Raw genomic sequence first — 72,089 nt, 5'->3', positions numbered from 1 at the left:
GGCTATGGAAAGATAGGCACCTTTTTGCAGGAAGCATCGTGGACATCGCGGACCCCCTTGCCGGGGGTCATCGGAGAAGCACTCCGACCACTCTGGCCTGAGACCTACAACATCTTGGAGCCTCGGTCTGTGGCGCTCCTGGCGGCTGGCGTGGAGCGGACTTTACTTTACCATCGTGGAGCGGGCGATCCCTCGCCGGGGGACGCCGGAGAAGAGCTCCGATGGCCGGCCTGCGGCCAACAACATCTGGTAGCCGCGGTCTCCAGTAAGGAGGTGGCAGATTGGGAGCTCCAGACTGCTGGGTGTGGCCGACCTGTCCTACGTTGGCGTTCCGACCATCCTGACCAGAGGACTTGAACATCGGGTCATCCGTAGCAGTGACTATGGAGGGTCAGGTCCCCGACCACGGGTGAACAAGGTAGGAGGAGGAGGAGGAGGAGGAGGAGGAGGAGGAGGACTGTCCAAACTGTATTGCCTTCCACCACAGTGAAGAATGCTGTGGTGTATGTCTGTGTTGAATTATGTTGTGTATTGTATCCTTTTTTAATTGTAACGCTGCATGGTAAATCACATTTCATTGCACCTTATGCTGCATGTGAGAAATAAAGTTGAACTTGAACTTGCATGGAACAGTTTTTGTTTTATTCCTTACTGGATCAACAGCCTGAAATCTTTTTTTGGTTTACAAATGGTTTCTTTATTTCTGCTTTCTGCACTCATATAGAAATCAAAAATGTCATAATTTTAGCTGCCAATTTTCACCCTGCGCTCACCTTCAGATGATCAATGAGACCCTTCCTTTTTTCTTTCTGGATATCTCCATCATCATCCCAGGAGATAGGACAACAACAAAAATGGATTCCAAACCCACAAAGCCCCTCAGCTGCCATGATTCTACTTCCTCCCAACCAGCCTCATGTAAGGACTATTCCAATCTTCCAATTGGCCCGCCTGTGCCTTGTTAGCTTTGATAATGAGACTTTCCACGCGGGTGCTTCTGTAAAGTCTTTGATCTTTCTGAAGCAGTCGTTCCACTCTACCATAGTGGACAGAGCACTTGATCATATCTCATCTATTCAGATCTCAACACCTCTCCTCCTGAACAAGGATAGAGTTCCCCTAATCCTTGCTGTCTATCCCAGGTGACTACATTCATTGAATTGATTGAATATTGAATATTTATTACATGTCATTTGAACCTCAGTGAGGCTCAAACGAAACTCAGTTTCCACAGCCATACAAACAGAGACAATTCCTACAAGACACACACACAATTCAATTTACACAAACATCCATCACAGTGAATCTCCTCCTCACTGTGATGGAAGGCAAAGTCTTTTCTTGGATTGGACATCCAAGTCAAGTCAAGTCAAGTTTATTCGTCACATACACATATGAGATGTGCAGTGAAATGAATCCTTCTCAATTTCTGCAAAGTACCACAAGATTCCCACCTCAACTTGAAACTTAAAAACTGTTTCAGATTTATTCTAGAACTACTTTTCCTTTTTAGCATCAACTATTTAAAAAGTGATGGTTGGGAGATAGCATTTTATTAAATGCCTTCGATGCGTGCCATGGGCTGAAAACCCTGATGTAAGATTTGGACCCGAAACATAGATCATTCCTTTCCGCCCACAGCCACTGCTCAACCCGCTGAGTTCCTCCAGAAGATGGATTTTTGTTATTAAAATGTGGTTGCTCGGAGAGTGTCTGGCGACATAATTTTGACATAATTTCCCAGCATAAGCCCAAAGAGCCCATTACTTGCACATGTACGACAGGCAAGACACAGGGTCTTGTTGAACTTGTGATATGCTGCAATTTGACCTGGAAATCACCACATTTGCATTCCCACCAAAAGTGACCAATTTCCACATGCTTCATATTGGAGCAACAGGGCTGCTCATAAACATTTCTACCCTCCCAATGCCTGGAGTGATTTTAAAATGCATTAATTAGATCAACCTCAATATTTAAAATGCAAGGGAATACTAGCCTAGTAAATGCAATCCTTAGTCTGTTCACGAAAAGTAATGAAAATTGTGACTGTGCTTAGGACTGGAGGCTCCTTGAGGTCTGGAGCTCAAATCACTTCACACATTATGAATACTGAGCAAAACTCGGAGAGTTGAATCTGGATTTTATCCTGCCAACTTCCCTAGTGGAATAATCATATAAGCAGCCAATTCCCCATGAAACAGTCAATTTCCCCAGTGATATGAGACTGTGCCGTGGGCACGCATTGAGGGCATCTTGAAAGTTGTGATAAGGCGCTTAATAAAACGCTTTCTCACTGTCTAAACAATCAACACTGGAAGGGAAAAGGAAGACTAGAATACTGCATTTAAAAGATACTTGGACAGGTATGTGGTTAACATAGAAACATAGAAACATAGAAAATAGTTGCAGGAGTAGGCCATTCAGCCCTTCGAGCCTGCACCGCCATTCAATATGATCATGGCTGATCATCCAACTCAGTATCCTGTACCTGCTTTCTCTCCATACCCCATGATCCCTTTAGCCACAAGGGCCACATCTAACTCCCTCTTAAATATAGCCAATGAACTGGCCTCAACTACCTTCTGTGGCTGAGAATTCCACAGATTCACCACTCTCTGTGTGAAAAATGTTTTTCTCATCTCGGTCCTAAAAGACTTCCCCCTTATCCTTAATCTGTGACCCCTTTTTCTGGACTTCCCCAACATCGGGAACAATCTTCCTGCATCTAGCCTGTCCAATCCCTTAAGAATGTTGTACGTTTCTATAAGATCCCTCCTCAATCTTCTAAATTCTAGCATGTACAACGGTTAGCAACGGTTTAGAGAGACCGTGGCAATAAACTAAACTAAATTAAACTATGATAGGAGTCAAATGCAAGCAAATGGGACTAGCTCAGATTGGGCAAGTTGGGCCTAGGGTCTGTTTCCGTGCTGTATGGCCTCTATGACTAATTAATCTGAAACGATTTTTCAAGTTTGAAATTGAAATGGGAAAATGTTAGCAATGTGGCCTCATTATATCCCATTCAAAGTCACACAATGGAGGGTCCTTTAAATTGTCTCCGAATCTTATTATGAAATTAGTGGAAAAGCAAAACAGTGTTGAACAACACAGGACCCGTTGGCCCAATTATCCTCAACTGTTTCATCACTGACTTTTCCTCTATCATAATAGAAACATAGAAACATAGAAACATAGAAAATAGGTGCAGGAGTAGGCCATTCGCCCTTCGAGCCTGCACCGCCATTCAATATGATCACGGCTGATCATCCAACTCAGTATCCTGTACCTGCCTTCTCTCCATACCCCCTGATCCCTTTAGCCACAAGGGCCACATCTAACTCCCTCTTAAATATAGCCAATGAACTGGCCTCAACCACCTTCTGTGGCAGAGAATTCCACAGATTCACCACTCTCTGTGTGAAAAATGATTTTCTCATCTTGGTCCTAAAAGACTTCCCTCTTATCCTTAAACTGTGACCCCTAGTTCTGGACTTCCCCAACATCGGGAACAATCTTCCTGCATCTAGCCTGTCCAACCCCTTAAGAATTTTGTAAGTTTCTATAAGATTCCCCCTCAATCTTCTAATATCATAAGTAGGAATATTCACCTATGAATGCACCATGTTAAATTTCATTCTCAACTTCTTAGCAAATAAAGCCCTCCATGACTGCGAGCAGCAAGATCTAGAGACAACTTGAGCATGGCTTAAGTGCCCAGGTCAAGGGCAGCAAGTGCATGGGAACACCACCATCTTCATACTATCCTGATTTGGGAATATACCACTGGGTATAAGTAAGTAAGTAAGTAAGTTTATTGGCCAAGTATTTACATACAAGGAATTTGCCTTGGTGCTCCGCCCATAAGTAACAACATGACATACAGTGACAGTTACGAATGACTCAGATAAACATTAATAATAATAAAACATTAATGATAAAACACCATTGATCAAGCATGTGAACCAACAAAATACCAGATCAGATACTAAATCCTGGAACACTGCTCAACAGCATTATGGAAGTGTTTTCAACTAAATGACTGTAGCAGGTCAGGAAAGCAACCAACCAGCATCTACTGAAGGGCAAGCAGAGATGCGCAATAATGGAAGGTCTTCCTTTCAACAACTTTATATTGAAAATTTAATAAATTAAAGTACAAAGAACTAAAGGTAAGTTTATTACTGCCTTGTAACTAGTGTTGCTTCTGCAGTGTTTATGACTCCGTGCTGGAAACATTGTACATAAGCCAAGGTGCTGCTGATAAAAGCAACGCTCTTCAAAATCAAAGACCAGCTGATGAAATTGGGGAAAGCGTGACTTTCATTTGAGCAATTTTATTAGCCAGTTAATTACGAGGCAAGATTGGCTCTGACACATAAATTATAAAAGAAAGACTGGACACATTAAGAGCTCTGTGAAACTCAGGATTATCAAAGCACTTCACTACCATTGCAGTATTATTGAAGTATAGGCACTATCCAAATAGAGGAAATACAAAATAAAATGTACACACAGAGCAAGGATCCACAAAGAATAATGAGATCATGGCCAGATCATCTGGTTGTTGGTGATGCCTGAGAGGTAAATAATATTGAGGATACCAGAAGGAATATTCCCCATCATCTTTGATGGACTAGCACAGCATCTTTTCCAACCAACTTTTCGCACAGAGAGTGGTGAATCTCTGGAACTCTCTGCCACAGAAGGTAGTTGAGGCCAGTTCATTGGTTATATTTAAGAGGGAGTTAGATGTGGCCCTTGTGGCTAAAGGGATCAAGGGGTATGGAGAGAAGGCAGGTACAGGATACCGAGTTGGATGATCAGCCATGATCATATTGAATGGCGGTGCTGGCTCGAAGGGCCGAATGGCCTACACCTGCACCTGTTTTCTATGTTTCTATGTTTCTAACTGCATGAACAGACACAGCCTCACTTGATCTTTACTCAGCCTCCAACATTACAACAAGGCAATGCACTTCGACACAAAATGCTGAAGTAACTCAGCAGGTCAGGCAGCATCCCCAGAGAACATGGATAGGTGACATTTCGGATCAGAACCCTTCTTCAGACTGAAACCCAGCTTTTTTGTGTCCGTCATTGAAGGTAGATAATTCTCCTGGGCCTGATCAGATATATCCAAGGACACTATGGGAAGCTGGAGAAGAAATTCTGGCTGAGATATATGAATCATCATTAGACACAGATGATGTGCTGGATGGCTGGGGGGAGGCTAAAGTTGTTATTCAGGATGGGCTGCAGGTAAAGCCTCGGAACCACAGGCCAGTAAGCCTAACCTCTGTGGTTGGAAAGTTATTAGAGAATTGGTATGAGATGGAACATGGTATTGCACTTCAAGACACAAATTGTCTCCCCAGTGCAATCAGACTGAAGAATAGTCCCAATCTAAAACGTCACCTCTCCATGTCCTGCAGAGACATAGAAACATAGAAACATAGAAAATAGGTGCAGGAGTAGGCCATTCGGCCCTTCGAGCCTGCACCGCCATTCAATATGATCATGGCTGATCATCCAACTCAATATCCTGTACCTGCCTTCTCTCCATACCCCCTGATCCCTTTAGCCACAAGGGCCACATCTAACTCCCTCTTAAATATAGCCAATGAACTGGCCTCAACTACTTTCTGTGGTAGAGAGTTCCAGAGATTCACCACTCTCTGTGTGAAAAATGTTTTTCTCATCTCGGTCCTAAAAGATTTCCCCTTTATCCTTAAACTGTGACCCCTTGTCCTGGACTTCCCCAACATCGGGAACAATCTTCCAGCATCTAGCCTGTCCAACCCCTTAAGAATTTTGTAAGTTTCTATAAGATCCCCCCTCAATCTTCTCAATTCTAGCGAGTACAAGCTGACGCTGTGTGAGCTACTGAATTACTCGAGCACCTTGTGTTTTCTTTTCGATATATTTTCCACAGATAATTCTTGACCTGCTGCGGATTTCCAGCATTTCCTGTTTTTTAATCGTAACTAAATTAATCGGTGAATGTATTGGCTGATGATCGTCTTCATAAGTGCTGCATTAATGGGTTACTTCTTCCGATGAATCTCAGCTGGGAGTTATCGCATGGACAGGACTTTGTGATCAATTTACTGAGGTAGAATTTGAATCCATTTATTCACTCGCAGGATTTAGTGATTGACAGCAAGGCTGGTGTTTATTGCCCTTCGCTAACTGGATATTTCACCGGGCAATTGGGTCAACCACATCGCTGTGAGTCTGGAATCACGCTCGGAGAAAGAGAGGCAGGAATGACAGATTTCTATCTGAAAAGAATGTTTGTGAACCAGTCTGTTCTTTAATGATAATCTGGTGGTTTCACGAACAACGTTACAGACATGAGCCATTTTACGTCCAGATTTTTTTAATTAACTAAATTTAAATCATACAGCTGCTAAAGTAAGACTTGAATTCCGGATCATTAGTCCAGATTCCTAAATTAACCACTAAGCAACTGTACCCAAATCCCGGACCTGTTGACTTAGAGGAGAGAGCACAGGCCACTGTGCAATTTTGGGTAAGTATTGAAAGTATCCAAACAACTTGGATATTGCTGGTGCAACAGACAGATGATACAAAGGCAATCATATTTTGCTGAGGATACACAACCGACTCTGAAGTGTGTATCTCCCAGCATGTGACTACCATTCTTGTAATGGAACTTCCGATACTCATGCACAGATGAAGATTTTCAGTTCATTTAAGTAAATCTAAGGTTGTTTTTTCCTTGTGATAAAAACTCCACACTTGGCACACCAAACTGGAAAATGTAGGCATCATAAATCATTTTCTGGCAAATTGATCAGTTGCCAAAAGAAAGATCATAATTTTGCTTTAAAATAAACTGAAGAAAATATAAAGACAAAGGAACCAAAAGCAGGTGTAGGCCATACAGTCCCTTGAGTGTACAGCACCATTCAGTGAAGTCGTTGTTGATCCAATTCTTTTCCCTTGGACTTAGATCAGATTTTAGATTTTAGAGATTAATCACGGAAACAGGCCCTTTTGCCCACCTATTCCGCGCCGACCAGCGATCGCTCGAACACTAACTCCATCCTACACCCTAGGAACATTTTTTTAAAACAATTTTTACCAAAGACAATTAGCCTACAAACTTGTACGTCTTTGGACTGTGGGAGGAAACCGGAGCACCCAGTGAAAACCCACGCGGTCACAGGGAGAATGTGCAAACTCCGTACAGACAGCACCCGTAGTCAGAATCGAACCCGAGTCTCTGGCGCTGTAAGGCAGCAATTCTACAATGATACAATACAATGATACCATTTATTTGTTGTCATTTGAACCTCATTGAGTCCAAACGAAATTAACTACCACTGAACCACTGTGCCAACCTCAGTCTTCAATGTAAATATTAGTTGAGTTATATTTTGTTATAACTAATAATTTCCAAATATAAAATGCTGCCCTTTAGGCTTACACAAAATGTTATTTTGATTTTCTGTACAAAAATAAAATGGTGTGTTGGCAATATATTTTACAAAGTTGATGGTACATGGTACAGAGACTAATATCCAATCATGCTTGTAAGGGGCTGAGCAGTGACATGACCAGGCCACACAATGCAAGGGAACCACTGAAGTGACTTTCAGTGTACTATATCATTGGTTTTACAAATATATTTGCAATTTATTGCCGAAAATAAAAGTTGAACATTTGCTTAATTCTGTTTTAATATTCAGAAGTTACCATTTTTTCCAAACAATTAAAGCTTAAAAACACCCCTGAACTGAATCAGGAATAACAACTGTAAACTTCAAAATACACTCAACTGACCATTAACTACTCTTTAGTAGTTTCTATTTCAAATATTTGCAATTTCATGCATAAATGTTCATCTGGTCAACACCAAATAGTTATACATATTTGTTGAGATTGTTGCTCTATTTGCTCTAGTCGTTTCAGCCTGACATCTATCTTCTCAATCGATTATAAACTTGTATATGTCAATGCGATCTCTCTCATTCTTCTAAACTCCACCAGGCATAGGCCTCAATGTTTATCACAGATCAAACCTCTTATCGCAAGATTCAGTCTCGTAAATTTCAGTTCAGTTTTGTAAATCTCTCTGCTTGGTTTGTGCAGTAGGCAATGTAACTGTATACAATTCAATATGCACAGTAAGTCAATTAACAATCTCTTTATCATTGAAAAAAATAAAATGGATGTGATGAATACTTTAAATTACAACAGGCACCTTTAGAAGTTGCACAACTTAGACCTAGAGACAGACACATTGAACAAGACACCAAAGATAGACACAAAATGCTGGAGTAACTCAGCGGGACAGGCAGCATCTCTAGAGAGAAGAAATGGGTGACGTTTCAGGTCAAGACCCTTCTTCAGACTGATGAAAACAAAACAAAACACCAAGTTGTGGAGGAACTCAGCGAGTAGATTGAACGTTGAACATTCACCACCTCCCCTCCCCTCAATTCATTTCTATTTATAAATGTAGATCTTCTCAGTATTTTAAACAGATTTAGATTAAATGGTTTACCTGATAAAAGCACACAAATCATATACTTAAGACAAGCTTCTGAGTGCAGAACAGAATAGGAACTCTGGAGTGGCTTGCTAAATGAAATAGTCTTGTTTTAATGTACCCAGAATATAGAGAGATAGAGAGGCTGAATGAGGTGCTGCTGAAAGCTGCTTATTCAGTCCGGTTTAAGTATTTTGAAGATGAGATAAAGGAGACCTAGAAAATGTGTGGACCTTGAACATGTCAAGATAAAGGGGGCTTGAGTACACACAGACCCTGAGCAGTTCTGATAAGGGGGTCAAGGAATCTGAATAGCAAATCCAAAAAAAAGAGGGTTTTCATGAGAAGCAGAAAGTAAAGTAATCCGGATTTGCACGAATTTAGGGACAGGCTGTAGAGCTAAAGGAAAAACAGTAGACCCAATCCAAGAGTTGCAACCTGCAACTAAAACAAGGAACACATAATATTATGAAAACATGGTTTGTAGATTATAGCTCACTCATTGAAGATTGAAATTTGGCTGAGCTGAATAAAGGATTATTGGCAACCAATTGGTGTAGTTCAAACTGATCTCAACACTCCTTTCCTTCCACTCTCCCAATGCCTTGTTTACTCACGGGCACACATGAAAAATGTTGGAACCTTTCCACTCCAGAGATGTGGGACAGGAGAATGATGACAATTGTGGACAGAGTCTTAAAGCAATTTCACCCTCAGCTACTCCAGAGGAAAATAATGGGGAAAGCAGGAGATGAAGTCAGGCAGCCATTAAACATCTCACCATGTTTTAAACTTAGTTGAGGTGAAATGATTCTATGAAAATCCCATTGCTAAATTTACATCCAGGCTTGAAAAATTAAGGTGGAAATTTGTTGGAAAATGGAAACTTGAGTTCATTTCACGCAGACTCACCTCATCACTTTATTCCACAGGGAACTGTAACCTAAGTTTGTGCAAAAACAGGATGTGAGACCAATATTGGTGTGTAGCCTTGCCTAACATCATGGTCCATGGTTGATTCTACATTTTGATTAATTGTATGTACTTTATTAACATAGAGCCTATAAATTTGGTGTTAAATAATAGTTTCATACAGCTCACAGCATCTATCATCAACAATAGCATATATGTATATCATGCTTTTAAGATGGCAAAGAGATGCTAATGCATTTCTGAACCCAATCTTAAAATGAGATTTGTCTGAAGAAGGGTTTCGGCCCGAAACGTTGCCTATTTCCTTCGCTCCATAGATGCTGCTGCACCCGCTGAGTTTCTCCAGCACTTTTGTCTACTTAAAATGAGTCATTTGGACAAGTGAGTAGTGTTGGAGTATTGAGAGTTGGGGGAAAATAGGAGCTTTAAAAGGTTGCCCTAATGTTGTTTGGTGTAGGTTTTATATATACTGAACATTTTTGTTGTTGTTTATTATGGTGTTTACTGAGTACTATGTTTGTATATCTGTTGTGCTGCTGTAAGAATGTCATTGTTCTGTTTTGAAACATGTGACAGTAAAACACTCTTGACTCTTCTCTTGAGGTTGAGTCGGGTGAGACCATGGAGAGTTCCGGACACAACCTTATGAATAGGTATGTTGCAAAGCCTACCTGAAGCGTCCTTGAAAATCTTCCGTTGCGGGTGTGCGCGATTTTGGCGCCGTTTAGAGGGGGGCGGGTTTAAAACGCGATTTTCTCTAAGCTGTTCCAATCGAAAATGTTCAGCCTAGTTAATTATTAACGAAAAATCGCTGGAAGACCCCGTCGCAAAAGCTATTATTAGGTTTAAAGGCCTTGAATAATAGTTATAGTAGTTTAAAAATCAATCTCTAAACCCGCGACCGTCAGCAACCGCAGGGTCTCATAAAGCAAATAGCAGAAGTTAGGTTGTATATTTTTACATTAAAAAGGGCTTCTAAAGATCCCTTTATACAAAGTTTAATATTGCGAGTAGCTCAATTTGGGCCCATTATATCGCGCAGTATTTTTCTGGGCATTTGGGGCACAAATCTAGCGCAATGTGAACGTTCTAAACCAGCGCGTTCACAGGGACCCACTGGAAAGCTGATTTAAATGGGCATTTATTTACAGCAATTAAACACTAAATTCCTTCCATTTGGCCTATAAATTAATGTAAATGAGATTTAAAAATCATGTTTTATTGTGAATTATTTGTGAATATTATTTGGACATTTAGGCTATTTAAAAATGTTAATCATTTATTAAGAAATGGATAGATGTTTAGATCTAGTAATTGAAGTCTGAAATTAGCTACAATTAGGTAACTAACTAATTATATGCTTTAATGTCAGGTCATCCAAGTAAGATTATTTTATATTTGTTTCAGAATGCTTCAATCTATGATAACTGAAAATTTCATTCAGTTCTCTTAATTTTTAAGAAAGTTATGGGCTTTTGACTGTTCACGATCACAGCTTTTTTGTTATGTCCATAGAAAATCAATAGGGAACAAGATGCTAATTTCCCAGTATGAAAATGGCCATAACTTTTTAAATACTTGAGATATGAAAGTGAATTAGGTGTCAAATTAAACTTATTGTTATGCTTTATCTGATGGGATAAATTACAGACTTGATTTTTAAAATCTCAAAATTTTGTAACATTGCTATTATGAATGTATAAAATCAATGGGTGGCAATACTTGTCAATGAGGAGGAGTGTGCTGCGTGTACGGGCTTCAGTGATCAGCTGATGTATAAGGTATGTGTGTACTGGTAGGAGTGGGTACTATAGAAACATAGAAACATAGAAAATAGGTGCAGGAATAGGTCATTCGGTCCTTCGAGCCTGCACCGCCATTCAATATGATCATGGTTGATCATCCAACTCAGTATCCTGTACCCGCCTTCTCTCCATACCCCCTGATCCCTTTAGCCACAAGGGCCACATCTAACTCCCTCTTAAATATAGCCAATTAACTGGCCTCAACTACCTTCTGTGGCAGAGAATTCCAGAGATTCACCACTCTCTGTGTGAAAAATGTTTTTCTCATCTCGGTCCTAAAGGATTTCCCCCTTATCCTTAAACCTTATCTAGCCTGTCCAACCTCTTAAGAATTTTGTAAGTTTCTTTCAGATCCCCCCTCAATCTTCTATCGCAGTGATGCAGGGTGTTGTCCTGTGGAGTGGATCGGAGTGAGCATGGCACAGGCTCATGCCCATCTATGCCACAGGAAACTTACTTTTTGCATGTTAAAGTGGCCACTTCTTTGCAGAGGTGTTCTGGGAAAACATCCCCAGGTCTCTTTCAAAATATTCCCAACTTCTGCCGACGTTATAGGCAGTGTGACAGTGGTGGATCCTCCTAGATGGCGGGTATTAATTGTCTTGCCACTGTGAGGTGATTGACGTGGCATTTGGCTCTTGTGCTCAGCAGAGAGCGAGATCAGGCAAGGTATGAATGAAATGGGCAGAATACATGAATGAGCCAGTTGTGTTCTGGATTGGGTTCAATGGGGATTCATTGATCAATAAAATGAACTGCCGCAATTCCTTCCAAAGCTTATATCTGAATTGCAGCTGGGTCAATTTGTCTTATTGGTTTTCTTTTATTTTCGACTAAAATTCAAATCACCAGATCCCGGCACTAGTTTGACAAGTTGCTCATATTGTGAAAGAAAACAGACAGCTGGTCAATCAAAAATTAACTAAAAACCTTCAACATCCATATCTTGAGAATGTAAGTGGTGATTTGCAACTGGAAAAAGTTTGCGTAAAATCAAGTACTTTAGAAGCTATCCTAAGAAGTCGTATGTAAAAAATTCATTTGCAGGATTCTAAAAATGACTCTAAAAATGTAATTATTGTGGCCTTGTCAAACATAAGGTTTAGCACCACACGCTACGAATCCCAGTTGTGGAGACACTGGTATCTCTGTCTCGTTGTCGGACATTGATCATTCTTTTTTATTCTGGATTTTAATTCATGTATTGTGTTTTTTTAAATATATAATTTATGATGCTTTTATAAGTGATATACTAAGATTTTATATGTATTTACGATGTTTTTATATGCAATGTATATTTTTATGTAATGTTGCCCTTGTCTGGACCTTGAGTCCGAAATAAAGTTTAGTAAAAAATATTTAAACAGTAACTTCAGCTAAGAAATTAATGCAACGTCTATGTCCTCAAGCAGGCAAGAAGTCACAAGATATTGAAGAGATTTTTCTGAACCACTTTGCAAGAATTATGCTTGTGAAGATATATTTTATGATATAATTGCACGATTTCCTGACTTATTGCATGACTCTAATTATTGCAAAGATAAAGGGACATGAAGATCCTATGATAATGGAATTACGAGTGTTTTTGTCAAATAATCTGAAACCTTGACATTTCATTTACTGCTTATGAATATTTAAAATCTTTTAGTCTTAAAAAAAATTACCTTAAAGATTTTATCCTGAAACTTCATGTTTTTGTGTTTTCAAGCAATTAGCTCAGTGAATGGATATCAATAAATGAATTCATAAATTGCGAATACCCACAGAGAGTATAATTAATAGTGGAATAGACATCTATCTGCACATTCAGTGGCGAAACATACATTAAAATATTTTAGAATTTGATATGCATATACATATTTAAAGTTTGGTAGATGGATATATTCCTAAATATATATTAGAAATTCTTACAATTGATGCCGGGTATCCACATAATGATCAATTTGACAAGTTAAAATCGCTTTAAGTTTCTTACAAGTAAAAAGTAAACTCTCTTTACAAGTAAGTCAATGATCCCAAATCTGATTACTTAAAAAGTCTCGGATCTTTCAACGCTCAACGTCCTTGTTTGACGGTTCAATTCACAGCAAGGTTTACCAGTATCTTTCAGTGGATATTTTACAGTGAAATACAAAAAAGCGGCGAATTTGAGCGATCGCTACCCGGGTCCCTGGCATTAATCAATAAAAGAAGAAAAGTTTCACGGCCAACTTTTGCGATACTCACTGTTTCTGGATCGGTTTCCTCCGTTTTCTGCCCGCGTACATACACTCTCCGAGGGGGATCATGGCTTTGGCCCCTGCCAAACAGGTACAGGTGTTACGTTAGTACGGTCCACTCCACTCTTTGCCCGTCCTACCTCCTGTACCCGCCACGGTGCAGACACAACCCATTATACTTGAATCTCTCCCAAACAGGTTACTACCAACCACCACGTCAAGAGGCTTCAAACTTTCATAAGCTGTGTCTATACCGCGAGTCCGCTCTGAGCTTGTTCGGGGAAGCAACCCAGCCTCTGGTGCGTTTCGAGAAACAGATATTGGATTGACTATAAAAACGTAAATACATTTTTTGCGGGGTCATATTGCATCTGGAATAACACGTGGAACTGCCAGACACTACCTGCTGGATGGAATCCACTGCCCTAACCTCTGTAATTCACCATCTCCAGGGTGCAAGCGACTTACCTGACCCCAGGCAAGTTTTGGCGGAGCTGCGAGTGGCCGATATTCGTGTTGCTGTCAGTCTGCAATTCCCACTCACTTACTCACTAGTTCACACTGAACAACACACACGGGTATCTACACATCTGCTCAATCTTGATGCTAATCATCGTCACATTTTACATGTGTAGTGATGGGTTTTTATGCCGCACTAAATAGCCCAAACAATGCGAGCCTCACTTCCTTATATTTCAGGTACCGGATCCTATTCAATGTCATCAGAAGCTTTGCACGCAATGTCATCCACAACTCTAGCCAGTGGTGAGTGTAGAGAGAGAGAGAGAGAGATCAGCACACACACACGCCACTGAAACTAAACTCACCAGACATTGAGAGAACCAGCAACTGCAGCCCGATTTATCTTTTTTTTTTCAGACTTTCTTGATTTGCAAATGGTATTAGAACAAATAATATATTCAATGTTACTGGATGACTCCGAGTTTGGATCGATGCCAACTTCCCACACATCTTTACAACAACGGCATTTTAAATTGCTTTATCCGATGGTGGAGCAAGTGTTGGAAATGTAACAAAAAAAACTTAATGCTCACCATACTGTACAATCCATCTACTTGTAGTGCATTCGCCAAAGTAACACCCCCCCCCCCCCCCCCTATATAAGAGGAGGAGGGGAGACCTGATAGAAGCAAATGTAGGGAGAGATAGATCAGCCACAATTGAATGGCCCAGTAGACTTAGAAACATAAAAACGTAGAAAATAGGTGCAGTAGTAGGCCATTCGGCCCGTCGAGCCTGCACCGCCATTCAATATGATCATGGCTGATCATCCAACTCAGTATCCTGTACCTGCCTTCTCTCCATACCCCCTGATCCCTTTAGCCACAAGGGCCACATCTAACTCCCTCTTAAATTTAGACAATGAACTGGCCTCAACTACCTTCTGTGGCAGAGAATTCCACAGATTCACCACTCTCTGTGTGAAAAATGTTTTTCTCATCTCGGTCCTAAAAGACTTCCCCCTTATCCTTAAACTGTGACCCCTTGTTCTGGACTTCCACAACATTGAGAACAATCTTCCTACATCTAGCCTGTCCAACCCCTTAAGAATTTAATAAGTTTCTATAAGATCACCCCTCAATCTTCTAAATTCTAGCGAGTACAAGCTGAGTCTATCCAGTCTTTCTTCATATGAAAGTCCTGACATCCCAGGAATCAGTCTGGTGAACCTTCTCTGTACTTCCTCTATTGCAAGATACTGCTGATAGATACTGCTGCACCCGCTGACTTTCTCCAGCACTTTTGTCTACCTTCGATTTTCCAGCATCTGCAGTTCCTTCTTAAACATTGTACTATTCAATATCTATGTTCTATAATCCTATAAAATTCTCCAATCACAAATCATCCGAAAGGCCAACGATTGCCAGTATGTGCATGATTTTATTTTATTTGTGCATTAACAATTGTACAAAAGTTGAATCGTAAAGTTTGTCATTACCTTGGGAAGGAGATTTTGGACATCATTTTCAGGAGCATGTTTTTTTTTTGTATACATGCTACCATCTCCCTTAATATCTCCTTTTGATTTGTAATACAGTTTGTCTGTACAAATGACAATACATTGTATTGTATTGTATTGTATTGTATTGTATTGTATTGTATTGTTGTCTCCAGCATTGGATGTGAGAAATGTGAGCAATGTTCCCCACTTAAATACATAGAGTACTGTGAATTTGGAGTGCTGTTCTGGTCACCCAGTTATATGATCAATGCCATTAAGTTGGAAAGGGTGCAGAAGAGATTCACTTGGCTCACAGGTTTGAGTTTTCGGGAGAGGTTGGATAGGCTGGGACCTTTCATTTGGAGTGTAGGAGGCTAAGGGGTCACCTTATTGAGGTGTAGAAGATCATGAGGGGTGGGGATAAAGTGAACACTCACAGTCATTTCCCCTGGGTGGACGATTCTAAAACTAGAGAGTTTAGGCTTATGGCGAGAGGGGAGAGATTCAAGAGGGACTGAAGGGGGCAACGTTTTCACTCAGAAGCTTACAAAATTCTTAAGGGGTTGGACAGGCTAGATGTAGGAAGATTGTTCCCGATGTTGGAGAAGTCCAGAACAAGGGGTCACAGTTTAAGGATAAGGGGGAAGTCTTTTAGGACCAATATGAGAAAATCATTTTTTACACAGAGAGTGGTGAATCTGTGGAATTCTCTGCCACAGAAGGTAGTTGAGGCCAGTTCATTGGCTATATTTAAGAGGGAGTTAGATGTGGCCCCTGTGGCTAAAGGGATCAGGGGGTATGGAGAGAAGGCAGGTATAGGATACTGAGTTGGATGATCAGCCATGATCATATTGAATGGCGGTGCAGGCTCGAAGGGCCGAATGGCCTACTCCTGCACCTATTTTCTATGTTTCTATGTCTATGTTTCTATTTCTTGAACAAACTACCAGACAAAACCATAGGAGTGGAGACAATTATGACTTTTAAAATATATTTGGACATTTCTGTAGATTGGAAGGGTTTAGCGAGCTGTGAACTAAATATAGGCAAATGGAACTAGCCCAGTATGCTAACTTAGTCGGCATGGACAGACAAGGCGTGCTAAGGGGCTTGTTTCCGTGCTGTATATAGGTCGAGAGTCATAGAGTCGTGCAGCACAGAAACAGGCCCTTCAGCCCAATTCGTCCATGACAACCAAGATGCTCCATCTCAGCTAGTCCCATTTGCCTGCATTTGGCCAATAGCCCTCTAATCCTTTCCAAGCCATGTACCTATCTAAGTGTATTTTAAATGTTGTTATAGTATCTGCCTCAACTACTTCCTCTGGCAGATCGTCCCATATAACTCCATCTTCTGAGTGAAAAATGTCCATATGCCTCCCAAAACAGCTATATGTCATGAGTTTCATTCCGATTTACTGCTGGGTCAATGATTCCATCCCTTTCCCCTCTCAATGTGTAAAGCTGAATTAGGCAGATCCACTAGTCAATCTAAGCTAGGTTTCCAACTACAAACATTGTCCAATCATTCTTTGTTTTGCATACCATTCACAAGGTATGCAAAGATTCACCACATAGGGCATTGACACAGTTACAAAGTACTTATAAAGTTCAGTCTGAAGAAGTGTTTTGGCCCGAAACGTTGCCTATTTCCTTCGCTCCATAGATGCTGCCGCACCTGCTGAGTTTCTCCAGCACTTTTGTCTCCCTTCGATTTTCCAGCATCTGCAGTTCCTTCTTAAATACAAAGTACTCATTATAGGCCACAGTGGTCTCTCTTTGTTCCCAGCAGCCCCCACGCTGGGTCCCCCTTCGTTCTTGGTGCCCCCCCCCTCCATGCCAAGGGAAATAAATTAAGAACATTTTATATTTGTCAAATTAAAACCACTTTGGAAATACATAAGCAGTATTAAAACATCTTTTTATGGCTTCTTAAACAATGTTTGCAGACTGACATCGGTCTTTGATACATCTAATTTGTAAACCTGGTTTTTATACAAGGTTTTGGACAACAGTGCCCTCTGCTGGATAGATATCTTCCTGCAATTGGATGATTTCAAATTAGAGTTGATAAATGTTGTTTGATTGTAATGTATTGGCAAACACGTCTTTCCCCTCCTCTCAGATAGTTGATGAGGTAATTGTGGCGTAGATCTACCTAATTTGTGGTTGAACAAGTTATCCTAATGCCCCTGTCCCACTTAGGAAACCTGAACGGAAACCTCTGGAGACTTTGCTCCCCACCCAAGGTTTCCGTGCGGTTCCCGGAGGTTGCAGATGGTTGCTGGAGGTTGCAGGTAGTGGAAGCAGGTTGGGAGACTGACAAAAACCTCCAGTAACTGCTCTGTAACTATCATCTGAATATCAGTGAGGAGGTTTTTATTGGTTCCAAAAGAAAATATCTCACCATTACAACAGTAGATTGTTAATTACTTAATTACTTCAGAGTTTTTGTCTCCCACCTCTTTAACTGAAAGTTACTTCAGGTATCAATAACTGTTTATGTTTGTGGTTCCCACGCTACAAAAGCTTCTCGCTGTACCTCGGTACACGTGACAAACCAAATAAATAAATAAAAAGCTAAATTGGTGTCATATTTTCATAAACACGCATGATCCGGACTTGGAGACGACCCTCGCTAAATCTCTGCCAGGGGAGAGAGGGTGGGTGAAATCTCCCTCACTAGAGTAGGAGACTGGAGATCCAGTTGAATTGAAACATTGTTTTCTACGTCAGCTGTCAAGTCCATGGTGCCGTTGCCAACTGACTAGGGATTAAATAATTAAGACCGATTTGAGCCTCTTGTTACATATTGTGCCAACAGCTACAATTCAATGGGGGCACAGCGGTAGAGTTGCTGACTTGCATCGCCAGTGTCCCAGGTTCGACCCTGACTATGGGCGCTTGTCGGTACGGAGTTTGTACGTTCTCCCCGTGACCTGTGTGGGTTTTCTCTGGGTTATCTGGTTTCCTCCCACACTTCAAAGACATACGGGTTTGTACGTCGATTGGCTTGGAATAATTTTAAATTGTCCCTAGTGTATGTATGTGGGATAGTGTTAGTGTGCGGGGATCGCTGGTTGGTGCGGACTCAGTGGGCCGACTCTGTATCGCTGAATAAACAAATTTGTGACTAAATCTTGAGCGAGACAAAAATTGCCGGAGGAACTCAGGGGGTTCTGGAGGGAGTGGACAAATGATGTTTCAGTTTGGGACCCTTCTTCTGAACGATGGAGTCTGAAGAAGGAGCCAGACCTTAAACATTGTCTGTCGATTCGGCCACAGTTGCTGCCTGATACGATGAGTTCCTCCATTACTTTGTGTTTTGCTCAAGATTCAAGCATCTATGTGGTTTTGGGCATCTCCATTGCGACCAAATATCATTGTTCTGCAATTGCAGTTTAATTTTACATTGATGCGAAATAATTGTATACTTGAAGTAGAGATGAATATTAGCCATGCAAATATTGATTTTGATGAAACAGGTTTGGGGGGATTTGATCAGTGAGCTTTATTATATGGCAATGGAATAAGTTTGCATTTCTCTGGTCCATTTATAACTGACATCTACATTCCAAAATGTTTGGATATTAAAATTAAGAATTTAGTTTTAAATGATGCAATGGCTCTGTATAGAAGAGAGATCGAGCAACTGTCCAGATGGTGCCAGCACAATAACCTGGCCCTCAACACCAGCAAAACCAAGGAACTGATTGTGGACTTTGGAAGGAGTAGGATGGGGACCCACAGCCCCATTTATATCAACGGGTCGATGGTTGAAAAGGTCAAGAGCTTCAAATTCCTGGGCGTGCACATCTCTGAAGATCTTTCCTGGTCCAAGAACACTAATGCAATTATCAAGAAAACTCATCAGCGCCTCTACTTCCTGAGAAGATTACGGAGAGTCGGTTTGTCAAGGAGGACTCTCTCTAACTTCTACAGGTGCACAGTAGAGAGCATGCTGACCGGTTGCATCGCGGCCTTGTTAGGCAACTTGAGCGCCCTGGAGAGGAAAGACTACAAAAAGTAGTAAACACTGCCCAGTCCATCATCGGCTCTGACCTTCCTACCATCGAGGGGATTTATCGCAGTCGCTGCCTCAAAAAGGCTGGCAGTATCATTAAAGACCCACACCATCCTGGACACACTCATCTCCCTGCTACCTTCAGGTAGAAGGTACAGGAGCCTGAAGACTGCAACAACCAGGTTCAGGAATAGCTACTTCCCCACAGCCATCAGGTTATTAAACCTGGCTCGGACAAAACTTTGATTATTAATAAACAATTATATGTTATTTGCACTTTATCAGTTTATTTATTCATGTGTGTATATATTTATATTACGGTATATGGACACACTGATCTGTTTTGTAGTCAATGCCTACTATGTTCTGTTGTGCTGAAGCAAAGCAAGAATTTCATTGTCCTATCGGGGACACATGACAATAAACTCACTTGAACTTGAACTTGAACTTGTATCCTGGGGTTAAACACTGCAACACTGATATACAGAATGGAAACAGGCCCTTTGGCCCGCCAAGTCCGCACTGACCAGCAATCCCCCCACATTAACTCTATTCTACACCCACTAGGGACAATTTACCAATACACCAAGCCAATTAACCTACATGTCTTTGGAGTGTGGGAGGAAACCAAGGATCTCGAAGAAAACCAACGTGGTCAGAGGGAGAACGTACAATCTCGGTACAGACAGCACTCGTAGTCGTGATCGAACCCGGGTCTCCGGCGCTGCAAGCACTGTAAAGCAGCAACTCTACCGCTAAGCCACCGTGTCTCCCCCTCCAGGCGCCTATACTCTGCCTACACTCCAGGGACTACAAGCTTGGTTTACATAGCTCACAATCTAAAGTGTGAGAACTTGGCAATAACCTAGTGACTTGTGCTGCACTCCTTCCAGCTCCAATGCATCCTACACAAGGTGTGATGTCTATGTGAGTGTGTACACAGTGCTCCACTCCACATGCGGTCTGTCCAGGATTTCCTGCAGCTGTTGGAAGAATTTAGGTTTCGTATTATAAATCCAATCATTCTTTCAAAATGTTGTCTTTATTTTTATTGAATCCAGACTGTACATTGTAGCGATGTCTGCACATTAATCCTTAAACCTATTTAGGTCTTCATTAATCTAGTTCGTTCACCATCTGTTTTATACTTGTATCTGATATTCATTTTGCTAAGATAGATGACTTCACATTTATGGATGCTGAAAGGTTTCTGGCTCAGTTTTGCCCGTTTATATAATCATTCAACAACTCTTTGTCCTGAATATATGTTTTATAATTTTTCCGCAATGGTAAATGTGAACATTTTGATATCTGATGTATAACAAGACATTAATGAACACACTGAATAATTGATGAACCCTTCCCATCAAAGCAGATCCTGATCACTTCCAATTAGAACATATCACAATTTTCCTTAGTCTCAGTATCTCCTGAAACAGATCCCCAACTTATAGGACTGCCAAGTAGTTAGTTACTGAAAGAGCATGATCTTTGATAAGAGACTGCAACAATCAAGGAAGGCAGTTGAATGCCATCATTTACACAACTGAGAATAACCTTGCTAGTAACATGCTGAGAAATAAATTAATACCTGTGAAAAATTGATTTGGAGAAATTAATGGAACTGAGAAGCAATACGTTCTCAAGACTTCATGATCTGCATGCTCAGATCCTACATGAAGTAGCTATGGAGGTAGTTGACTCTGTCTTTGACTCTGTCTTTGACTCTGACATGGGGGGGAGAGGGGAGTGCAGGGGCGAGATATGTTTTTTTTGCCTTCCTTCACAGCGAGGAGAAGATGCGCTGTGAAGGATGTTTGTGTAAATTGTGTTGGGTCTTGGGTCTTTTTTGTTTTGTATGTATGGCTGCAGAAACGGCATTTCGTTTGGACCTCAACGGGGTCCAAATGACAAATAAATGTATTGTGTTGTATTGTATTGTATTGTATTGATGCACAACTTGTCATATTGCAAAATTTCACCAGGTTTAGTTTAATTCCCATAATCTGGAAGGTAAATGTAACATAGAAACATAGAAAATAGGTGCAGGAAGAGGCCATTCAGCCCTCCTAGCCAGCACCGCCATTCATTGTGATCATGGCTGATCGTCCCCAATCAATAACTGCCTTCTCCTCATATCCCTTGACTCCACTAGCCCCTAGAGCTCTATCTAAATCTCTCTAAAATCCATCCAGTGACTTGGCCTCCACTGCCCTCTGCGGCAGGGAATTCCACAAATTCACAACTCTCTGGATCAAAAAGTTTTTTCTTACCTCAGTCTTAAATGACCTCCCCTTTATTCTAAGACTGTGGCCCCTGGTTCTGGACTCGCCCAACATTGGGAACATTTTTCCTGCATCTAACTTGTCCAGTCCTTTTATAATTTTATATGTTTCTATAAGATACCCCCTCATCCTTCTAAACTCCAGTGAATACAAGCCTAGTCTTTTCAATCTTTCCTCATATGACAGTCCTGCCATCCCAGGGATCAATCTCATGAACCTACACTGCACTGCCTCAATCACAAGGATGTCCTTCCTCAAATTAGGAGACCAAAACTGTACACAATACTCCAGATGTGGTCTTACCAGAGCCCTATACAACTGCAGAAGAACCTCTCTACTCCTATACTGAAATCTTCTTGTTATGAAGGCCAACATTCCATTAGCTTTCTTCATTGCCTGCTGTACCTGTAAGCCAACTTTCAGTGACCGGTGTACAAGGGCACCCAGGTCTCGCTGTACCTCCCCCTTACCTAACCTTCCCCCTTGTTTTTTCCACCAAAGTGGATAACCTCACATTTATCTATATTATACTGCATCTGCCACGCATCTGCCCACTCACTCAACCTGTCCAGGTCACCCTGCAACCTCCTAACATCCTCTCCACAGTTCACACAGCCACCCAGCTTTGTGTCATCCGCAAACTTGCTAGTATTGTTTCTAATTCCCTCTTCCAATTCAATTTTCAATTTCAATTTTCAATTTAAAAAACTTTATTGGCATGATAAAAACATTGCTATATTGCCAAAGTATAAAACATGACATACATATTTAAATTGCATAAGTATAAATACAAGTATACAGTGCATGGATAGGTATGTCCCTGTACATAAACTCGCAATAGGCCTATAGGCCTTTATTGATTGCTACACGTTCTTGTAGCTGTAAGCAGTACAACACAATAGCAAGTTTAGCAATTCAATATGAATTTCTTGGTGTCAGTTAATGTTAATTAGTGTGTGCGTACATATGTGCATGTTGGTCATTCACCATCTCTCAGGTTATGGCATGCTGTTACGTATTGTGCACCAAGATGTGCTGTATTTCCTTCGCCAAGGATTATTCTTAGTTTTGATGTATCGTCTAGTTCTTTAAAATCAGGGGTTGCCACACTGAGTTTGTCAAAGTATGCTTTCCTTGTTTTGTCAAAAAATTTGCATTTCAGGAGGAAGTGTACCTCTGTTTCAACCTCATCTGTCGAACAGTGGCCGCATATTCTGTTTTCTCTTGATTGCCAGAATCTCTTCTGTCTTCCTTTTTCAACTGCCAAATAGTGGTCACTTAACCTGTATTTGGTGAGGGTCTGTCTCTGCTTTATGTCTCTAACAGTTGAGAGATAGTCTGCCAATTTATAATCTCTTTTTAGGGCACGGTAACATTCTAATCTGCTTTGGCTTTTGGTTTATTTATCCCAATGTTCCAAATATACGTTTCTTTACATTGTTTGATAATTTGGTTCACTCTAACTGGTGATTGGGGGCCAGTATTGATCTGGGGCCATCCAGGGTTTAACGGGATAGGGTTTAACTGAATAGGGGTAGTTAGTCTCAGTACCAACTGACACAGGGAACTCTTTTCTGGGCTCCCCTCTTGTGTTTGAAGGGCTTTAAACTGGAGGGTATCTGGGGGACTAGATTTAAGGTGATTCCAAAAATTTAGTGCTCTTTTCTGGATATTTATTATCAGTGGGTATCTGCCTAATTCCGCCCTACATGCGTTTGTTGGTGTTTTCCTTTGGATACGGAGGATGTTCCGACAAAATGCCGCATGCAGGGCCTCCGTTGTATGTTTTTCCCATTTACTATAACTATGGTGACTGAGCGGACCCCATACTTCATTACCATAAAGCGCAATAGGCTGGATTACACTGTCAAATATTTTAAGCCAGATTTTAATTGGAATTTGGATGTTGTAGAATCTTCTTTTTATTGCGTACAGAGCTCTTCGAGCTTTCTCTTTTAGTGCATTCACTGCCATATTGAAGCTCCCTGATGCTGAAACAGTTAGACTAAGGTAAGTATAGCTCATAGTGTGTTCGATAACAATATCATTGAGAGTAAATTTGTATTTATCTTCCTGACATCTGGGTCTTTTCTGAAAAATCATGATGTTGGTTTTCTTTAGATTTACTGCCTGGGCCCAAATTTGGCAGTACTCATCAAGTAGGTCCAACTGTTTCTGCAGTCCCTGTTCTGTGGGGGACAGCTGAACCAAGTCATCCGCATAAAACAGGGATTTTACCTCTCCGTCCAGAAGACAGAGGCCCGGCGCTGTGCTCTGATCCAACTTTACTGCCAAATCGTTGATATATACATTAAACAGTGTCGAGCTCAGATTGCAGTCTTGCCGGACGCCTCTTCTCTGGGCGAAGAGATCAGTGCGTTTGTCCCCAATTTTAACGCCACATTTATTATTCAGATACATTGATTTGATAAGGTCATATACCTTTCCTCCTATACCACAGCTAAAAATCATTAATATATATGGTAAACAGTTGCGGCCCCAACACCGAGCCTTGCGGCACTCCACTCGCCACTGCCTGCCATTCTGAATAGGACCCGTTTTCTCCTACTCTTTGCTTCCTGTCTGCCAACCAATTTTCTATCCACGTCAACACCCTACCCCCAATAGCATGTGCTCTAATTTTAGTCACCAGTCTCCCATGCGGGACCTTATCAAAGGCTTTCTGAAAGTCTAGATACACTACATCCATTGGCTCCCCTTCATACATTTTGCATGTCGCATCCTCAAAAAATTTCAGAAGATTAGTCAAGCTTGATTTTCCTTTCATAAATCCATGTTGACTTGGACTAATCCTTTTATTGCTATCCAAATGCCCCATTATTACCTCTTTAATAATTGACTCCAGCATCTTTCCAACCACCGAAGTCAGGCTAACTGGTCTGTAATTCCCCGTTTTCTCTCTCGCTCCTTTCTTGAAAAGTGGGATTACATTAGGTATCCTCCAATCCACAGGAACTGATCCTGAATGTATTGAACATCGGAAAATGATCACCAATGCGTCCACTATTTCTAGAGCCACCTCTCTGAGGACTCTGGGATGCAGACCATCAGGCCCAGGGGGATTTATCATCCTTCAGTCTCATTAGCCTACCCAATACTATTTCTCGCCCAATGAAAATGTCTTTCAGTTCCTCTACCCCCTTAGATCCTCTGTCCTCCAGTACTTCTGGGAGATTGTTTGTGTCTTCCTTAGTGAAGACAGATCCGAAGTACCTATTCAACTCTTCTGCCATTTCCTTGTTCCCCATAATAATTTCACCCGTGTCTGCCTTCAAGGGACCCACATTTGACTTTGCTACTCTTTTTCCCTTAACATATCTAAAGAAGCTTTTACTGTCCTTCTTTATATTCCTGGCCAGCTTCCCTTCGTACTTCATCTTTTCAGCCCGTATTGCCCGTTTTGTTTCCTTCTGTTGTCCTATGAAAGTTTCCCAATCCTCTGGCTTCCGGCTACTCTTTGCTGTGTTATACATCTTTTCTTTTAGTTTTATTCTATCCCTAACTTCTCTTGTCAGCCACGGTTGCCTCCTACTCTCCTTAGAATCTTTCTTCCTTTTAGGAATGAAATGATCCTGCACTCTATAAACTCTCTTTCTTGGGGTCCTGAACCAACCTGATTTTCCCAGTCTACCTGCATATTGAAATCCCCCATCACCACAGTGGCATTACCTTTGTTACATGCCAGTTTTATCTCCTGCTGCAACTTACACCCTACATCCGGGCTACTATTTGGGGGTCTGTAGATAACACCAATTAGTGTCTTCTTGCTTTACAATTCCTCAATTCAATCCACAGTGACCCTCCATCTTCAGTCCCTATGTCTTCCCACGCAAGGGACTGAATTCCATCCCTCACCAGCAGAGCTACCCCCCCCCCCCCCCCCCCCCCCCCCTCCTCTTCCCACCTGCCTGGCCTTTCTATAGGATGTATAACCATATAACCATATAACCATATAACAATTACAGCACGGAAACAGGCCATCTCGGCCCTACAAGTCCGTGCCGAACAACTTTTTCCCCCTAATCCCACCTGCCTGCACTCATACCATAACCCTCGATTCCCTTCTCATCCATATGCCTATCCAATTTATTTTTAAATCATACCAACGAACCTGCCGCCACCACTTCCACTGGAAGCTCATTCCACACCGCTACCACTCTCTGAGTAAAGAAGTTCCCCCTCATGTTACCCCTAAACTTCTGTCCCTTAATTCTGAAGTCATGTCCTCTTGTTTGAATCTTCCCTATTCTCAAAGGGAAAAGCTTGATCACGTCAACTCTGTCTATCCCTCTCATCATTTTAAAGACCTCTATCAAGTCCCCCCTTAACCTTCTGCGCTCCAGAGAATAAAGACCTAACTTATTCAACCTATCTCTGTAACTTAGTTGTTGAATCCCAGGCAACATTCTAGTAAATCTCCTCTGTACTCTCTCTATTTTGTTGACATCCTTCCTATAATTGGGCGACCAAAATTGTACACCATACTCCAGATTTGGTCTCACCAATGCCTTGTACAATTTTAACATTACATCCCAGCTTCTATACTCAATGCTCTGATTTATAAAGGCTAGCATACCAAAAGCTTTCTTTACCTCCCTATCTATATGAGATTCCGCCTTCAAGGAACTATGCACGGTTATTCCCAGATCCCTCTGTTCAACTGTGTTCTTCAATTCCCTACCATTTATCATGTACGTCCTATTTTGATTTGTCCTGCCAAGGTGTAACACCACACATTTATCAGCATTAAACTCCATCTGCCATCTTTCAGTCCATTTTTCCAAATGGCCTAAATCACTCTGTAGACTTTGGAAATCCTCTTCATTATCCACAACACCCCCTATCTTGGTATCATCTGCATACTTACTAATCCAATTTACCACCCCTTCATCCAGATCATTGATGTACATGACAAACAACAAAGGACCCAACACAGATCCCTGAGGCACCCCACTAGTCACCTGCCTCCAACCCGACAAACAGCCATCCACCATTACCCTCTGGCTTCTCCCATTCAGCCACTGCTGAATCCATCTTGCTATTCCTGCATTTATACCCAACAGTTTAACCTTCTTAACCAACCTTCCATGAGGAACCTTGTCAAAGGCCTTACTAAAGTCCATATAGACAACATCCACTGCTTTACCCTCGTCAATTTCCCTAGTAACCTCTTCAAAAAATTCAAGAAGATTAGTCAAACATGACCTTCCAGGCACAAATCCATGTTGACTGTTCCTAATCAGACCCTGTTTATCCAGATGCTTATATATATTATCTCTAAGTATCTTTTCCATTAATTTGCCCACCACTGAAGTCAAACTAACAGGTATATAATTGCTAGGTTTACTCTTAGAACCCTTTTTTAAACAATGGAACAACATGCGCAGTACGCCAATCCTCGGGGACTATTCCCGTTTCTAATGACATTTGAAATATTTCTGTCATAGCCCCGGCTATTTCTACACTAACTTCCCTCAATGTCCTAGGGAATATCCTGTCAGGACCTGGAGACTTATCCACTTTTATATTTTTCAAAAGTGTCAGTACTTCTTTTACTTTGAAACTCATAGTATCCATAACTACTCTACTCGTTTCCCTTACCTCACATAATTCAATATCCTTCTCCTTGGTGAATACCGAAGAAAATAAATTGTTCAATATCTCCCCCATCTCTTTTGGCTCTGGAGATAGCTGCCCACTCTGTTTCTCCAATGGACCAATTTTATCCCTCGTTATACTTTTGCTATTAATATAGCTGTAGAAACCCTTTGAATTTACTTTCACCTTACTTGCCAAAGCAACCTCATATCTTCTTTTAGCTTTTCTAATTTCTTTCTTAAGATTCTTTTTACATTCCTTATACTCCACAAGCACCTCATTTACTTCATGCTGCCTATAATTATTGTAGATCTCCCTCTTTTTCCGAACAAGATGTCCAATTTCCCTTGAAAACCAGGGCTCTTTCCAATTTTTACTGTTTCCTTTCAACCGAACAGGAACATAAAGATTCTGTACTCTTAAAATTTCCCCTTTAAATGTCCACCATTTCTCTTCTACATCTTTCCCATTAAACAAAATGTCCCAGTCCACTCCTTTTAAATCATCTCGCATCTCATCAAAGTTAGCCTTTCTCCAATCAAAAATCTCAACCCTAGGTCCAGTTCAAACCTTCTCCATAATTATATTGAAACTAATGGTATTGTGATCACTGGACCCGAAGTGCTCCCCAACGCATACCTCCGCCACCTGTCCCGTCTCATTTCCTAACAGGAGGTCCAGCACTGCCCCTCCTCTAGTAGGTACCTCTATGTATTGCTGCAAAAAACTATCCTGCACACATTTTACAAACTCCAAACCATCCAGCCCATTTACAGAATGTGTTTCCCAGTCTATGTGTGGAAAGTTGAAACCTCCCACAATCACTACCTTGTGCTTACTACTAATATCTGCTATCTCCTTACATATTTGCTCTTCCAATTCTCATTCTCGTATAGTGGGGAAACTGCTAGAATCAGTTATTAAAGATGGGATAGCAGCACATTTGGAAAGTGGTGAAATCATTGGACAAAGTCAGCATGGATTTATGAAAGGTAAATCATGTCTGATGAATCTTATAGAATTTTTCGAGGATGTAACTAGTAGAGTGGATAAGGGAGAACCAGTGGATGTGTTATATCTGGACTTTCAGAAGGCTTTCGACAAGGTCCTACATAAGCGATTAGTATACAAACTTAAAGCACATGGTATTGGGGGTTCAGTATTGATGTGGATAGAGAACTGGCTGGCAGACAGGAAGCAAAGAGTAGGAGTAAACGGGTCCTTTTCACAATGGCAGTCAGTGACTAGTGGGGTACCGCAAGGCTCAGTGCTGGGACCCCAGCTATTTACGATATATATTAATGATTTGGACGAGGGAATTGAATGCAACATCTCCAAATTTGCGGATGACACAAAGCTGGGGGGCAGTGTTAGCTGTGTGGAGGATGTTAGGAGGCTGCAAGGTGACTTGGATAGGCTGGGTGAGTGGGCAAATGCATGGCAGATGCAGTATAATGTGGATAAATGTGAGGTTATCCACTTTGGTGGCTAAAACACGAAAGTAGACTATTATCTGAATGGTGGCCGATTAGGAAAGGGGGAGATGCAACGAGACCTGGGTGTCATGGTACACCAGTCATTAAAAGTAGGCATGCAGGTGCAGCAGGCAGTGAAGAAGGCGAATGGTATGTTAGCATTCATAGCAAAAGGATTTGAGTATAGGATCAGGGACGTTCTACTGCAGTTGTACAGGGTCTTGGTGAGACCACACCTGGAGTATTGCGTACAGTTTTAGTCTCCTAATCTGAGGAAGGACATTCTTGCCATAGAGGGAGTACAGAGAAGGTTCACCAGACTGATTCCTGGGATGTCAGGATATGAAGAAAGACTGGATAGACTCGGTTTGTACTCGCTAGAATTTAGAAGATTGAGGGGGGATCTTATAGAAACTTACAAAATTCTTAAGGGGTTGGACAGGCTAGATGCAGCAAGATTGTTCCCGATGTTGGGGAAGTCCAGAACAAGGGGTCACAGTTTAAGGATAAGGGGGAAATCTTTTAGGACCGAGATGAGAAATACATTTTTCACACAGAGAGTGGTGAATCTCTGGAACTCTCTGCCACAGAAGGTAGTTGAGGCCAGTTCATTGGCTATATTTAAGAGGGAGTTAGATGTGTCCCTTGTGGCTAAAGGGATCAGGGGGTATGGTGAGAAGGCAGGTACAGGATACTGAGTTGGATGATCAGCCATGATCATATTGAATGGCGGTGCAGGCTCGAAGGGCCGAATGGCCTCCTCCTGCACCTATTGTCTATGTTTTTATGTTTCTATGTAAGGACATGTTTTTGCAGGGCATGGAATGCAAAAAATGCTTACAGGAGGCAAATGCCAATGATGATATTGATCAGAACTAGAAAAGCTCAATGTTGAATGAAGACTTAACTTGAAGGTCCCAGACACAGCAATATTTCCCATTCACTGCTGGGATGTTTTTCCCCGAATTTACTGCTGGTTGTGTGATTTTTTTTAAACACACAATTGAGCACTTTGTTTGAATGTTTCATATTTTTTAAAAAACTTTAACATGCATGGCCCCAGTCAAAATTTGTCAGCTGATGGTTCACGTAAAACTGGTGTTACCTGGACTAGAGGGCCACCCCCGACTGCACCTGGAGCAATGCTGGGCTGTGATTAACTCGTGTCTGTCCTCACGCCACCCACCCACCTGTCCAGTCTCGTCTCGTCGGCAGTGTGTGTACAGGGGAGAGTCGCAGCGGCTGTTCCACGATGGTGAGAGGAGTGATCCCGCGGTTCACGACCACATGTGCTCGCATTTCCCGGGCAGCGAGACAGCGCAGCCCCGGAATAGGCGTGTGCTGGGTGGGTGGGTGGACTGAGAGTGAGCGGTTGACAAGATGTTGGAGAATCTCTCTCGGTGGCACTGTGGATATTGCTGATTTAAAGCCACATTCTCAGGAACGACGGCGACTGAATTGGACTAGTTCTTGGGTTAAATATGTTATTACATCTACAGGTCTTTCCGATAGAATGATACAATTCTGTACAAATGCAATGGAACATTTTTAAGGAATAAAATGTAAAGGATTTGGAATGAGGGGCCACTCCACAAGGATTTGGAGCACACTTAGGAATCCATAGAGGGAAGTTGGATGAATCCTTGGAGGGGAGGGAATTCTAAAGAGGGGATGATTTGGCTAGGGCTTTTGTGTTGAAGCATCGAAGGCTGATGTGTATAAAATCGGCAGAGGCATAGGTAGGTGATTAGCCACATTATTTAACCCATGGCTAAACTAGATGGCATATATTTTAGGTGAGAGGGAAAAGATTTGAAAGGTACCGGAAGGTAATTTCTTCACATAGAGGGTGGTTGCATATATGGAAAGAGCTGCCAGAGGAAATGTTAGCAGTGGATGCAACTGCAATATTTAAAGTACTCTTCGATAGTACATGGATAAGTAAAGATTTGTGTGTGTGGGGGGTGGGGGGGGATATGGGGCCCAACATAGACAAATGGGATTAGTTTGATTAAACAACTTGGTCAGCATAGACATGTTACTGTGCTGTATTAGTCTATAATAGTTTCCTCTTATTTTCAGCCTATTGGGAGAAGTGCTAAATTGGTGCGTTTTATGGATCACAGGATGCGCTGTGTTCTTCAGGACAGCCGTGTTTTCATTGGAACTTTAAAAGCTTTCGACCGGCATATGAACTTGATTCTTTGTGACTGTGATGAATTCAGGACGTTGAAGTATGTATGTTTACAATTGTGCAATTTCACAATTTGAAAAAAATAGGTTTATGTTTTGACCTTGGTCTCTGTCGCTTGTAAACTGACTTTCATTATCCTGTTCATGAAATCACCGCCCCTTTCTCCTCATACCTGCCTTCTCTCCATACCCCCTGATCCCTTTAGCCACAAGGGCCACATCAACTCCCTCTTAAATATAGCCAATGAACTGGCCTCAACTACCTTCTGTGGCAGAGAATTCCAGAGATTCACCACTCTCTGTGTGAAAAATGTTTTTCTCATCTCAGTCCTAAAGGATTTCCCATTTATCCTTAAACTGTGACCCCTTGTTTGGACTACCCCAACATCGGGAACAATCTTCCTGCATCTAGCCTGTCCAACCCCTTAAGAATTTTGTAAGTTTCTATAAGATCCCCCCTCAATCTTCTAAATTCTAGCGAGTACATGCCGAGTTTATCCAGTCTTTCTTCATATGAAAGTCCTGACATCCCAGGAATCAGTCTGGTGAACCTTCTCTGTACTCCCTCTATGGCAAGAATGTCTTTCCTCAGATTAGGAGACCAAAACTGTACGCAATATTGCAGGTGTGGTCTCACCAAGACCCCGTACAACTACAGTAGAACCTCCCTGCTCATATACTCAAATCCTCAACTTCTATACTCAATACTCTGACTGATGGCCAATATGCCAAAAGCCTCTTTGACCACATCATCTACCTGTGATTCGAACTTCAAGGAACCATGCACCTGTACTCCTAGATCCCTCTGCTCTACAACACTTCTCAGAGGCCTACCATTGACTGTGAAGGTTTGCCCATGTTCGATATCAAAAAATGCAGCTCCTCACAATTCTCTGTATTAAATTCCATCAACCATTCCTCCGCCCACCTGCCCAATCGATCCAGATCCTGCTGCAATTGTTCACAACCATCTTCACTACCTGCAAAACCACTAACTTTTGTATCATCAGAAAACTTGCTGATCTTGCCCTGTATGTTCTCATCCAAATCATTGATGTAGATGACAAACAGTAACGGGCCCAGCACCGAACCCTTAGGCACACCACTAGTCACAGGCCTCCAGTCTGAGAAACAACCTTCCACCATCACCCTCTGCTTCCTTCCATGGAGCCAATTTGCTATCCATTCAGCTATCTCTCCTTGGATCCTATGCGATCTAACCTTCCAGAGCAGCCTACCATGCGGAACCTTGTCGAACGCCTTACTGACGTCCATGTACACAACATCTACAGCTCTGCCCTCATCAACTTTTTTGGTCATGTCTTCAAAAATCAATCGGATTAATGAGGCACGACCTCCCATGTACAAAACTACACTGATTATGCCTAATCACGAGGTTAATTCCCGGGACTGTCATATGTTGATAGATTGGAACATCTGGGCTTGTACACTCTGGAATTTACAAGGATGAGAGGGCATCTTATTGAAACATATAAGATTATTAAGGGCCTGCCCCACCAGCATGCGACTCCATGCGGCAAGCACGACCTAACGTGGTCACTTGAGCCGTACGGCCTCGCGGGGCCGGTCCCACTTCGATCGCCGGCGCCGTATGGAGTTGTGCGGAGCTGGTCCCAACATCGCGCGGGGCTCCGAAAAACTGACCGTGTTTAAAAATTCCTCCCGGTAACGGCCACCCGGCCCGCAGCCGCCTCAACGCCGTGTCACTCACTTGACCTCCGCGCGGCTCCCGCTTCTGGTTTGGTTGTGCTTGCCGCATGCCGTACGGCTCAAGCGACCACGTTAGGTCGCGCTTGCCGCATGCAGGCGCATGCTGGTGGGACCGGCCCTTTAGGTCGCTCTTGCCGCATGCAGGCGCATGCTGGTGGGACCGGCCCTTTAGGTCGCGCTTGCCGCATGCAGGTCGCATGCTCATGGGACAGGTCCTTTAAGGGTTTGGACACACTAGAGGCAGGAAAGATGTTTCCAATGTTGGGGGAGTCCAGAACCAGGGGCCATAGTTTAAGAATAAGTGGTAAGCCATGAAGAACAGAGATGAGGAAAAACTTTTTCACACAGAGTTGTGAGTCTGTGGAATTCTCTGCCTCAGAGGGTGGTGGAGGCTGGTTCTCTGGATGCTTTCAAGAGAAAGTTAGATAAAGCTCTTATGGTTAGCGGAGTTAAGGGATATGGAGGGAAGGTAGGAATGGGGTACTGATTGTGGATGATCAGCCATGATCACAGTGAATGGTGGTGCTGGCTCGAAGGGCTGAATGGCCTACTCGTGCGCCTATTTTCTATTATCAGCCCTTGCCCATCCAAATGCCTGTATATCCCATCCATCAGAATACGCCCCAGTAACTTACCAACTACAACTCACTGGCCTATAGTTCCCAGCATTTTCCCTGCAGTCCTTCTTTAAAAGAGGTACAACATTTGCCACCCTCCAGCCCTCTGACTCCTCTCCTGTATGTAACGACGACTTGTAAATTTCAACCAGGGCTCCCGCAATTTCCTCTAGTTTCCCACAATGTCCTCGTATGTATCAGATCATGCCCTGGAGATTTGTCTACCTTCAAACACGCCAGTACCTTCAGTACAGGCACGTGCCGTGAGTAATTAGTTAGGGTAGGCAGTCTTTTAAAAATCTTGAAACCCCGCATGCACAGATTGTTCTCTCCCCAGCGAGCTGTCAGTCGGCTTTTTAAAAATAAATCGTGGAAACTGTGCATGCGTAGATTGTTCTCTCTGAAGAAGGGTTTCGGCCCAAAACGTTGCCTATTTCCTTCGCTCCATAGATGCTGCTGCACCCGCTGAGTTTCTCCAGCTTTTTTGTGTACCTTCGATTTTCCAGCATCTGCAGTTCCTTCTTAAACAGATTGTTCTCTCGACTTTTATCAAGTAATTTGTCTTCAATCGGCCCTATCTCTTAATAAAGTATTTAAAAACATATAGCTCAAGGAAATATTATTTGTATACAAAACCCATTTGTCTCTTTGTTTCCTGTTATACCAAGCTGTTTTAAATGTTCTCATTATTTTTGTTCCTTTGCGCTGTTGAATTTCTTTAAGTTCCGGAGTTGGTCTGTCATTTTTAATTATTTTGGTCTTTTCCTCGTAAGTTTGCTTCGAGAAACTCTTCAGGTAATCACTGTCCATCTTGGAAAAACCCGCCAAGAAACTTGCGCACGTGCAGTAGGCTGATGCGCAGCGTTGCACATGCACGCAGTCCACGGTGTAAAGGCAGAATTACAGCTGCCTTTATGGACCGTTGCCACTGATTAACGTCTCAATTTCCCTCATCAGCCAAGCTTCCTTACGTTTGCCTGCTTTGCACTTCATTCTAACGGAGACGTACACAACCTGAGCTTTCTTCAGTACACTTTTAAAAACATCCCACTTGGCCGATGTTCCTTTCCCCTCAAATAATCTGCTCCAGTCAAATAGAGCAAGACCTTCTCTCATACCCTCAAAGTTGGCCTTGCCTCAGTTGAGCATTTTAACACGTGTACCCTCTCCGTTCCTATCCATAACTATGCAGTTCTTCTGCAGTTGTACAGGGCTCTGGTGAGACCACATCTGGAGTATTGTGTACAGTTTTGGTCTCCTAATTTGAGGAAGGACATCCTTGTGATTGAGGCAGTGCAGTGTAGGTTCACGAGATTGATCGCTGGGATGGCGGGACTGTCATATGAGGAAAGATTTAAAAGACTAGGTTTGTATTCACTGGAGTTTAGAAGGATGAGGGGGATCTTATAGAAACTTATAAAAGGACTGGACAAGCTAGATGCAGGAAAAATGTTCCCAATGTTGGGCGAGTCCAGAACCAGGGGCCACAGTCTTAGAATAAAGGGGAGGTCATTTAAGGCTGAGGTGAAAACCTTTTCACCCAGAGAGTTGTGGATTTGTAGAATTCCCTGCCACAGAGGGCAATGGAGGCCAAATCACTGGATGGATTTAAGAGAGAGTTAGATAGAGCTCTAGGGGCTAGTGGAGTCAAGGGATATGGGGAGAAGGCAGGCACGGGTTATTGATAGGGGACGATCAGTCATGATCACAATGAATGGCGGTGCTGGGTCGAAGGGCCGAATGGCCTCCTCCTGCACCTATTTTCTATGTCTATGTTTCTATCTTAAACCTAATCAAACTGTGGTCACTGGTCCCAAAAGGCTTCTCCACACACACTTAATTAACTTGCCCTTCCCAATTTCCCAATACTAGATCTAGCTTTGTCCTCTAACGTGTGGGAGCCTCCACATACTGCTTAAGAAAATTCTCCTGAATACTTTTGAGGAATTGCACCCCATCTGAACCCTTCATGCCATGATTTTCCTCGTCTATGTTGGGAAAGTTAAAATCCCCTACTACAACAACCTTGTTTGACCTGCAGCTGTCTGCAATCTCCTGGCACATTTGTTCTTCTAATTCCAGTTGACTATTCGGGGGTCTGTAGTTCACCCCCATCAAGGTGATCATTCCTTTCTTGTTCCTCAGCTCCACACACATCCTCATGAGACGAACTATCCATAATGTCACCTCTGAACACAGCTGCGACATTCTCCTTAACCAACAATGCAACCCCCGCTCCCCTTTTCCCCTCTTCCCCTCTGTCTCTCCAGAAGCTCCTGTGCCCTGGAACATTGAATTGCCAGTCCTGCCCCTCCCTTAACTAGGTTTCAGTCATGCATATTAACACATTTATTTCCTTATCTATGTACCCCCTTAAGCCAAGACCCAAAAAGTCATGATCCAGTGTAAATTATTAACATACTAAGCATGGTTACCTTTGGTAGACACAAAGCTGCAGTAACTCAGTGGGACAGGCAGCATTTCTGGAGAGAAGGAATAGGTGATGTTTTTGGTCGAGAGCTGAATCATAGTTATTTCAGCTTTATGTGTCTATCTTCGGTTTAAACCAGCATCTGCAGTTCCTTCTTACACCTGCTTACCTTTGTACCTTGTTGCAAGCGGAACCGAAAAGTCGCTACTTTTGTACAATGAAAAAGTCCAGCACAATTAGGATAGTCGAGGATGGATGTAAAGGATAGGGTTTCTTTTTTTTCTTCTTTTTTTCTTTTTTTTTTTTAAGAAAGATAGAAATAAAAGAAGTAAGGAAAGTGAGAAAGAGTCGTGAAAGTGCAGGAAAGTGTTGTAAAAAGAGAGCCCATTAGAGAGAGAGTTAGAGAAGAAAGTTAAGAAATAGACCCTAGGAAAGAAAGAAAGAAAGAAAGAGAAACAGTCACTCTATTATTTTAAAAAACTCCGCTAAAGGGATATACCAACCATATTTTTCATCCCCCGTTACCAGATCCTGGCACAATTTATTTTTGAAATTACTATTGCACCTTATGCTTCTAGTAAGCTCATAAATGCAGACCACGTCTTTTGAAAGTGGTCTGCTTTGCCTGCGAGGAGGAGTCTCATATCTTCCAGGTGTAATGTTTCGAACATGTTTGAAATCCACATTTTTATTGTTGGTATAGGAGCGTTTTTCCAGAATTTGAGTACCTGTATAAGCTTTTTTCCCGTTATTAGCCCGTAATTAAATAAATTATTTTGAAACGTGTTTAGTTCAGGGCTACCTTCCGTTATTCCAAAAATAATCCATTCTGCTTTTGGTATCAGTTTTATTTTAAATAGCTTTGTGAAAATTTCAAATTTCGTTCCAGAATTTTTAGATTTTTATACAAAAAACAAAAGAGTGCGCTATGGTAGCTTCTTGAGACTGACATTTATCACAAATGGGTGAGACGTTGGGGAAAAGTTTATTTATTTTGGTTTTTTAATAGTATAGTCTATGTAATGTTTTGAATTGAATTAGAGTATATCTTACGTTGATCGAGCATTTATGCACATATAGTAAGTGTTTATCCCAGCTCTCTTTTGAAATTTTTATAGCTAGTTCTTGTTCCCAGTCTCTTCTAATACAGTCAGTTGTAGGTATTTCTATATTTAAAATAGTGTTATATAAGTATGATATTAGGTTTGCTGATTCGGCCTTTGTCTTCATTGCTTCGTCCAGTAAGTCTGGGGTCATGTTATGATTGTCTTTTGTGTACTTTTTCAGATAGTCACACATTTGAAGATATTTAAAATATTGATTATTTCTCAAATTATATTTCAGTTGTAGTTGTTGAAATGATAATAATTTTCCAAATTCATACAAGTCTCCGAGCATTTTGATTCCTATTCTTTCCCATTGTGTAAATGATTTATCTATAGTAGAAGGTTTAAACGATGGATTATTGACTATTGGCGATAAAAGAGATAGGGTTTCTTAAACGTGTGAGCGGTGAGACAGAGGGGTGTAAAATGAGGGTAGAAGCAATAGGTAGTAAGGTGAAAAGAAAAGTGGCAGGCAGACAAATCCAGGGCTAAAATCAAAAAGGGCCACTTTTCAACAGAATTGTATAAGGGGTAAGTGTGTTGTAAAAACAAGCCTGAAGGCTTTGTGTCTCAATGCAAGGAGCATTCGTAATAAGGTGGATGAGTTGAATGTGCAGATAGCTATTAATGACTATGATATAGTTGGGATCACGGAGACATGGCTCCAGGGTGACCAAGGCTGGGAGCTGAACATCCAGGGATATTCAATATTCAGGAGGGATAGACAGAAAGGAAAAGGAGGTGGGGCAGCGTTGCTGGTTAGAGAGGAGATTAACGCAATAGAAAGGAAGGACATTAGCTTGGAGGATGTGGAATCGATATGGGTCGAGATGCGAAACACTAAGGGTCAGAAAACGCTAGTGGGAGTTGTGTACAGGCCACCTAACAGTAGTAGTGGAGTTGATCATGGCATCAAACAGGAAATTAGAAATGCGTGCAACAAAGGTAAAACAGTTATAATGGGTGACTTCAATCTACATATAGATTGGGTGAATCAAATTGGCAGGGGTGCTGAGGAAGAGAATATCTTGGAATGTATGCTAAAGATAATTTTCTAAACCAACATGTAGAGGAACCAAGGAGAGAGCAGGCTATTCAAGACTGGGTATTGAGTAATGAGGAAGGGTTAGTTAGCAGTCTTGTTGTGCGTGGCCCCTTGGGCAAGAGTGACCATAATATGGTTGAGTTCTTCATTAGGATGGAGAGTGACAGACAAAGAAAGGTAACATTGACGGTATGAGATTCTTAAAGAGTTGACGGTGGATATACAATGGAAGGCATTTAAAGACTGCATGGATGAACTACAACAATTGGCTATATTTAAGAGAGAGTTAGATGTGGCCCTTGTGGCTAAAGGGATCAGGGGGTATGGAGAGAAGGCAGGTACATGATCATATTGAATGGTGGTGCTGGCTCGAAGGGCCGAATGGCCTACTCCTGCACCTATTTTCTATGTTTCTATGTAATTACTGTAACGTATCGATCTCCCTCACATCTGTACTTCCTTGGTTGTTATCTTTTTTGGTGTATAAATGTCTTGCTGTACTTACAGTGCCCTCCATAATGTTTGCGACAAAGACCCATCGTTTATTTATTTGCCTCTGTACTCCACAATTTGAGATTTGTAATAGAAAGAAATCGCATCTGGGTGAAAGTGCACATTGTCAGATTTTATTAAAGGGCATTTTTATACATTTTGGTATCATCATGTAGACATTACAGCTGTGTTTGTTTATACCCCCATTTCAGGGCACCACAATGTTTGGGACACATGGCTTCACAGGTGTTTGTAATTGCTCAGGTGTGTTTAATTGCCTAGTTAATGCAGGTACAAGAGAGCTCTCAGCACCTAGTCTTTCCTCCAGTCTTTCCATCACCTTTGGAAACGTTTATTGCTGTTTATCAACATAAGGACCAAAGTTGTGCCAATGAAAGTCAAAGAAGCCATTATGAGACTGAGAAACAAGAATAAAACTGTTAGGGACATCAACCAAATCTTAGGCTTACCAAAATCAACTGTTTGAAACATCATTAAGAAGAAAAAGAGCACTGGTGAGCTTACTAATAGCAAAGGGACTGGCAGGCCAAGGAAGACCTCCACAGCTGATGTCAGAAGAATTCTCTCTATAATAAAGAAACATCCCCAAAAACATGTCTGATAGATCAGAAACACTCTTCAGGAGTCAGGTGTGGATTTGTCAATGGCCACTGTCTGCAGAAGACTTCATGAACAGAAATACAGAGGCTACACTGCAAGATGCAAACCACTGGTTAGTTGCAAAAATACGATGGCTGGGTTACAGTTTGACAAGAAGTACTTAAAAGAGCAACCACAGTTCTGGAAAAAGGTATTGTGGACAGATGAGATGAAGATGAACTTATACCAGAGTGATGGCAAGAGCAAATTATGGAGGAGAGAAGGAACTGCCCAAGATCCAAAGCATACCACCTCATCTGTGAAACACGGTGGTGGGGGTGTTATGGCTGGGCATGTATGGCTGCTGAAGGTACTGGCTCACTTATCTTCATTGATGATACAACTGCTGATGGTAGTAGCATAATGAATTCTGAAGTGTATAGACACATCCTTTCTGTTCAAGTTCAAACAAATGCTTCAAAACTCATTGGCCGGCGGTTCATTCTACAGCAAGACAATGATCCCAAACATACTGCTGAAGCAACAAAGGAGTTTTTCAAAACTAAAATATGGTCACTTCTTGAGTGGCCAAGTCAACCACCCGATCTGAACCCAATTGAGCATGCCTTTTATATGCTGGAGAAAACTGAAGGGGACTAGTGGAGTACAGAGGCAAATAAGTAAATGATGGGTCTTTGTCCCAAACATTATGTAACTTTAGAGATGTGATCACAGCCTTTGACAGTGACACTCCTGGTGCAAGTAAAATAAACCCACTGCTGATGGCTAATCAAGTCGTTTGAACCGGCCCGTTTGCAGAGCACGGATTCAGCCGCGGGACTTACTTACCATCACCCGGCGGGGTCACAACATCGGAGGCTTGGACTGCATCAGCGCAGAGGGAGAGCAAGGAGGGAAGGACAATGACTTTGGGACTTAAACTGTGTTGAGTGTTTGTTAGTTATTCTATGTTATGACTGCAGGCTAAACCATTTCGTTGCATTGAAAAGTGCAATGACAATAAATTGAATCAAATCAAATCAAATCAAAACAAGCATAAGCTAAAGATGGCTGCAATACAGGCCTGGCAGAGCATCACCAGAGAAGACACCCAGCAACTGGTGATGTCCATGAATCACAGACGTCAAGCAGTCATTGCATGCAAAGGATATGCAACAAAATACAATACAAAACATGACTACTTTCATTTACAAGACATTGCTGTGTCCCAAACATTATGGTGCCCTGAAATGGGGGGGACTATGTATAAACACTGCTGTAATTTCTACATGGTGAAACCAAAATGTATAAAAATAACCTTTATTAAAATCTGACATTGTACACTTTAACCACATGTTTTTTGGGGTTTTTTTCCTGTTACAAATCTAAAATTGTGGAGTACAGAGGCAAATAAGTAAATGATGGGTCTTTGTCCCAAACATTATGTAACTTTAGAGTTGTGATCACAGCCTTTGACAGTGACACTCCTTGTGCAAATAAAATAAACCCACTGCTGATGGCTAATCAAGTCGTCCACGAAGAAGGGTCTCGACCCGAAAAGTCATCCATTCCTTCTCTCCAGAGATGCTGCCTGGCCCGCTGAGTTACGCCAGCTTTTTGTGTCTATCTTCAATCTTACTGTAGGGCTTTATTTCCACAGATTAAAAGTAAGGAAGTGTGAGAGTTAAGAATATATTCTCCATTTTCAGCTACTTAATATCAAACATTTGATTTTTTGCGTGTGTGTACAATTTAATGCTCTTTAATTTAAAAGTTGTGAATTAAATTTTGTTATTGCATTTTTCTTCCTATCTAATGACTGGATTGGTGTAGATCAAAGAATTCCAAGCTAGGAGAACGGGAAGAAAGAAGGTCGCTTGGACTTGTGTTGCTTCGAGGAGAGACACTTGTAACAATGACTGTGGAAGGGCCTCCTGTGAGAGAGGTAAGTGTAGTTTATAGGGTTTTTTTCAATCCCTTCAATTAGATCTTTCGCAAGAAAAAACCTAGAAGCTTTTTCTTTAAATGGATGTTTTTTCCTAGATGTTTTTTCTTTAAATAACCTGAATGATATAATTAGCAAAGAAATAGATCGGTGAGTTTTCTGTGTGAAACAAGACCTTCCTTGATAGAGTAATAGATGTTTTGGTCGATGCAAGCCTTTGGTCCTCAGCATGAAGTCCAATCCTTGGCCACTTGCATCATTCCAATCTTTTGCATCCAACTGAAATTATACTGGTCTTCTATTAATCATGATGTAAAATTTGATCCAGTGACTACCATCAATCAGTCCTTAATATCTGCAGGTGGAAGATAGAAGTTACAAATAGTCAGTGAGGTAAACAAACATTATAGTTGAGTGGCAAATGATACCTTCCCAATATTTCACTGAAATAAATAATGGGTTATCGGGGCTGTATGTTGTGACAGACAGCCTGACACCTTGCATGTCATTTAAATATTACACTTATCCCATCCCCCTGGATATTCCGGATTAATAAATTAAGGCTTTGTCAACTAATTACAAATCAGGCTAATTACAAATAAATAACTTTAGCCAATTCCAAAACACGAAGCACTGAGCATTGGGATCCAGACATCACAGCCAACTGGCCTCAGTTCCCTGCTCACATCTGGCAGTGTTCTCCGTCTGAACCAGGAGCAGTGGAACATTTTTGAAAGTGGGGGGCTGAGCGATCACTGATCGCTGGCCTTGGGTGTACCCGGCAAAGGAGTGGAGAGACAGAGTGAGGGGGTAGGTGTGGGAGAGGTTGCCCCCCCCCCCTCACACGGTGGGGACTTTTTGAAATTTTATGTATTAAAATCATGTTTTAGTGCGTTGTAGAAGTATAATTTCAATGTTTTTTGTTTGAAGTATTTTTAAGAGGTAACTTTTTAAGGGGTAACTTTTTCCACACAAAGGGTGGTGGGTGTATGGAACAAGCTGCCAGAGGAGGTAGTTGAGGCAGAGACTATCCCATCATTTAAGAAGCAGTTGACTGATACATGGTTAGGAGAGTTTTAGAGGGATATGGACCAGGTAGTGTAGCTGGGACATGTTGGCGGGTGTGGGCAAGTTGCACCGAAGGGCCTGTTTTCACACTGTATCACTCTATGACTACATTATACCTCCACCATGCATAAATGCTTCAAAATCAAGTGGTCGAGTTTTATTGCCATGTACTCAAGCATAGAAACATAGAAAATAGGTGCAGGAATAGGCCATCGGCCCTTCGAGCCAGCACTGCCATTCAATACGATCATGGCTGTTCATCTAAAATCAGTACCTCTTTCCCGTTTTTCCCCATATCCCTTGATTTCGCTAGCCCCAAGAGCTAAATGTAACTCTCTTGAAAACATCCAGTGAATTGGCCTGCACTGCCTTCTGTGGCAGAGAATTCCACAGATTTACAACTCTCTGGGTGAAGAAAGTTTGTTCTCATCTCAGTCCTAAATGGCCTACCCCTTATTCTTAAACTGTGACCCATGGTTCTGAACGCCCCCAACATCGGGAACATTTTCCTGCAGCTACAGTAAGTGAAAATCTAGCAGGCAAGCAGGATGTTTCACCAACCACACCCATTTGAAGGCCATTATCTTCCACCGCTTCTACCCAGTGCTCGGTGCCTACTTCCAGCAGCCACTGGTTGTCCTCCAGGATGCACTGAGCCACAGCCTGGTCCATGCCAGTCACCAGTGCGAATTCGGCTCAGAGACTCTCACGGCAGCGGCGCAACGCTTCCGACGCTTCCAATGGCCCGGGACTCTTACACTGAGGCTGCTGCATGGCCGAAGCTGCAGCGAGCAACTTGCCAGCCCAGCAAACACTCGCCAGCCCCGGCTCCCCGTCCGCATCTGCCCCCGCCGCTGCTTCTGCTTCCATCCCTCCCTCCACCCCGGCTCTCCAACACCCTCGACCAGGTTGCTCAGAGCACAGCAGCGCCTAATCCAAAGCCGGAGATATTGAAACATGTCTAGCCAAAACAGTGGGGCCCCCCCCAGCCCCCCCAGTTCGGCGGCCCATGTGAACACTCTTTCCTGCTGCTTGCCGATCTCGCTCGTGTCAGCCGCTTCCCGCAAATCCTTAAATTCCATCTGCCGCCAGGAGCAGGACATGGCCTTACTTGTTGCGCTGGGTGACATTCATTCACTGCCCGGTCCGTGTCTTTCAATGTAAATGTGCATGGGGACATGGTTTGGACGTGTGTGATGGTTCGGTCAAGTGAGAATAACAGAGAATAAAAATGCTGCTATCTTGTCAACAGACGCACGCACACAAGCAGTTGGTATTAATTTTGAAATTCTTGTTGATCACAGAATTTCTCACGACAGAGCGTGAGAATTGGGCGAAATACGTGAGTCTCACGCTCAGTGCGTGAGAGTTGGCACCCCTGTCACTGTGAAATTTCGGTTGGTAATACTCTGATGAAATGTTTGGAAGTTTTGCTAACTCACAAGTCTATACAAGTATGTGATCTTTGTTTTCAATGCTTATTCGCAGGTTGGCATTTCCAGAGTTGCAGTTCGTGGTCCTGGTGTTGGCAGAGCAGCATTGCAAGGAATACCTGTCAGTATATCAATGATCCAGATACCTACAGGTCTAGCTGGACCAGTAAGGGGGGTCGGCGGTCCTTCACAAGAGGTAAGAGTAAATCGTGACCATAACCGTATTACATATTCGTCCAATGGTAGATACAAAAAGCTGGAGTAACTCAGCGGGACAGGCAGCATCTCTGGAGAGAAGAAATGGGTGACGTTTCGGATCGAGAACCCTTCAGTGGTTACGGATAAGGGAAACTAGAGATATAGATGGTGATGTGGAGAAATAAAGAACAATGAAAGATATGCAAAAAAGTAATGGTGATAAAGGAAACGGGCCATTGTAATCCGTTTGTAGGGTCAAAATGGGTGGGGGAGGGGTAGAGTGAGGGAATGTCAGGGCTCTGTGAATTGAGTTAAATCAATATTCATACCTTGCTGTCTCCTCCCCTTCCTACCTCAGCCCTCGGGCTCCTCCTCCTTTGTCTTTCTTCTCTCTCCCCCCCCCCCCCCCCTACCCCCCCCCCTCCTCAATCAGTCTGAAGAAGGGTTTCGACCCGAAACATTGCCTATCTCCTTTGCTCCATAGGTGCTGCTGCACCCGCTGAGTTTCTCCAGCATTTTTGTCTACCTTCAATATTCGTACCATTAGGCTGTATGCTGACCAAATTAAATATGAGATGCTGATTCTCTAATTTGATCAACTAGTCAGATGGTGACTGAGTTCGTGGATCTGTTGCAAGTTCTAACCAGCCACTGAATTCAAAAAAGGAAGAAGTTAGGAATTATATCCTCCACTGCTGGATTTCATGGAGAGCAGAGTGACCGATATCTGTCAGCAGCTTGGAGACTTCTCTGCATGTGTCAAAGTCCTGAACTTGCTGGTGTTCACCACGCAGATAGGTGCAGGTTGCTCAGAGTCATAGAATGTGGAAACAAATCCGTCGGCCCAACTTCCCCACACCGACCAACATGTTCCAGCCACACTAGTTCAACCTGTCTGTGTTTGGCCCATATTTCTCTAAACCTTTCTTATCCATGTAGCTGTCTAATTGTTCCTTAAAAGTTGCAATAGCCCCTGCCTCAGCTATGTCCTCAATCCATACACTCTACTTGCTCTGTTACATGTCAGACAGGGTATTTCCAAAATAGCCCAGGACTGTGGGTGCAATTTAGTTTTGTCTGATCCCCAAAAGGTGCAGTCATAAAATCAATTGCCAATTGTAAACATACACATCTTTCTGTGTACTGCAATCATAACTCCTTTGGGTGCACTGAAACTGAATCTGAACTAATTCTATACTTGACATATAATTCACACCTTGGCAATCCACTCCAAAATCATTCATAAATATCCAACATTCACACTGTTAATTTGCTAAAAGTAGACACACAGCTGGAGTAACTCAGCGGGACAGGCAGCATCTCTGGAGAGAAGGTATGGGTGGTGTTTCGGGTCGAGACCCTTCTTCAGATTTGCTAGTCTGTTTTTCAATGAAAACACGATTTGTGAGCAGGAAGATAGACACAAAATGCTGCAGTAACTTGGGGGGGGGGGGGGGGGGGGGGGGTCAGGCAGAGTCTCTGGAGAAAAGGTATAACCATATAACAATTACAGCACAGAAACAGGCCATCTCGGCCCTTCTAGTCCGTGCCGAACACTTACTCTCACCTAGTCCCATCTACCTGCACTCAGACCATAACCCTCCATTTCATTCCCGTCCACATACCTATCCAATTTATTTTTAAATGATAAAAACGAACCTGCCTTCACCACTTCCACTGGAAGCTCATTCCACACAGCCACCACTCTCTGAGTAAAGAAGTTCCCCCTCATGTTGCCCCTAAACTTTTGTCCCTTAATTCTCAAATCATGTCCTTGTTTGAATCTTCCCTACTCTCAATGGAAAAAGCTTATCCACGTCAACTCTGTCTATCCCTCTCATCATTTTAAAGGCCTCTATGAAGTCCCCCCCCCCCCCCCCCCCCCCCCCACCAACCTTCTGCGCTCCAAAGAATAGGTAACATTTCGGGTCAGAACCTTTGTTGAGGGAAGAAATGAGCAAGAAGTTGTATTTATATATTTGTATATGGAATGAGCGAGAAATGCTTTGTAATATTAGGCACAACTTTCAAAATAAGTAGAAATGTATAATACAGCTGTGGCTTACAAAGCCAAATTATGATGATAAATCATACAATGAACACACTATAATGTGTAAGAAGGAAATGGTTTAAACAGAAGATAGACTCAAATTGATGGTGTAACTCAGCGGGACAGGCAGCATCTCTGGAGAGAAGGAATGGGTGACGTTACCGGTCGAGACCCTTCTTCAATGCCTGGTCTGTACCAACTGTGTCAAATGGTAAGGGTTTGAGCCTTGCTCCAGCATAGCATAGGATAATTGTATTCACTGCAGCAAATATCAGGATGAGGTATGTCATATGTAAGATGATACTACAGGTGTATTGATATGTTAATTTGAAGCACACATAGTGATCAAATGGCAGATGTGTATAGATTTGGATTTCATCTCTGGTGACTATTTTGAACATTTTTAGTTTAGTTTATTTATGGTCACGTGTACTGAGGTACAGTGAACAGCCTTCGTCACGTGTTAACCAGCTAGCGGAAAGACAATACATGATTACCTCGAGCCTTTCACAGTGTATGGATACATGATAGAAACATCCAAAATAGGTGCAGGAGGAGGAGCCTATTCGGCCCTTCGAGCAAGCACCGCCATTCATTGTGATCATGGCTGATCATCCACAATCAGTACCCCGTGCCTGCCTTCTCACCTTATCCCTTGATTCCGCTAGCCCCCTAGAGCTCTATCTAACTCTCTTTTAAATTCATCCAGTGAATTGGCCTCTACTGCCCTCTGTGGCAGAGAATTCCATAAATTCACAACTCTCTTGGTGAAATTTTTTTTTTCTCATCACAGTTTTAAAAGGCCTCCCCTTTATTCTTAGACTGTGCCCCCTGGTTCAGGACTCCCCCAACATTTGGAACATTATTCCTGCATCTAGCTCATCCAGTTATTTTATAATTTTATATGTTGCCCTCTCATCCTTCTAAATGTGATAAGGGAATAACATTTTGTGCAAGGTAAAGCCAGCAATGTCCCATCAAAGATAGTCCAAGGTTCCCCAAAGGTAGATAGTAGTTCAGGACTGATCTCTGGTTATGTTAGGATGGTTCAGTTGCCTGATAACCGCTGGGTTAATTCCCAGGATTCACCATGTTAATTCCCGGGATGGTGGGACTGACATATGATGAAAGAATGGGTGATGAAAGAATGGGTTGACTGGGCTTGTATTCACTGGAATTTCAGAAGGATGACAGGGTTTCTTACAGAGATGTGTAAAATTCTTTAAAAGTGTGTCACAGATTAAGAATAAAGGGTAGGCCATTTAGGACTGAGATGAGGAAAAACATTTTCACCTAGAGAATTGTGAATCTGTGGAATTCTCTGCCACAGAAGGCAGTGGAGGCCAATTTACTGGATGTTTTCATGAGAGAGTTAGATTTAGCTCTTGGGGCTAAAGGAATTGAAGGATATGGGGAAAAAGCAGGAATGAGGTACTGATTTTAGATGATTAGCCATGATCATATTGAATGTCGGTGTTGGCTCGAAGGGCCGAATGGCCTACTCCTGCACCTTTGTCTATGCTTTTCTATGGGAAGAACCTGTCGTTAGGAGAGGGGAGAAGAGGAAATGGCCATGGTGCGACTTATCCTTGATTATGCTGCTGTCCTTGCCAAGGCAGCGTGACGTATGAAGGGAGTAAATGGAAGAGAGGTTGGTTTGTGTGATGGTCTGGGCTGCATCCGCAATTCTCTGCTATTACTTGCGGTCTTGGATGGAGCTGTTCCCAAACCAAAATGTGATGTATCCTGGTGTATCCAGATATGTACGGCACATCTGTAGAAGTTGGTGAGGGTTGTTATGGACATGCCGAACTTCCTCAGCCTTCTTACGAAGTAGAGGTTTTGGTGTGTTATGTCAGCTGTGGTTCAAGTCTTTGTCTCAAAGTCAGAAGTCTATTGAATTTTGTTGTTGAAAACCAAGGGTGGATTTGGTGATTGCTTGAGGACACAAGGTTTTCGGATAAAATGCTAAATTGAGACCCCAATCTGGTACCTATCGTATTTGGATGTGAAGTTTTCATGCTACTATTTTGGAGAGTGGGGAAGTTGTCACTAGTATCACTATTGCTCATTCAACAATGCCATTATCTTATTGCTGTTTGTGAATCAACCCTATGTATAAATGGCACACATTGTAGCAATGACTTTGAAAGGAACCCATTGATTGAAACTCTTTAATTATTTACGATTGTGAATGGCAGTGTACAGTCTCTGTCTAAAAGCCTGTCTTCTGGGAACAATTTAATATTTGTGCCGACATTGATACTGTTGTTCTCTGTGTTAGGGTCATTCCTCTTGAAGTAAGTTCTTGGGTGATTCTGTAGCTTTATTGCCTTGTGTTTGTTTATTGTTTCAGGTAATGACACCTCGGGCTGGAGAATGTGGAGGTGTACCTGCTTCCTAGTTTTTCTGCTGCCCCTCAACCCCACATACTAATGAGAGGGGTCCCACCTCTTGTGAATCTTGTGGAAGCAAGAGCAGGTGAGTACATGAGTATTTACCTGTCACATATGTGATACACAGGACACCAATATCAGTTTCTGGGCTTGATTGAAGGTGCATTGTGAATAGCTATGTTTTCATCAGTATTTACAGATTCAGTAGTGGAACACATAATTGTCTTATTGTAGACTCTGCCTGATCTCCATGTTGACACAAGGAAATGTTGCTAGAATCTTGCACAGAACACAAAGTGATGGCATAACTCTGTGGTTCAGGCAATATCTCTGGGTATAATCAGGAAATATCTATGGGCACATGATGTTTTAGGTCAGAACCCTTTTCCAGACCAAAGAAGGATTCTGACCTGAAAGGTTGCCAATCCAAGTCCTCCTGAGATGCAGCCTAGCATCAAGTTCAGAACAGTGTTACCAAGTTTATTTGATCACCTATAACATAGAAACATAGACATAGAAAATAGGTGCAGGGGGAGGCCATTCGGCCCTTCGAGCCAGCACCGTCATTCATTGTGATCATGGCTGATCATCCCCAATCAATAACCCGTGCCTGCCTTCTCCCCATATCCCTTGACTCCACTAGCCCCTAGAGCTCTATCTAACTCTCTCTTAAATCCATCCAGTGACTTGGCCTCCACTGCCCTCTGTGGCAGGGAATTCCATAAATTCACAACTCTCTGGGTGAAAAAGTTTTTTCTCACCTCAGTCTTAAATGACCTCCCTTTATTCTAAGACTGTGGCCCTTGGTTCTGGACTCGCCCAACATTGGGAACATCTTTCCTGCATCTAGCTTGTCCAGTCCTTTTATAATTTATATGTTTCTATAAGATCCCTCCCCTCATCCTTCTAAACTCTAGTGAATACAAGCCTAGTCTTTTCAATCTTTCCTCGTATGACAGTCCCGCCATCCCAGGGATCAATCTCGTGAACCTACGCTGTACTGCTTCAATCACAAGGATGTCCTTCCTCAAATTCCACAACTATAACTTGTTCAATAATAGCCAGTTTGAGTTTCACCTGGACTACTTGGTTTCAGACCCTAGTCCAAACATGGATCAAACAGATATATTCCAGAGGTGAATTGAGAATGACTACCCTTCGTGTCAAATTAGTATTTGACCCAGTGTAACATCGAGCTGGCCTGGAAAAGCTGAACTTAATGAGAAATTAGGCAAAATCACTCCAGTGGTTAGAATTGTACCTTGAAGAAATACAGCGTGGTTGGGGCAGTATTGAATATAGAAAAGGGAATATCTCTGATGGGATGCTGGGGATAAGCTGTTGAAAAAAATTGGTGATGAGTTAAATACTGGTTAAATAGAGAGATAGGGAGAGAGAACATTAATAATGTAAAATCTGTGAAATGAGGATGGTTAGAGAGAGGGTGGAATCTACATGGAATTAATTGGAGCTGGGGACATCTACTATGGAATGAGATTTATAAATCCATAAATGAAAGGAGCAGAATTGGGCCATATAGCCCATTAAGTCTACTAAGCCATTCAGTCATGGCTGATCTATCCCCCATAACCCCTGACACACATACTAATTAAGAATCTATCTACCTATCTTTGCCTGAAACGTATCCATTGAATTGGCTTCCGCACCCTTGTGTGCCAATGAATTCCACAGATTGACCACCCACTGACTAAAGACATTCTCCTTCCTAAAGCAATGTACTTTTATTCTGAGGCTATGATCTCTGGTCCTAGACTCTCCCACCAGTGGAAACATCCTCTCTACATCTACTCTAGCAAAGCCTTCCCCCCCCCCCCCCCCCATCCTTTTAAACTCCAGCAAGAAGAGCCCCAGCACTGTCAAATGCTCATCATATGTTAACCCACTCATTCCATATAACCATATAACCCGTCACCTGACCAGTCTCATTTCCTAACAGGAGGTCCAGCACTGCCCCTTCTCTAGGAGGTACCTCTATGTATTGCTGCAAAAAGCTATCCTGCACACATTTTACAAACTCCAAACCATCCAGCCCATTTACAGAATGTGTTTCCCAGTCTATGTGTGGAAAATTGAAATCTCGCACAATCACTACCTTGTGCTTACTACTAATATCTGCTATCTCCTTACATATTTGCTCTTCCAATTCTCGCTCCCCATCATTCCTGGGATCATTCTCGTAATCTTCCTCGAGACCAACTCCAGCGCCAGCACATCCATTGTCAGATATGGGGCCCAAACTATCTCTCAATACTCCAAATGCGGTCTAACCAGCGCCTTGTAAAACCTCAGCGTTGCACCCCTGTTTTTGTATTCTAGTCCTCTCGAGATAAATAATGTGCAAGTTTGGTCAACACCTTCCTAAAAACAAGGGAAAGAAAACACAGAGGTTGAACTACAAGATTGGTGATTTTTATTCCTAGCTGTGAGTTGGACAGCGATCGAAAATCAAAAAATCAAGTTGCTATAAATCTGAAATAAAAACTAACTGCTGAAAATATCAGCAGGTCAGGTGGCATTTATGAAAAGAAAAATAGTTTGTTTCAGATCGAGTTCCCTTTGTCAGAATCCAGGTATATACATCTGTCCCATTTGTGATGTTCATCCTTGCTTTCTATTTCCTTACTCGTCTTTGATAAGGTGTTCATCTACACTCACTTCCACAGTGTGCACTCTCACGCTCTTTCCTTCACAGCTTTCCCCACCTTTTCTATAGCTTTTAACCCGTCCCACGGTGCGAGTTCATTCAAGAACTCACCCGAGTTTAAAAAAAAATCAAACTCGTGGTAAGCACGGAGAATGAACGTAACGGGGGGCGTCTCTTACCGGCTCGTAACCCTAGCGGCAGGTACTCGGGAAGACTCGCTAATGGCAGGTAAGCACGGGAAGACTTGTGAAGATTTTTCAACACGTTGGAAAATGTCCACGAGAGCCCCGAGCACCGACGACTGGCCATTACCGTAAATCTCCAAGTTCGAATCAGGGCAAACTGGGGAGAACTCTTGGAATGAACTCGCACCGTGGGACAGGGCTATTACACTATTTTTCACTTTCTCAGTTCTGACGAAGGGTCTTCAATCCAGAATGTTAATTGTTTCTCTTTCCATAGATGCTGCCTGACATGCTGAGTATTTTCAACATTTTCCAATTGTATTTTGATCATCACTATCATTTTTTAATTACTAATTATCTTCAACTGCTTTTCCAACCATTCACAACAGCTTAATCAATGACCTTCCTTTCATCAAACGATCTGAAGTGAAACATTTACTGATGTGTGTACAATGTTCAACTCCTTTCACAAATGAATCAGTCCGTTCAGTTTAGTTTATTGTCACGTTTACCGAGGTACAGTGAAAAGCTTTTGTTGCGTGCTAACCAGTCAGCAGAAAGACAATACACATAGAAACATAGAAAATAGGTGCAGGAGTAGGCCATTCGGCCCTTCGAGCCTGCAACGCCATTCAATATGATCATGGCTGATCATCCAACTCGGTATCCTGTACCTGGTCTCTCTCCATACCCCCTGATCCCTTTAGCCACAAGGGCCACATCTAACTCCCTCTTAAATATAGCCAATGAACTGGCCTCAACTACCTTCTGTGGCAGAGAGTTCCAGAGATTCACCACTCTCTGTGAAAAATGTTTTTCTCATCTCGGTCCTAAAAGATTTCCCCCTTTATCCTTAAACTGCGACCCCTTGTCCTGGACTTCCCCACCATCAGGAACATTCTTCCTGCATCTAGCCTGTCCAACCCCTTAAGAATTTTGTAAGTTTCTATAAGATCCCCCCTCAATCTTCTAAATTCTTCTCTCAATACTCCAAATGCAGTCTAACCAGCACTCTTCTAAATACACAATTGCAATCGATCCATTTACAGTGTGTAGATGCATGATAAGGGAATAATGTTTAGTGCAAGGTAAAGCCAGCAAAGACCGATCAAGGATAGTCTGTGAGTCACCAATGAGGTGGATAGTATTTCGGCACTGCTCTCTGGTTGTGGTGGGATTATTCAGTTGCCTGAGAACAGCTGAGAAGAAACTGTCCCTGAATTTGGAGGTGTGCGTATTCACACTTCTATTCCCATGCAGCAAGACTAAGACAGTATCAGGCATGGGTTCATGTGGCCAATACCTTTGTGCCATGAACATAAGAAAATTAGAAAGAGGAGTAGCATTAGAGGCCAACTGGACCCTCAGGCCTCCTCCTTTATAATGAACGCATGGCTGATCCATTCTTGGCCTCATCACCACATACGGCGCCAAGCAATGACCATCTCCAATTTTAATTTCTGCATTGGAACATCAACTACTTTCGCCATAGAGGCAATGGTTCTATAAAAGGTCAACAAACCTATAAATAAAAGGTTTGAGAGTAACATAGATCATGCTGTTTGCCTGGTAGCACATGTACCTACATGTCAGTTTTGAACTTTTTGTGACATTATGTAAAAAGCAAAACATGAAATATAGACTATTAATGATCAATGTCCAATCCTTCACGCTGCAGGCTTTCTGGGACCACCACCTCCTGGCTTGAGATTTCCATCTGGACTCTCAATGGGGATGCCTTCAGCCAGAGGAGTTCCCATGGGAATGCTGCCAGGAATTAGACCACCAATGTTGCCCAGGATGAGAGGTAAGTATTAAAATAGTATTGTACCTTGGGTTATGTGGGTCTCTCCTGAATATCTTGTTTGTTCTGAAGAGTTTGGAGGAGCTTCATTTTGATTCCACTGATATGGTTTGCTGTTTGTTAGCATCCCTTTCCTCAGTAAATTGTGCGTTTCACTATTTGTCCCAGACTTAGTTTTGTTTAGAGGTACAGTGTGGAAACAGGCCCTTCGGCCCACCGAATCCATGCCGACCCATACTCTAGCACTATCCTACGCGCAATCTTTATCGAAGCCAATTAACCTACAAATCTAGACGCCTTTGGAGTGTGGGAGGAATCCAGTACATAGAAAATAGGTGCAGGAGTAGGCCATTCGGCCCTTCGAGCCTGCACCACCATTCAATATGATCATGGCTGATCATCCAACTCGGTATCCTGTACCTGCCTTCTCTCCATACCCTCTGATCCCTTTAGCCATAAGGGCCACATCTAACTCCCTCTTAAATATAGCCAATGAACTGGCCTCAACTATCTTCTGTGGCAGAGAATTCCAGAGATTCACCACTCTCTGTGTAAAAATTGTTTTTCTCATCTCGGTCCTAAAAGATTTCCCTTATCCTTAAAGTGTGACCCCTTGTTCTGGACTTCCCCAACATCGGGAATAATCTTCCTGCATCTAGCCTGTCCAACCCCTTAAGAATTTTGTAAGTTTCTATAAGATCCCCCCTCAATCTTCTACACCTAGGGAAAACCCATGCGGCCACGGGGGGAATGTCCAAACTCGGTATAGACAGCACCCGTAGTCAGGATCGACTTGGGTCTCTGGCGCTATAAGGCAGCAACTCTACCGCTGCACAACCATGCGGCCTTCATGTTGGTGAACAAGGAAAGCACATTCAATGTAAGTAACTACTCTCCCTTGTGTGTGTGTGTGACCCCTTTCCTATCAAAACCAACTTTGCCAGTTGAAAGAAGTGACATCATTCTTTGGTATGATATACTACTCTTCCAGTTCCTTTCTCCAGTCTTTGAATGTGTTTTTATCTTTAAAATTAGCACCCCCGTGCCTGCATCTCTCCAAATGTAATCCTTCAGGATTACATTTCTGAAATGATCCCAAGTTACAAATGTTTTTCTAAATAACTTCTGGATATTCCTTCTGGCATTCTTGTGTTGAATTCACATTATTAAGTTCAGATGTTTTTTGGTTTTGGGTTTGGTTTTCTTGCTTGAGCGCTGATCCTGGTGTTATAGCACAGGTACTTTGTGTTTTAATTGTAATTTAACTTCCATGTTACAGATCAATTGTGGTTCTTGTTTTGTTTCACTCTTGATTAACCATTTATGCTGCATCACTTAAAGTAGATGAAATGCATGAAATATTTTATTTAGCTATTCTACTTATCCAAACTTCTAAATTGTTCTTTAGAAAGCAGAAAATATATAGATGCTACTACCTGTATTGTTACTGTGTTTTATATTGCATGGCTGTATTCACATAGGTCTATTGGTTTCTCCCCAAGGTTTCCCTGGATCACGAACAAATCCTCCAAGGCCTTAGAAGAAGGGACGAGGGACTTTTTGAACGTATACTCAACTGTGAACTGAATAGTTCATGGAATTAAGTTATTTTCATTTACCCTTTACTTATATGAGCTGGAGATTTTCCAAATGGGAAAAATCACCTGTCGACAAAGATGTTTCCCATCAAGGAGAGACTGATGATCTTCCCGTTTTGTCCTCTGGTTCAATCAGCCATGATTTTTAAATCTGTTTAGATTTTCATTGATCAACAGCAGATTTCTGACAATATTGGGCAAAACGTAATTATTATATTTTTGTTTCATGGACTATCAGAACTCATAACATTCTCTGCATTACAAGAGTATTAATATAAAAATTATCCAATTTTTATTTTGTTTTATTTTGTTTTATTTTTATTTATTTTTAAACCTGGCGTAGATTGATAGTAAAAGAAACAAGAGGAATAGTGTTCATTTAAACTGCATGCTTTGTCAGACTGCTAGAATGGAACAGTTAAATTCGGGATCACCAAAGTTTGTATGAAACTTTGGCTATGATGTTGAAGGGTCAAGTTTCAATTTAATACCATTCTAAAGTACAAACCTGAAAGATACAAAGTTCCACTTCCAAACTCTGTTGGCATCTCTTTAGAATGGCAAGAACACTTGAATTGGTTTCAATGTATCTTGGTTAAATTGAAGTTCTTGTTCTCAGTTTCTGATTGTATCTTCAATGGAATTAAATGACTACTCAATTTCTCTCTAACTTACATTTTCAATAAAGTGGCATTGACTAAGGAAATGTTAATGCCTTAGAATCCGATTCTGGCATGTGATACCATCCAGGAGAACAAGGAAATAATTAACATTAAATACATAAGTTTTGTATTGACTCAGCAGGGTTGGGATAGTGCTAAACTCAGATGGAAATGAACCTGAGTTACTAAAAAGCCCGGGCATAATCACCTATTTTTTTTGTAAAATATTAAGTAATTGGATAAATGGGCCCTGGAGTTTCATTAATTTGGTTGGACCATTTTCCAAATATTTAAATTAAAAAGCCTCCAAGCCACAAGGGGCCATTCAAAAGCCAAAATGAAGAGGTTGTTGATAAAGTTATAAGGCAGTGCCAAAAAATAAAATGTTGCTATGTTTTTGCTTATTGAGGCCAATTATTTTCTCAGTACATTATCATTACTTATTCATAAGAACTCTGGATGAAACAACATTCCTGAATAAATGCATCTTGGTTCCATAAGAATCTGAAATATGCACCTATCCTTGTACTGATACAATTTACACTAAATGTTATCTTGCATAGACTTTTATATTATGTAGTTTTCACTCCAACCTTTTAGGTTGAGTGGTGCCATCTCCATTGTGCAGTTTTGCTCAAGGGTAAGCTGGGCGGATGAGCATAAACTGTGAGTATATAATCGCTGCACAATGAGCAATACTTCAAATGGTTGATATTGCCCTGTCCCACTCTACGAGTTCATTCAAGAGCTCTCCCGAGTTAAAAAAAATAAAAAATTCAAACTCGCGGTAAGCGCGTAGAATGAACGTAGCCGGTACGTCGGAGCTCGGGGACGTCTCTTAGAGGCTCGTAACACTAACGGCAGGTACTCGGGAAACGCATTAAGCTCGGGAAGGCTCGTGAAGATTTTTCAACGTGTTGAAAAATGTCCATGAGAGCCCCGAGTACCTACGAGCGGCCATTACCATAAATCTCCGAGTTTGAATCGGGGCAAACTCGGGAGAACTCTTGAATGAACTCGTACAGTGGGACAAGACTTTAACTTCCAAGCAGTAATCCAAATTACCTATCCCCAGTCTTTTTAATTATTTTTTTTTTCCACTCCAGCATCAAATATTGATATAGTTTCTGCCTCGACTGTTGGAAGTAAATTCAACAGCATAAATTTCTAAAAACAATTGGCCTCTTCTAACCCCCTGTTGCTGTAGTTATATTACAGTTATATACTAGTTGAGATCATTGACTTCTCCCTATCCTGATCCCTGCACAAATTCAATAAACATTCCCACTGACCTTGTAGATCATACCTCAGCGGTGGAGTTTCTGAATAAGGTGAGGTGAAGGTTCTACCCTAGTGGGAGGATAATTGGAGATGTTTGTGTTAAAAGCAAAGTGCTGGAGGAACTCGATGTGTCAAGCAGCATCTGTAGAGGAAAATGAACAGACGACATCTGAGCACAAACAGCGGGAGTACCTCAGCAGGTCAGACAGTGTCTCTGGAGAAAAGCAATAGGTGACATTTCAGGTTGAGGCCCTTCTTCAGACTCGGTCTTCTTAAGACTGACATTATGAAGAAGGCCCCTGACCTGAAATGTTGTCTACACACAGTCTTCCAGGAATACTGACCCACTGAGTTCCTCCAGCACTTTGTATTTTATTCAATATTTCAACTTTTGTCACTGGGAGATGTTTATTGTTGGACGTTTCTTAAGGTATTTGAGGTGGCCCATTTCTGCTTTAATGTGGGTGATTCAAATTGAATGTCTTGTTAGAAGATTGTTGAGAACAGTGGCTCAATCATTCATGTGTTCTCAACTGTAAATGCTGTCAGTGCATTGAGCTGATAGCTGGCCATGAGGCTGGAGTGAAATTCTTGAAGCCCCATCATCAGTAGCAACAGCTAGATGGTGATCCTTGGTGGCTCAAAATATTTGGTTATGCTATAACTGAATGAAATACCGACAGCCAAGCTTATCAGTTACAGGGCTTCAAATCCGGGTTTTGAAGTTTACGAACTTGTACAGCATGTAGTCAGAAGTGTGCTGGCAGCACTTGTCTCTGTCTTTGATGAAAGTTGCCACTGATTATTGATGTCTGTGGTGTTGCCCTTCCAACTTCTAAAATAGATAAATGTTGATCATAAGCTCAGCTCGTACAGCAAGCAGTGTTGCCTTTTTTTTGTTTGTTTATTTTATTAGAAGTTAATACAGTACAAAACAGTACAGTGGAACCTAATTTTAGGTGCCAACTATGTCATACCGTAATCCATTCCATGTACAACCTCTAGTTTTATGTTATGAGAAGGAAGTAAGCAAGACAAGAAAAAGAAAACAATAGAAAGGGGGAAAAGAGGAAAAATAGATGGTAGAGAATAGAAAAACGTGAAGTGTGTATAAAAAAAAAAAGAAAAAGTGGAAAGTAGAAATAGGAGAGAAGGCCCCTTAAAAGAGAATTTTTCAAATCTTTATTCGGAGATGTAGATCTATCCACGGCATGAACTGAAATCAGCAATCCTTATGGTACCGCTGCATCACATGATTCCAAAAAGTCGATGAAAGGAGACCAACTCCTTAAGAATTGGTCATATTTATCTATTAGTCGGAGTCTCATTTCTTCAAGGCATGCTATGTCCATCATATTCCTAATCCACATTTTAACAGTTGGTATGGTTGTATTTTTCCAAAATGTAAGTATCAATTTCTTTCCAATTATTAACCCATAATTAAAAAAAACATTTTGGTCTTTATTTAAATTGATATCTTCTACTATTATTCCAAATATAATCCATTCCGTTTTAGGTTCTATTCTTGACTTGAAAAGCTTTGTAAATATATCAAATATTGCTCCAAAATTTATTCAACTTTGTACATCCTACAAATGAATGTGTTATATTAGCGTTTTGAAACAAACATTTACCTTTGAGATAACTGATCAGCCTATTGCAATGATGAGTTCTCAGCAAACCAAGAAAGAAAAGTGCAATTTTCAAGAACATTATCATTTTATGGAGGATAAAATAAACATTGGAGTGTACCTGTGGTCAAGGTATAAGCTGAAAACTAACTGTAGATTGATCTTGTCGGTCTTTTAATGCAATTATAATTTCCATGCATATAATTATGTAATAAGCATTTTAGGGCCACAGTCGAGCATTAATTAATACATAAAAGAGATTCACATTTATGCCACTGGGTATATTCTGGTTTGGATATTTCACAAGATTGGTTCATTGAGTTCTGTTGGTAGCAGTGCAAAAACGTGTGCAAGAACACTGAATCAATGTCAGCACTTTTGCCTTCTTATCAAACTGCAGAGATTCTGTAGCCACGGCCAGCTTCATGATACAATGATGCCAATTTGTTCTATTCCAACCTTCCGATTTGGGTCATTAACCTCGTGGCACTCCTCACGTGGCTGAAGGGAAGCACACAATTGCAGAATATTATGCCAACTACTGCTAAACAAGCCCACTCACCAGCCATAATATGCCCCCAAGACCACCAATTCCACCCTGCGCTCTCCCTGGCCTCGTTGTGCAACTATTTACCAACCTTATTCATGACCTCAACCTGTTATTGCAAGTGGGCCATGAGGTTTGTGCAGCATTCTCTCCCTAGGATGGTATAAGTCTCCCCCCCCCCCCCCCCACTCTTTCTTGGCTAGTAGGAAGTCCAGGGCCATGCGATTCTGCAAGGCGACCATTCATTTTGTTTTGGCGCTCAACGAAAGCCTGTCCTGCCTCCACTGGCCCCAGAGTGGTCCTATTGTCATTGTGATGTGGGACATGTGCATATACCCAGCATGAAGTGTTCACACTCAGTTTACGTAGGTAGATAGGTGTTGATTCCGTGCAGACAGGCAGCCAGCACTGCCAGAAGTATCAGCCCATGCCATGGTCCAGTATACATGATTCGCCTAGAGAAACATAGGTGCAGGAGTAGGCCATTCGGCCCTTCGAGCCATGATACAATATGATCATGGCAAATCATCTAAAATCAGTACCCTGTTCCTGCTTTTTCCCCCATATCCCTTGATTCCTTTAGCCCCAAGAGCTAAATTTAACTCTCACTTGAAAACATCCAGTTAATTGGCCTCCACTACCTTCTGTGGCAGAGAATTCCACAGATTCACAACTCTCTGGGTGAAATATTTTCCTCATCTCAGTCCAAAATGGCCTACCCCTTATTCTTAAACTGTGACTCCTGGTTCTGGCCTCCCCACCATCAGAAACATTTTTCCTCATCTAGCCTGTCCAATCCTTTAAGACTGTTATATGTTTCAATAATATCCCATCTTATCCTTCTAAACTCCAGAGAATACAAGCCCAGTCAACCCATTCTTTCATCATATAGGAGTTTCTCTACAAACATGGGTAACTCTTCTCCTCTCCAGCTAGCCTCTGCTGCGGGGTTCCACAAGACTCCACCCTAGGCCCCATTCTCTTCTCCCTGTACATGCTACCTTTAGGCCAAGTCAACCAAAGGCATTTCCTTCCACTGCTATGTAGATGATACACAACTCTATCTCCCCCTCAAACCCAACAAATGATCTAATCTACTCGGTCTTACCCACTGACTCGAGGATATAAAGTGTTGGATGGCCCAGAACTTCCTCCAACTAAACGATAATAAAGGGCCTTTTCCACTTACGTGACCTTGGCTGGAAAATTACGCGACCTCGTGGTCGCTTGAGGCGTATGGGAACTGTATGACCGTGCGGGGCCGGTCCCACTTAGAAGCGCGGAAGGGTATGGAGTTGTGCGGGGCTGGTTCTGACTGCGCGGGGCTCCAAAATTCCTGCAGTGACCAAAATCTTTGCGCGCCAACGGCCTGTTGGCCAGCGTACACATGCAGGCGCATTGCGGTCATACGCAGCGTCTTGAAGGCGTACGCCTAGCGCGTGGCGTTGCGTGATGACATCACCGCCCGACGCCGTGTGACGCCCAAATTCAGTCGGCCCGCCTCCTGCCCAGCTGATTTGTAAGCATGACGTAAATGACATCGCGTGCGAACGTAGCGTGAACTTCACGCGACCTCCGCTTCCGGTTGGTCGCGCCAAAAGCACGCAATCGCATGCAAGTGGGACAGGCCCTTAAGTCTGAGGTCATCCTACTCGGCCCCTCGGATTCCATCAAAACGATCGCAGGCGGCCTTGGAACCCTTACCCAATTACTCAAACCTCACGTCAAAAACCTTGGCATGATATTTGACTCAGCGTTGAAATTTGGCAAACAAGTCAATGCCGTGGTAAAAGCTTCCAGCTTTTGGTGTGTAAGTGCAGTATTCTCGGACGATAGCTAAAATAAAACCTTTCCTTTGATATGATGACCTCGAAAAGATCATCCACTCATTTATCTCCTCCCGTCTTGGTTACTGCAACTCCCTTTACACTGGCATTAGCCAATCATCCCTGATTCACCTGCAATTGGTCCAAAACGCCGCAGCGAGACTCCTGACGGGCACCCGAAAAAGGGACCACATCACCCCGATCCTGGCCTCTCTCCACTGGCTCCCTGTGTGGTTTCGAATAAATTTCAAGCTTCTTTTTGTTTACAAAGCCCTTAACGGGCTCGCCCCCACTTACATCAAAAATCTGCTTACCCACCACCCCACCTCCAGGTCCCTCAGATCAGCCGACTTGAGGTTACTGACCATAACGTGGTCTAGGAATAAGCTCAGGGGCGACCGTGCCTTTGCGGTTGCAGCACCTAGACTGTGGAACAGCATCCCTCTTCCCATCAGAACTGCCCCCTCCATCAACACTTAAGTCTAGACTTAAAACTTATTTCTACTCTCAAGCGTTTCGTGAGGTCCTTCCTCAAATTAGGAGACCCTAATTGCACACAATACTCCTAGTGCGGTCTCACCGGGGCCCTGTACAACTGTAGTACGACCTCCTTGCTCTTAAACTCAAATCCTCTCGCAATGATGGCCAACATTCCATTAGCTTTCCCCACTGCCTGCTGTACCTACATGCTTACTTTCAGTAACTGATGTACAAGCACACCCAGGTTTTATTGCACCTCCACTTTTCCTAATCTGACACCATTCATATAATAATCTGCCTTCCTGTTCTTGCCACCAAAGGGAATAACCTCACATTTATCCTCATTATACTGCATCTGCCATGCATCTGCCCACTCACCCAACCTATCCAAGTCACCCTGCAGCCTCATAGCATCTTCATCGCAGCTCACACTGCCACCCAGCTTTGTGTCATCCGCAAACTTGGAGATGTCACATTTAATTCCCTCGTATAAATCGTTAATATATATTGTAAATAACTGGGGTCCCAGCACTGAGCCTTGCGGCTCCCCACTAGTCAATGCCTGCCATTGTGAAAAGGACCCGTTAATTCCTACTCTTTGCTTCCGGTCTGCCAACCAGTTCTCTATTCATGTCAATACCCTACCCCCAGTACCATGTGCTCTAATTTTGCACATTAATCTCTTGTGTGGGACCTTGTCAAAGGCTTTTTGAAAGTTCAGATGCACCACATCCACTGGCTCTCCCTTGTCCATTCTACTTGTTACATCCTCATAAAAACCCAGATTAGTCGAGCATGATTTCCCCTTCATAAATCCATGCTGACACAGACGGATCCTGTCACTTCTTTCCAAATGTGCTGCTATAACATCTTTAATAATCGACTCGAGCATCTTCCCCACTACTGATGTCAGGCTAGCTGGTCTATAATTCACCATTTTCTCTCTCCCTCCTTTCTTAAAAAGTGGGGTTACATTGGCTACCCTCCAGTCCACAGGAACCGATCCAGAGTCGAGAGATCATTGGAAAATGTTCACCAATGCATCCATGATTTCTAGGGCCGCCTCCTTGAGTATTCTGGGATGCAGACCATCAGGCTCTGGGGATGTATCTGCCTTCAGTCCCAACAATTTACTTAACACCATTTCCTGACTAACGTGGTTGTTCTGGGAAGAGAGGGTGGAGCAGGATCACTATCGCCTGGTTAAGCGCTGGAAAGATAGGCGTTTAGGTTTATCCTCCCCCATCACCATAAGTCACCTCGTATTGCTCTGCACTGGGCAATGACTTCCCTCTTTCTAGGGGGTTGTCCACCAGGGACTGAAACCCACGTGGTATCATCTGGCTCGAGTGCAACAACCAGATGTTGTCTCATGGGTGTGTCCCCGCCACAGGTTGTGTTGTTGGTTCAAGTTGTTTACTGCTTGCTGTAACACAAGGGCCCACACCTTAAGCGTGTGGGAGAGAGTTTGTGTACATATCTGCTCTTTTAGTAGATCATTCACACTCTCCACCACCCCTGCTGTTTGCGGGTAATACGGGATGTGGAGGTGTTTAAGAAGGAACTGCAGATGCTGGAAAATCGAAGGTAGACAAAAGTGCTGGAGAAACTCAGCGGGCGCAGCAGCATCTATGGAGCGAAGGAAATAGGCAACTTTTCGGGCTGAAACCCTTCTTCAGACTGATGGAGGGTGGGAAGAAGAAAGGAAAATGGAAGAGGAGCAGCCCGAGGGCTGAGGGAGAGTTGAAAAGGGGAGGAGACAGCAAGGGCTACCGGAAATTGGAGAATTAAATGTTTATGCCGCTAGGGTGCAGACTGCCCAAGCGGAATATGAGGTGCTGCTCCTCCAATTTCCGGTGGTGCTCACTCTGGCCATGGAGGAGGCCCGGGACAGAGAGGTCGGATATGGAATGTGAGGGGGAGTTGAAGTGCTGAGCCACAGGGAGATCAGGTTAGTTAATGCGGACCGAGCGGAGATGTTTGGCGAAACGATCGCCAAGCCTACGCTTGGTCTCACTGATGTAGATCAGCTGACATCTAGAGCAGAGGATGCAATAGATGAGGTTGGAGGAGATGCAGGTGAACCTCTGCCGCACCTGGAACGACTGCTTGGGTCCTGGAATGGAGTTGAGGGGGGAGGTTCTCATAGAAGCATATAAGATTATTCCCCCCCCCCCCCCCCCCCCCCCCCCCTCCATCAGTCTGAAGAAGGGTTTCGTCCCGAAACATTGCCTATTTCATTCGCTCCATAGATGCTGCTGCACCCGCTGAGTTTCTCCTGCACTTTTGTCTACAGGATGTGGAGGGTCCAGTGCACCCCATTATCAGCTCCCCACTGTTGTGCTTTGTTACCGGTAAAGTTGGACCCGTTGTCAGATTAAATCTGCCAGGTGGGATCATACACAGCCATTAGCTTGTGCAGACCATGTACCTCCCACCACTGGGACAGCCACTGTGTCATCCAGACAGCCAATACCGTTGGCAACTGCCCAGGAGTCGTTGTGCAGTCGGACTGGAGCATTGTCATTGGGCAAAGGAGGAGTGGCCACCACAAGCTGGGCCAGTTGGCTCGAGCTGCCAATGCCAGAGTCTTGTCGCACCTCGCCAGAGGTACGCTGGAGGGCAGCCACCTACCAGACGGCCTGACCTGCAACCCAACGACTTGAGCCTTCGGTAAACCATGCCTCTGGTTGTTTGTCAGGGGAGAGGGCAGAAAATGGAACCCCCCAAGCATTGGGGGAGGCAGGGGGGTGGGTCAGGCTCAGGGACTGGGTCACCTCCTGAGGGGAGGGCCATGACCGTCGGCAGACTTAACCCATGTCTAATTGGTAAGTGAGGGAGCATAATTGGTAAGGTGTTCGACAACAAGGAGGGCCAAGTAACATGCAAACAACTGCTGTTCAAAGGGCGAGATCACGCAAAATCTTAGTCCAGAAGCCGAGGGGGGCTCGCCTTTTTGTTTAATATAGACTTTATTCAGGTAATAAATACATATAATCCATGAACTGTGCAAAAAATTCATCCGACATTTTCGGAGGCTATACAGAACATTCAATACTGTTTACATACATTGCTCAAATATCACAAATTTATCCCCCACCCCTGCCACTCATGTGTCCCACTGGCGTGGAATCCTTTCCCTTATTTTGAGGGGCCTCCACCACTCCCCACCCCCCATGTCCAGCAGCGGAAGGAACCTAGACTGTGGTCCTCCGAGAGGGGCTCGCCATCCATCATGCGTTTCCCACAGACTCCACTCCACTCCACCTCACCTGAAGAGCAGTAAGCGACGCCTGCAATTCAAAAGGGCCATTCTCCCGCTGTAAAGCAAGTGGGAGCGCCAGTTCCAGCATCCTCCTAGACATCTAAAAGGTCACGTGGTAGAGGGGGTGAAGCAGCATGGTAAGGTGGGGGGATGTGATGTCGCCAATGCCCCAAAAGGCCAACGAACCGCTGAGCCTCCTGTTTTGTCCGGGGGACCTCAGCGGTGAGAATCTTGTTTTGGGCCTTTCCTGGGATGTCCCTGTGGCCGGCGTGTCACTGAATACCCAAAAGGACAACACTTGGGGCTGGGCCCTGGACCTTAGCTGGATGAACTGCCCACCCACGGGAATTAAGGTGTAGAAGAGTCAAGGGCCTCTGTCACAATCTCTTCACTTCACGAGTGCCCTGCTGTAAAATGTCATCCATGTAGTGGGGCACAGCGTTCCCATCGAGGGCAGGCACGGAAATCGCTATCAAAACATGGGGGGGGCCGGGGGGACACATTTTCTTGGCGGCCACGCGCACACACACACACGCACACACACACACACTCACACACACACACACACATACACACACACACCCACACACACACACCCACACACACACACACACACACACACATTCACACACGCACACACACATGAGGCTTCGGAGGCTTCAGCCGTGGGGCCTGTGGAGACCCACTGTTAAAATAAACGTAAGCGAGAGAGGTGTCGGAGTGAGCGTTCGGTGCTGGTGCTCGGTCTGTTCAGCAGCAAGGGTGAGATCAACATCAGACAAGGCGCTAGTGGGGAGAAAAAGCCGCGACGGGCGCTGAAAGGCCCCACGAATGGGCCGATTCAGCCCTTAGAAAGCGGCTGATAAAGTCTGGATGACAAAACCATGAGGGGGATTGTCCCCCACCTCTCAAAGCCTGGGGGGGACCCCTCTACTCACCAGGATTTCCGCCCCAGGAGGAGGGTAACAGGGCATAAGGCCTAGTGTCGCCTGGTCGATCAAGGGCCGCTGCGGACCCTGGCCACACGCCTAGTCTCCAGGGGAACCAGCGTGGTCCAGCCCCAGGGGCTCGGGACTTGGGCAGTGTTCTCTTCATTCTGTCCATAATTTCCCCTTTTTCACACAATGTATTTTCCAATTGACACAGAGGGTGCTAGTCATTTGGAAAAGGGGTACTGATTGGGGATGATGAGAGAGAGAGAGAGAGAGAGAGAGAGAGAGAGAGAGAGAGAGAGAGAGAGAAAAAAAAAAAATAAGATCGCACTTTATAACACGCCGCCAACCCATTCTCACCGCCACCGCTGAACCCCCCCCCCCCCCCCATTGCCCCCTTCTTCACGGCGGACCTGTGATGTCTCCGCTCTGACAATTCGAGGGACCTACCCGGTAAAACACTAAGAGCAGCTAGGGGCCGCCGCGCTCCCCGACTCGACGCCTAACTGACACACGCTCTTGTCCTGCGCTGAGATCCCTTTATACAAAGTTTAATGTTGCGAGTAGCTAATTTTGGGCCCATTATATCTCGCAGTATTTTTCTGGGCATTTGAGGGCACAAATCTACCGCAATGTGAACGTTCTGAACCAGTGCGTTCACAGGATCCCACTAGAAAGCTGATTTAAATGGACTTTAATTTACAGCAATTAAACACTAAATTCCTTCCATTTGGCCTATAAATTAATGAAAATGAGATTTAAAAATCATGTTTTATTGTGAATTATTTGTGAATATTATTTGCACACTTAGGCTCTTTAAAAATGTTAATCATTTTTTAAGAAATGGATAGATGTTTAGATCTAGTAATTGAAGTTTGAAATTAGCTACAATTAGGCAACTAACTAATTATATGCTTTAATTTCAGGTCATCCAAGTAAGATTATTTTATATTTGTTTCAGAATGCTTCAATCTATGATAACTGAAAATTTCATTCAGTTCTCTTAATTTTTAAGAAAGTTATGGGCTTTTGACTGTCCACGATCACAGCTTTTTTGTTATGTCCACAGAAAATCAATAGGGAACAAGATGCTAATTTCTGTATGAAAATGGCCATAACTTTTTTAATACTTGATATATGAAAGTGAATTAGGTGTCAAATTAAACTTATTTTTATGCTTTATCTGATGGGATAAATTGCAGATTTGATTTTTTAAATCTCAAAATTTTGTAACATTGCTACATAGATTAAAAATAAATTGGATAGTTATATGGACGGGAAAGGAATGGAGGGTTATGGTCTGAGCGCAGGTATATGGGACTAGGGGAGAATACGTGTTCGGCACGGACTAGAAGGGTCGAGATGGTCTGTTTCCGTGCTGTAATTGTTATATGGTTATATGGTTATATATTCCTTAACTGCCGGTCCCAGGAGCGGGTGTACCACCCAAAGATCATAGAGATCCGCCCTGATGCGAGACATCGCAGTCTTAACCAAACAAGAAAGGAGGGAGGCAACGAAGTCACAGTCTTCAGATATCTCATAATTCCAGTCGTCATCATACAAGGACATAATCAGGGCCCAATGCCCCAATATCACTGCCCCTCCTCGGCTGGGGGGGGGGGGGGGGGGGGGGGGGGTGTGCGTACATCTGTCGGTGGGGGAAGGTAGGGACCCTGATTCACTGCCTGTTTCCTGCTGTGGTTATCATACCAGATGTCCCCATGCCTGGTATTAACATCCTCCCCCCTTCTTATCATTAGTGAACGGACTTTAATCGGGTCAAGTTGTCAGTCTTGGCAGCCTCAGCTTGCTGGAGTCTGGCCAATTGACAAGTAGTGTCCACCACTCGGTCTTAGAAACATAGAAAATAGGTGCAGGAGTAGGCCATTCGGCCCTTCGAGCCGGCACCGCCATTCAATATGATCCTGGCTGATCATCCAACTCAGTATCCCGTACCTGCCTTCTCTCCATACCGCCTGATCCCTTTAGCCACAAGGGCCACATCTAACTCCCTCTTAAATATAGCTAATGAACTGGCCTCAACTACCTTCTGTGGCAGAGAATTCCACAGATTCACCACTCTCTGTGTGAAAAATGTTTTTCTCATCTCGGTCCTAAAAGATTTCCCCCCAATCCTTAAACTGTGACCCCTTGTTCTGGACTTCCCCAACATCGGGAACAATCTTCCTGCATCTAGCCTGTCCAACCCCTTAAGAATTTTGTACATTACTATAAGATCCCCTGCTGTTGGCTGCAACCTTCCCCCCACTGACGAACTGTACACTGCAAGGGCCAGGAAGCAAGCGGGTAAGATAATCTCTGACCCCTCTCACGCTGGCCACAAACTCTGTGAAGTACTTCCCTCTGGGAGGCGACATCGGCGCCACAGCCAAACATAAAAACAGCTTTTATTCCACGAGCAGTAGCTCTACTCAACAGCCAAAAGTTTGTAGCCTCTTTTTACACTGGTATTTTAATTTTCATGTTTAAATTTTTTAATTTTTTTTTGCTAGTCTAAATAATTTTATTGAATGTATTGTAAAATGAATGTCTTACATTGGGATATTATGACATTTTATGGTGAAAAATAACTTTTTATTAAACAAAACATACAATTAGCTGGAAATAATTGATTTACTGTAAACCTCTAAAACTCCTCCACTGCACTTAGATAGAAAGAAAGGAAGGAATGGAATAGATGAAAGAGACAAGAATGGGAAAGACTTGCTCCCAGATTTCAGGGAAAGGTTTTTAAAGCAGCACAATTCTGCCTTCAAGGTGATGACACATTGGATGTCCCCTTTTTGAAAGAAAAATCATCTTGTTTTCTCTCCAGGGAATTAGCATCTACATTCCTGGAAACCTGCAGGCACACATCCATATATAATCACTCCATATTACGTACACGAATCAAAGGTCCATCATTTCAAGTGGCTTAATCTGAAGTGTTAACAAGAGATTCTGATCGCTGCAACATATTAAGGTCAAACTCCATTCACACGAGTAAATATGTGGTTGACAGTAAATTAGAATACAAAGGTCAGTGGTTAACGTATTAAAACAAATTTTGCAAATTTGTCCAATCTTTTATTGAATATAATATTAAGGTCATGAGGACATAAGGTCGTAAGGAATAGGAGTAGAATTAGGTCCATCAAGTCTCCTCCACCATACAATCATGGCTTACTGTTTTAAAGTATGTTTTTAATGTTTCTTTGTGTGTCTTGTGTGTGGGGTGGTGTGGGGGGGGGTAAGGGGGAAACCGTTTCGGTCGCCTCCTCCAAGGAGAGGCGACTTTTTCCAGGTCGCCTCCCCCGTGGCCTAACAGCGAGGATCGGCGCGGCCTTTCCCGGAGACGCGTCCGGGGCTCGGGGCTCGGGCTCCGGCGGCGGGTGCAGCGTGGACTGTCGACGCGGAGCGGGCGAGCCCTCGCTGGGGCTCGCTGGAGGGGAGCGCTCCGTTTCGTTGGCCCGCAGCAGTCGGCAGCCTGAAGCCGTGGTCTGCACAGCTCCAGCTGGCGCGGCGTCTACAGCCCAGGATCCCTCATGGGGGACCTGGGGTAAGAAGAAGCCATCACTGCCGGCCCGCGGCCAACTTCTACCGCGGGCGCGGTATGGACTTAACATCACCCCTGGAGGGGAGCTTCGACCGCCAGCCCTGCAGTCTGCGGTGCTTCTGGCTGCGACGTGGAGGGAACTTTAAATCTTCGGCCGCCGGCCTGCGGCCTACACCAACTTAAAGCCGCGGTCTCCGGTGGGGAAGAGCCGACTCTGGACTTTCCTGGACTCGTACCTTGTCCTTTTACCATCTGGACGCCCGCAGCAACGGCTGCGGAGGGTTGAGGTCCCGACCACGGGGGAAAATGGAGGAGGACTGGCCAAATTGTGTGCCTTCCACCACAGTGATGAATGCTGTGGTGGATGTTTATGTTAAATTTTTATTGTGTTTTTGTGTGTGCTCTTTATCATTGTATCGCTGCTGGCAAATCCATTTCACTTGCACTTTTTGTGCAATGTGACAAATAAACCGTATTGTATTGTATTGTATTGTATGGCTGATCTATCTCTCTCTCCTAACCCCATTCTCCTGCCTTCTGCTTTCTCCCCATAACATCTGACACCTGTAATATTAATTACTAATGTATTATGATGTATAAACTAGGTTAATATTTTAGCGTAGCAGTGCAAACTACATACTGTCAAAGGCAACATTTTTTAATATATATATTATTATTTTTTTAATAATATTTTTATTAGAAGCAGTGTATAATATTTTTATTAGAAGCACTGTATAAACCGCAGCATATGACTAAATACATTTATTGTACATCTTCCATTTTAATTTTGACAAAAAATAAAATAGAAAAAGAGAGAAAGAGAAAGAAAGAGAGTGAACGAGCTAGTGAATGTGTAAACGTCTAAACTACCAAAGAGTGTAGTCACAGAGTGAATAAGAAAAAACATAAGAAAATAAAAAGACAAAAACGAAAAATAATAAAAAGAAAAGAGAAAAAAGAGACTAAAATGTGTTGATATACCTACTTAGTTTCTCACCACACCCATCAACCTGTCCGTAAATCGGTTTAATTCCTAAAATGTGTTGCAAAATACTATACTTGTAATGAATCAATGAAAGGAGACCATATCTTTAAAAATTGCTCTGATTTTCCTGCTAAGACGAGTCTCATATCTTCCAGATGTAGCGTCTCTGACAATCTGCCATGCATTTGCCCACTCACCCAGCCTATCCAAGTCACCTTGCAGCCTCCTAGCATCCTCCTCACAGCTAACACTGCCCCCCAGCTTCGTGTCATCCGCAAACTTGGAGATGTTGCATTCAATTCCCTCGTCCAAATCATTAATATATATTCGAAATAGCTGGGGTCCCAGCACTGAGCCTTGCGGTACCCCACTAGTCATTGCCTGCCATTCTGAAAAGGACCCATTTACTCCTACTCTATGCTTCCTGTTTGCCAGCCAGTTCTCTATCCACATCAATACTGAACCCCCAATACCGTGTGCTTTAAGTTTGTATACTAATCTCTTATGTGGGACCTTGTCGAAGGCCTTCTGAAAGTCCAGATATATCACATCTACTGGTTCTCCCTTATCCACTCTACTAGTTACATCCTCGAAAAATTCTATAAGATTCGTCAGACATGATTTACCTTTCGTAAATCCATGCTGACTGTCCAATGATTTCACCACTTTCCAAATGTGCTGCTATCCCATCTTTAATAACTGACTCTAGCAGTTTCCCCACTACCGATGTTAGACTAACTGGTCTGTAATTCCCCGTTTTCTCTCTCCCTCCCTTTTTAAAAAGTGAGGTTACATTAGCTACCCTCCAAACCTCAGGAACTACTCCAGAATCTAAAGAGTTTTGAAAAATTATCACTAATGCATCCACTATTTCTGGGGCTACTTCCTTAGCTCAGAGCAGGCTCCTGTTGTTCCAAAAATAATCAATTCTGTATGGGGGTCCAGTTTTGTATTTAATAACTTTGAGAAGATTTCAAAGATTCCTTTCCAAAATTTATGGAGTTTTATGCAAGAGGCAAAGGAGTGTGTTATAGTTGCTTCTTGAGATAGACACTTGTCGCAGATAGGTGACACATTTGGAAACATTTTGTTCAGTTTAGTTTTTGAGTAATATAGTCTGTGAAGTATTTTAAATTGGATTAGAATATGTCTAACATTAATCGAACAATTATGTATATATAGGAGATATTTTTCCCATCTGTCTTTGGGGATTTTTAGGCTTAATTCCTGTTCCCACTCTCTTCTAATTACATCTGACGATGGAATTTCTATATTTAGAAGGAAATTGTACAAGTATGATATTAGATTATTTGACTCTGCGTTTCTATTCATACCTTCATCTAATATATCTGGCAACAGAGTTTGGTACTCGTGGGTATATGTTTTCAAATAATCTCGAATTTGAAGATATCTAAAATATTGATTACCTTTCAGTGTATTTTGATTGTAATTTCTGAAATGATAAAAGGTTTCCCATTTCGTACAAATCTCCAACCTTTTTGATTCCTAGTCTTTCCCAATAAATAAAAGTTTTATCTATAATAGATGGTTTGAACCACGGATTATTAGCTATTGGAGAAAGAAGAGATAGATTTCTTAGTTTAAGAGTAAATTTTACTTGTCTCCAAATTCGAAAAGTGTTATGAATAATCGGGTTTTTCTTGTATATTGTATTCTCCAACTTTATTGGGGAGAGAAGGATCGCACCTATGTTAAAAGGCGGGCAATCCTCTCTCTCCATTACTAACCAATCTACCTGTTGATATGAATTATCCAGCCAGTGAATTACATTTTTAATATTCACTGCCCAATAATAGTACAAGAAATTGGGGAGCGCCAATCCACCGATTTCTTTAGGTTTCATAAATGTCGTCTATGAATTCTATGTGATTTATAATCCCAAATAAAATCTGTAATCTGGGAATCAAGTTTTTGAAATAAGTTTTTAGGTAAATATATCGGTATTGATTGCACATGTTTAAATTATAATGTTTTATTTTTAAGTGTCTGGTGTATATCGTGTTTTTATCCTTGAGAGCAAAGCATCAAGGAAAATTCCTTGTACAGTATATACACATTCTTGGCTAATAAATTGTATTTAATTCAATGTGGATATTTTGGAGAGGGTGCAGGTGAGGTCTACCTGAATGCTGCCTGGATCAGAGGGTATTAGCTATCGGAAAGGCAGGAGAAAGTTGGATTGTTATCTCTGGAGCATTGGAAATTAAGGGGAGGTCTGATCACAGTATGTAAAATCATGAGAAGCGAAGATAGGGGAGACAGTTAAAACATTTTCCCAAGGGTGTATGGTGTGGTATATAAGTGGCCAGGAATGGACATTGTGATGGTGGGGGTGGCGGTGGTGGTGGCAGGCACAGTTGGGGTTTCGGCACGGTGCAAGGATGGCACTGGCAGCCCGGCCTGGCAGCAAAGGTCGGTAGGTCAGTCTGCTATAACCAAAATCTGTTATAAAGAGGTCCATTAAGGATGAGGAAGGGCATTTTTGCTATTGAGGGAG

The 72,089-nt window shown here is 42.7% G+C and overlaps 1 protein-coding gene across 1 annotated transcript; it reads left to right on the top strand.

The window, feature by feature from the left end:
* Nucleotides 1-30,098: 30,098 nt before the first annotated feature.
* On the top strand, nt 30,099-63,496 carry LOC116985503 (small nuclear ribonucleoprotein-associated protein B-like). Its single transcript, XM_033040270.1, has 7 exons — nt 30,099-30,191; nt 30,929-31,080; nt 40,895-41,006; nt 43,563-43,703; nt 48,112-48,142; nt 52,680-52,808; nt 63,324-63,496. Exons 1-7 carry the CDS (start codon nt 30,099-30,101, stop codon nt 63,494-63,496), a joined length of 831 nt encoding a protein of 276 aa, XP_032896161.1.
* Nucleotides 63,497-72,089: the final 8,593 nt, after the last annotated feature.

The sequence above is a fragment of the Amblyraja radiata genome, chromosome 2 (assembly GCF_010909765.2).
Source record: "Amblyraja radiata isolate CabotCenter1 chromosome 2, sAmbRad1.1.pri, whole genome shotgun sequence".
NCBI lineage: Eukaryota > Metazoa > Chordata > Chondrichthyes > Rajiformes > Rajidae > Amblyraja > Amblyraja radiata.
Note: the sequence above shows the minus strand (reverse complement) of the source record. Positions and strands in the feature narration are given on the sequence as shown.

Coding starts and splice junctions, on each gene's coding strand:
- LOC116985503 (XM_033040270.1), top strand. CDS start 30,099: ATGGTGAGAGGAGTGATCCCGCGGTTCACGACCACATGTGCTCGCATT. Junction 41,007..43,562: donor AAGGGCCTCCTGTGAGAGAG/GTAAGTGTAGTT, acceptor GCTTATTCGCAG/GTTGGCATTTCCAGAGTTGC. Junction 52,809..63,323: donor AATGTTGCCCAGGATGAGAG/GTAAGTATTAAA, acceptor GCAACTGCCCAG/GAGTCGTTGTGCAGTCGGAC.